This window comes from the organism of the source record quoted next, unplaced genomic scaffold, assembly GCF_019419815.1.
Source record: "Pyrus x bretschneideri cultivar Hongxiangsu unplaced genomic scaffold, Pyrus_bretschneideri_v1 Contig46, whole genome shotgun sequence".
In the NCBI taxonomy this organism is placed as follows: Eukaryota; Viridiplantae; Streptophyta; class Magnoliopsida; order Rosales; family Rosaceae; genus Pyrus; species Pyrus x bretschneideri.
In genome coordinates this window covers 2,530,624-2,602,712 of record NW_025999783.1, presented here as the reverse complement: position 1 = coordinate 2,602,712, position 72,089 = coordinate 2,530,624, and the positions used below count along the sequence as shown (strand labels likewise).

Below are 72,089 nucleotides of genomic sequence, written 5' to 3'. Positions count from 1 at the left end.
ATGTAACTTTTCATCTATAAGTATACATCACTTATCAAGGAATACACCTAAACAACATAACCTTTCCAAGAAATTGGTTAACAATATTTTTCATTCAATTATTAAAATTATATATTACAATATATAATTTCCAACACTTGTTACTAATCAATTTGATTTATGTTGAAGCTTGCAGGCTTGTTAGAAAAAATGTGGTTATTGATATCTATGTGATCATGACATATAATATGCATTGCAAAGCAAGAAAGAGAGTTCAGTTCTATTGAGTTGTGTAAAGTGTTTGAGTTGTGAGGATATTTAAGTGCTGAAGTCTGCCTTGAATATAAAATAATGAACCTTGTATATGTCAGGCGTTGGGGGAAGGGCTTGAGTATACAAACTGGTCGATTATAAAATAATGAAATCTCGTATATGTCAGGCGTTTGGGGAAGGGCTTAAGTATACAACTGGGCGTTGGGGGAAGGGCTTAAGTATACAATTGGGCGTTGGGATAAGTACCTATATAACAAAATGAATTTGAGAATTTAATTTTGAAAAACTGGGTTTAGGGGATGAACGGGAGTTGACTCATATTTTAAGGTATTTAGAGCCAAGTGGTATAAGCATAGTATGGGACGTGCAGGCTTGGGTGCCCTAGGTATGTGTTAGCGGGATTAGAAGAGAGTGTGTACCTTCATGCATTTCATTTTCATATATTTTATGTATTTGCAAGGTTTACTCATTTCAATTAATTTGTTTGTACTTTTGGTTGTGAAGTAATTGTGCACTAATTTTATTCCGTTGCGTATTTGATAAATTATATGTGGTAAACTCAAGCATTTTTATGTAAAATTTTGTTACATGATGTATTGTATTTTAGTTACAATTATTATTTTAAAATTTTCCTTACCATGTCTTGGTTATAGAATTTATTTCTACAACTAAGATATGGTTCACACCTTAACTCGTGAATAGTCCTTATTTGCAGGTTAGGGCGTGATAGAACTATACGGAGAAAACTTGATGTTTGTTGGAGTTGACTCATAACTGGATTTCCTTGTCAATGATTGAAAGATCATTTGAGGGTGGTGAATATTCTCCTTATTTCCTTACAAATGTTCTCGAACTTGCAATGCTTAATCCTCATGATTGTTATTTTCATGTTTGTTGGATTTGGGTCCCTTGTGAGGCAGAGTTTGTATTGTAATTATAATGAATTTGTAATCATAAAGTGTTAGTGCTTCTTTTGGCATGTCTGTTCTCTTATTTTGACATGTATTTCTTATTACGTAAATTTGTTACCATTATTTATGAAATTTTTTTAGGGTCGAAGAACAGCATAAAACATGTGGTAATTTAAATGGGATTTGCACAAAGTTAAAAGAAATAAATAAATCAGTAGAGAAACCTATTATGAAACTAATTTTAAAAGTGGGCCTAGGAGAGGGGATGACATAGATAGAGAGAGAGACAGAGAGAGAGAGAGAGAGAGAGAAGTGGTTAGGTATACAAGAATTATGTTCTCGCTCCTTGGTCTTGTATTTTTATTCATACTAGTCATGCTGGATTTTCTTGCCTTGTAAGTAATACAAACATATGATGATTTGGTCTCCAAATCCTACTAGGATTCAACTTTAAGTTTATGCAGTCACATTTCTAATTAATAATTTTATTCACCACTCTCCCACTTGAGTGTGTACAACTTAAGAAGTAGTCGGATCAAGTCTTCATAATTAGGAGATGGCAGTTGTTGTAGTTAGTTGTCGGCATGTACAATAATTGTTAACATGAGTCTCATCGTAAAGGCATATATCAAAAGAAAAATCTTACTAAAACTTTGCTACAGTAATCCAATAGTCTTATACAAGCTTCTGAATGGTAGGCATCGTTAATGACTTCATGAATAGGTAGGCATCGATTGTCTTGAGATCATATCTACATGACTTTGACCTTTTGATGCTCTTGCTATTGACGAGTGAATCAAAAACATCGGGGCAATGTGCATGGTACTATTGCCTTTGTTATATCCTTTCATGAACTGGTAGACGCATGCATCGTTGTCTTCATGAATTGATGGTGGAACATCAACGATGGAAGAAAAACCACATGACGTCTTATTTAATCAATCACACTCATCAAATAAAAGCATTCAAGCGATGCTTCATGTAGGGCAGGAATCTCTGCGTGATTTGAATACGTAGCAACCAACTATTATTGAGTTGATCACCAAGATATTGTAGTATTTCTAACTATAAAGACACAAGATGTTTGAGAATGTGCTCAATATGGGCCAGATAAACAACCAGAGTTAGCATAATCAACAAGGCACCTCATTTCGAAGATCAGGAGGTTTATATCTACTAAAAACTGTGTATGGATATAACAAGCCCATATCTATTGTACCCTTAAGGTAATGCACGACATCTTTCACACATGTTCAATATATGCGTGTAGGCGCATCGCTATATCTAGTTAAAAGATTGACTACAAAGTAGATGCCTAGTCTAGTGCATTGAGCCAAGTATAATAAAGTGTTAATTACACTTAGGTAAGGAAAATCTGGTTCTATGACCTTTCCATTGTCATCTTTAGGACAATTTGATCTCGTTTTCACATAGAGTTCGAATGATCATAGGAGTACTCAAACTTTAGTTTTCCCAAGAAAATATTGAGTTTTCCCATGACTTTTTATTTAAAATTTTGACTTTAGTTACATGATAGTTTTTCAAGTTCCTCCGGAGTTCCAATGAGATTCTTATCATTGACATAGGCTGCAACAATGACAAATCCAAAATATGACTTTTTAATGAACACGCAATGACATATAATTCACTTTCCCTGACTAATAGAAAAATTGCTAAGACAGTTATACCACATCCTGTTAGATTGCTTCAATCCAGAAAACCATCTTCTCAATCTGATAGAGATAATGTTTCGTGGTTAGGAAAGAATTTTTGCTGGCTAGATTTATGTCTTCCCTTGATGACAAGCTTGGATTTGTTGTCCATGTCACATCCCTTACGCCTCTTACGAAATTTCTAACTATGAGAAACGATCGACAAGATATATATGAAATCTAAGAATTTAGTAAAATTTTGTGATCAAAATTAATGTTGCAAGACAATATGCATAGCATGGAAGGTCGAATAGGTCTTCTCCAAGAGATCATGTTTAATCACCTCTTCCTCACAATATTTCAGTGGTGATCAAATTTTACATAGAGTAATACTTATACACTTACTTATAGTGCTGGAATCTCATATTAGTCCAATTTGTGTCTAGCCCTTATGCAGAGAGCTTTTAAGATCTTCCTTTGAAAGACATTTAGTCATAATGCATCATGCATGTGGTGCCAGGTGAAGATCATTGTGGTCGCCTTTATTTGCTTCAGACACATATTCATAAATAAGATGATGATCAACCCAAAAAATATATCATTGCAGATGAAGATGGTTGCTCTTTTACAATTTGAAGTGAGGTGGAGTTTCACATCTTGAATCCACTCAAGATAGTTTCTTCCAGATAACTCAAAAGCAGTGAAATCAAGATTAGTGATGTTCAGTATTCTATTTATAACCAAAACATGAATTAATGCTTTGAATAAAATTCACAAGCATCGTAGATATATCATGTAGATCAAAAGTTTGGTTTAACATATTTATATCATATTTTGGTTTAACATATTTATATCATGTAGATCAAAAGTGCTCAACATGGTTGGTGCGCTTCTTTGGGAAAAAAAAAACAAAAAAAACCCTTGGTTTTTCAATGGCACGCTCGAAACTTCAGGTTCGAGATTGGAATGAAACCACGATTCTATCAACATGTATTCTTATCAATCAAACAGTAATACCCACGTATACATGTGCAATATAAAACTAAACAAATATAAAATTGCAATAGCTTATCAAAAGCGCATAAACTAAACAACTTCCAGACTCGTCATCAGGCATCTTTAAGCTTCACGCCCAAGTATCAAGATACAAGTACGTATAGAAATTCAAGTCATTCCAAAACCAAAAGGAGACACCCAGACAAGGGTTTGTACCACTCAAAACTAGGATAGGGGACCTGTTTGGTACCCTCATGTCGAACCAAAAAGATAGGACTGGGTACAACCAACCGAAATTGGGCATGATTCAATAGGCTCTTTTCAAAGTAGGGTGCTTTGATCGGCACATCCCTATCGAAATAGGGTATGTCTCTGGTTCATCCATGCTGAAGGAAAACTTGCCTTTTGATGGACTACAACCAAATCAGCCAGAGCTATTCGATAAACTTTTGGAAAAAAATGGCTTATACTGTCTGGTAACTCCCAACATAATCTCTGGAAGAACGTTTCTCTTGCAAGGTCTATAGCATTCCAAGTAGTGCCTAGGGTTTCTGGGGCTGAACCAGAGGCCCTACACCTCATCATCAACCTCGATTAAATCGAATGAGGTATTTTCCAGGCAAGGCACAAGCCTTGGATTCTCGATGGAACCCTAATTCTCCACAATGGAACCACAATTTTGTAGGGTCTGCAGACTTATTCCTTCGGTTGTCTTTGTCTTCGACGGACAACGATAATGGTTGAAAGGGATTTGGGTTGAGTGTTTCAACAAGATTCACAAGGAATCTCCTTTATACTGTATGGGTGCAAATTTTCGCCGTCTTCTTATTTGACAAAAATACACCTGCAAAATAATAACACCTAAGATTAAGGCCAAAAGCCTCTTGTGCCCAAGATGAATGATGGGGCTTTGGCCGAAGAATCTCCGATGCCAAAATTAGAATTCTGAAAAGAATGTGTTTAGGAGTTTGTGGGTAGCAAATGGCTTGGCTTTTTAGTGGGATAATATGGCTATTTATAGGAGAGTGGCCGACCCTATTTGAAGAATAGTGGCCGGGCATATATGGTGTAATTGGGTGAATAATTGCAAGATATTATTCACATAATAGGAAATTTGGGAGTTACCTTTTAAATAAGGATTTGATGAGGAGCAATGAAAGGGATTTGAATAAATACCATTTTGATCACCTTTGACTCTTCATTGATTGAGTCGTTATTGTCCGTTGCATGCGCATGGGAATCCCGGTGGGCATCGAGGGTAATTTTGTCATTTTCACTTAAAAGTCCACGTGCCACCTCCATAATTTTCTTGATCAGTTTTTGCTTCACAAATGCCCTCACACCTGTTTGGCTGCTCGTAGGAAAGGGCAACAGGTGTAAAGATCTTCCCTTACTTTAGGAAACATAAGATTGTTTCCTATTTTGATGTAATTCTCACTTTAATTGGAAATTAGATCCTTCTAGGAAAGGGAAAAAAATCACTTCCAAAGTGGATTTAAGTCTACCTTAAGTAGATATTAAATCAACTTTACAGAGCAATTTATTCTACACTACAAGAAAGAGAAAGCTAGAGGATATTTGTTCCCCCTCCCCTAGCAATCTTCTTTACTTGCCTGTGCAAAGGACCATCTTTTGTTACTTTTTTCTTCTTCATGCCACAACAAGGTGAGAAAAAATTAATTTTCCTTGTCTTCTTAATTTTTTGGAGCCTAGGGGCTTGAAATTTGGCTAAATGAGGGTCAAGGATATGGCAAAAAAATGTTGAAAAGCCACGACATGGCTACTATCGTGGGTGACTTAGTACAGCAGCGACTAGCTGGGCCAAGTGTGGCTTGGCTTGGGTCAAGTTGATTAGAGCGCTAGGGCGCTGGGCTAGCCCTGGCACAGGCCAGCCATGTGAGCAGCGGGATGGGCTTTGGGCCTGGCCTACTGAGCTGGTGTCAAGAAGGCGTAGGCCTCCTAGTTTGCTGGGCTCGAGCCCATGTGTAGAGAGAGAATGAGAGGTGCGGGGGCACCTGCCCCATTTTCCAGTTGAATTGGGTTGAGAGGGAAAAAGACCAGGCTGTAGAGCTTGGCATCGCTATTGGGCTCATGAGGTTTTGGGCTCATGGCTGGTTGGTTCTTGTGCCTTAGGGCTTGGTGTACTTTTTTTTTTTTTTTCTTTTCTTTTTGTGCAACCGTCTAATGATTCTTTCTTCTATCTTTATTGAATTTCTTTGAATATGTCTACTTCAAGCCATAAGAGTGACAACGGTGTGCCACCGTTGTATCGTCAAGGCGAGACTTTAAGTAAAATGGGCTACTTCAAGGCTGCTTACTTCAAAATTAATTCCAATAACTCATTCAGAGATTTCCTTGAAGCATATAGTCACGCATTCCGTCTGGGATATGTGTGAAGTGAGTCAATGAAGGTGGCAACCGTGAGCCATGTAGTGGGGCTTAGAGAGCTATCAAGTTTCACCCTTACTACTTTGTGTTAGGATTTACTTTTCCATGCTACATTTCTTCCAAGAAGTGTTTTGCTTCATAAAGTGTGCCCCCGCTCAATGTTCTCCAAATGCGGTTCGTTTGATAATAGGATTCCTCAATCTAAGCAAATTCTTTTACTTGGATTTAATCGTCAACCAATTCTGGTATTTCTTTAAGATAAGCGCAGCTGCGATCCTACTATAGGCTATTTGATTATTCAAGCAAGGGAGATCATGACTGGACCAAGGAAACTTTGGAGATAAGTGGAGAGTGGGAACTTGGTCATTCCCCTAAGCTGCGTGTTTCGACAATTTTCATCACTAGTAAGTAGACTGCTTAGGCTTTAGGTTGCTTTGTGCTTTTGCTACGCTACTTTCTAATTTGTTAACTATCTTTCTCTGCCTATGCAGATTTGAAATTTAGCTCAACTCCCAAGACTTCTCTAGATTTGAAGAAGGTGCAAGTTGCTTTAGGTATCCCTACTGAGTACAGTGAATGGCATTGGCTGCTTAGTCCTCTTCATCGAGAGAAAAGTAGGCTGTCCCCGAGAGGGGAGATGAAGTGGATTAAGATGGATACATTGGCTCGTTAAATCGTTGTCGTGGACCCTCCTCTAAATGAAAGTGGAAAGAAGAGATCTTCCCCACCTGCTCAAGAGATATCGGTTGAGAAAAAATCAAAGGCTTCCTCCTGCTTATGGTGGTCCGTCTGCTGCCGAGAAGCTTGTGATTGACTTGACTTCTTCCAAGGGGAAGAATGATAAGGCTGCAAGATCTAAGCCTATGATGTCTGCTATGCTAAAGATAACTAAAATGATTATTGATAGGATTACTCGCCGTAGAGGTTTTGTCGTGCCGAAGTCTGTACCAAGATATCCGTTAGGAACTAAGTCTGATTCACCTTTGGAGAGGCTTACTATTCTGAATAGCGATAAGGTGGACTATGTTGCTAAAGTGGTGCCAAGGCCTACTCCTCTTGCTACTAGGACTGATTCACTGCTGAGAAAGAATAGATTGCTTGCATGGGTAGTTACGAGAAATCCATCAAGCCTGTTTCTAGAGAGTCTGCTGAGATCTGTGCATTTTGTAAGCCTGATCTGCTTAAAGACATAGACAGTGTGCCAAACTTGTTGATGGCATCAAAGGGGTTGCTTGCCTAAACTCATTTGCGAAGCATACGACCCACTATAGGAGGACTGTTCTGTTTGCCATGATGTAGAAAACAGCGATTTTGGTTGCCGAGTCTATGCTCCTTGACCAAAGGGATACCAAGGCTGCCAAAGAGGTGACAACAACTATAGCAACTGAGGCTTATTCTTCCACTGAGAAAATCAAAGAGTTGGAGTTTGAGCCCGTCGCTTTGAAGAGGTCCAATATCTTTACCCCCATTTCTCTATAGCTTGAGACCACTTACTAGGAGATTGTTGACTTGAAGACTAGGCTTGACGCGATCCAAGTTAAGTATGAAAGTGCAGAAAAATAAATTGATTGTTACATACCTTAGATTCAAGATCTTGAGCATGCTGTTTCTTAGCTTCGTTCTGCTGCTTACGCAAAGGATTAAGAATTTATTGCTACTTATAATCAAGTGATCCACTTCTAGAAAATTGTCAATAAACTTGAATCTCAAGTGTTAGAACTCCAAGGTGTGTTGAAAATCAATAAAAGTTTGAAGAAGGAAGTGGATGAGCTACAGCACCCCCGTGTTGGCCTGCTTAAGGAGAACGAGTAGCTGAAAGGTGAGAAGGTTGGACTCAAAGCTTCATTTGTTCAAAGTCAGGTCATCTGACTTTAAGTTTGATGGGAAAGATTTCGAGACCTTTTCTATTTCTTTGTAAGACTTGCTTACATTTACTTTTGAAGCTTCCATTGGTGAAGTAGTTAAAAAAGTTAGTGCCCAGGTTGTGGCAGGTGGGGGTGAAGTGCGGGATGATGCCGCTGCTAAGAATGTGATGGCTGCTGAAAGTGCGGCGATCAAGTAGTCATGGGATGTCCAAGCTGCTGAAGAGTAGTCTTCTAGATAGCCTTTAGAATTTTCTTTATTTTCCTTGTTGCTTTTTGCTTTGCTTGAACTCCAACTGCCTTTGTTATTTGTTTATCAATTTTGCTAGAAAATTTAATAAACTTTTTTATCTTAGCTTTTCTTCAACTTCGCTTCTTTTGTTTACACCCAACCTTTGACCTTTAGACCAGCAGCAGACATGTTGCTTTTCTATAAATAGATAAGCCCACGTAGCCTATATAGTTATAGGTTTTGATGTAGACATTTGCAAAGTTGTTAGCCGTAGGGTCGGCAACCAGACGCCTTATTTATAGAAGTAGATGAGTCTATGTGACCACTTGGCTATTAACTTTGGCTTTCTTTAATCCTTTGAGCTGTGTGGCATGCATCATAACATACTAAAGAATTATGGGACAAGAAATTCACTAACCTTTCGTAGCAAAAGTACGCGGTTATATGGAATTTCGTGGGCAAAGGTCCTAGAGAACTATTTGCTCTTTATGTAACCTATTCCGTATGTTGCGTAACAAGTATCACAACACTTTTGGAATTAATGTAAATCTAAACGATCATTCCGTGCTTGGCAGAGATAAAGACTATTGATTGTGTGGCATGTTGGCAATGGATAGAGCTTCGTATATACACGCTAACTGTTTAACCTTTCACAAAAATGTGTGGTTGTATAAGTTTAGCGCGGCTTACTACTTGAAGGGCAAGTAGTACGCAGTCTTCTGGAAGCCATAGACTACCTTAGTGTACTCAGTAAAAGCTTTTACACGGCAGCCGTCCATAGGGCATATTGCGTAATGTGCCTCCTCCATTTCTGAGGCCCAGCTCCCTACGGATTAGGCCAAGAGACCGAAAATCCTTCAATTAGCTAAGCCTTGAAAAAGCCCGTTGTGGCTACTTCTAGGTATTCAGAGTGTATAGTTTATCCTCTCGCATCGGATAGCAAACCCATGTGGGTGTTAAGGAATTGGTTTATCCTCTTCTACTGCAAAGCATGGTTGGTCCCTAAGAGGGTGCAATTCCTGTGATAAGTCCCTAAAAAGGGCACAATCTTCTTTTGAAGTGCAGAAGTGATCAATTGTTATAAGCGTGCAGCCGAGCTAAGTTGTAAATTACTTTCGAATTCCTCATTGAAAATAAGTGAAACACACAAAAACTTAGATGTAAGGTAGGAACTACATAACAATTGGATAGTTATCGACTTACAAGGTGGTGCCCGTTGAGCTGCTTGAGTCATCGGGCTTTAATGCAGCAAAAGGTCACGCATGGTACTTCTTCAATTTGTAGGCGTTCGACTGTTTTTCGATATCTTTGTCATCCATGGTGGCGAGGGTGTGGCTACCCTTGCCGCCTATTTTACTTATCTTGTATGAACTTTCCCATATGGGATCCATCTTTTTGGAGCATTCTCTACGGGCAGTGATAAAGGCTTTTCTTAGGACTAGATCTCTAGGCTGGAATTGCTGGATCTTGGCCTTTTGTTGTAGCTAGAGAAGAGTTGTTGTTGGTAGGCTGTGATGCAGGTGATGACCTTCTCGCGTTCCTCCTCTGCCAAATCTAAGCTTGTGGCCTGATGTGATATATAATAGCACACAAATTAAACCCTCTTTTTGACAATTGTAGTATAGATATAAGTAGGGATCATTCTAGGCGGGGGATTAGGAGGGATTGCTAATCTACTCTAAACTGACTCAAAAACATAAAACTAAACTTAAAAACACTTAAATAAACTCAAAAGACTCTTAACTAAACTTATATGACTCAAAACAAACTTAAAAGACTCAAAACAACACAAAACAATCAAAAAGACTCAAACTAGACTCTAGGACTCAATTTGGACGAAAATAGAATTGGTTTTGACTCAAAATACTCAAAAACACATAATAGGACATATTTGACACAACTAAATAAAGGGGATTGGGTTTTGGACGAAATTAATGTAAAAACAAGTAACTAAAAGACTTAAATGAGATTTGGACGAATTTAGGAAAAACTATGGATGATTAGATAGCTAGAGGGTCCTTCTCCACACATGACACACTTGCATACAAATTGATTTCCAGTTGCTTTTCGATAAACCATGAACCTCAACACCCCAGATTAACCGTGACATCACTAATTAACCCTCAGATTTTCCTTAAGTTATTGGATTGGATGACATCATACGACAACCCAAAGCATTCTTCAAAAGTTCCCTACATGACATCATAATAGAGATACAATCAAAGATCATTACGTTCTATGAAAATCATAAGCATTGACAAAGCACTTGTAACTATGACATCATGATACTCATGCTAGGAATTTACTTAACATGATTGTGAAAACAACCTTAACTACTTGTGAATATAAGTTTGTAACGATTATGTGAAACTCCCTTATATTCTAGCCCCAAATTCATGCATGCAAACTAAGTGTGCACCCTTAATCAACAAACAAGAATAAGTTATCCATCAAATGGTTAAGTAAATTGCATTCACAATTTATGAAATAACAACTGGAATTTATCAATTCATATTGCAAATATAATCATGGTTTCAAAGTCTCCCCTAGCTAAAACAAGTTTATCTCCTCATGTTTACAACAAAACAAAGAGAATTAATCTTAAACATTAAAAACAAAGATAGAATACACCTAGAAATACTCCAGGTGGCTCCTCCTTCCTTCCTTGCTACCAACAATGGGGATTTGTGTGAATTTAGGCTCTTGAGGTGTGGTGGATGGTGTGGTGTGAATTTGTGGTAGAGGGTGGTGGTTTTTGAGTGTTGTGGCATCAAGTATTTATAGGGTGAAGGGGAGGCACGAATTTTAGGCTGAAAAGGAGAGGAATTAGGACTTCAAATCACCAAAGAACAAGGATACTTTCAATTAGATTCCAAGGAGGACAAGGAATGGTCCTTGTGGCAGATTCTAGAACTTCTAGAAGGGTTACATGTGGCATAAACTTAATGCACGAAAATAGGGCTTCTAGAACTTGAAATAGGTGTTTAAATGTGTAACTAATCGCCTCTAATTAGCTAGATTTAAGTCCTAACCTGATTTGGATAGGGTAAGATAGGATAATGTTAGAGTTAGGAAAGGATAAGGTTGGTTAGGATAGGATAAGATAAGGTTGGATAAGGTTCCTTATTTCTTGCTATTTCCTTATCTTCTTTGCATTTGGACTTCTTTCTCCAGATTTGTAGCCTTTCCTAGCCCTTCTTGACTTCAATTTCGTCCATCCTCTTTGCTCCATGGTTAAGCTATCCAATCCATGCCCAAAACTGCTCCATTTAGCTTCAAAATGCCCTTTCTTGCTCCTTTTGCCATTAGGACCCAAAAACATACGAAAATAGCATAAAAGACTAAAATAAATAGTAATTAACTCGCTAAATGAAAGGAAACAACATAACTAAGTAGCATAAATATGCTCCTATCATGGCCATCTCCTTTCTGTTATGCTCGATGCTTGGTAGTAGAGTGTTGACACTTGGCACGATGACGTTGGGAGAAATGATGGCTTTTGAACCAAATGCCAAGAAGAAATAAGTCTCACTAATTCCTCGTCGTTTGGTTGTGCGATACGCCTATAGACATTTGGGAAGTTCATCTGGCCATTTTCCCTTCTTATCAGAAAATGATTTCTTGATGCAGTTAAGAATCGTCTTATTGGATGCTTCGGCATGCCCATTACCTTAAGGATACCTCAGCATGGACATATGCTGCTTGATGCCATATTTTTTAAAGAACTTAGCTAAATATTTTCCTGCGAATTGCGAGCCATTGTCTGTGACGATAAATTGATGGATGCCAAATCGGCAGATGATGTTCCTCCATATGAAGCGCTCTATGTCTGACTGAGCTGTGGTTGTCATGGGCTTTGCTTCCACCTATTTGGTGAAGTAGTCAGTTTCCACGATCATCATCCATTTGCCCCCAGTAGTGGGTGACATTGCCCACTGCATGAACAACCAAGGACTCGTCTGCGGGTATAGTTCGTTGGCAGACAGTACTGGTACCAGCTTGTAATGTTGGCGGCGATCAGACTTTTGTACTAATTCCTTAGCGTCTTAGTGCATAGGAGGCCAATAGTAACCTGTGTTAAAAGCTTTATGTGCTAAGGATCGACCTTCGGAGTGATTTCCACAAACGCCTTCATAGATTGAACTAAGAACTTTTAGGTTGTTGGGAGATGCTAGGCAGCGAAGATGTGGCCCAGTGTAGGATCTTCAAACGAGAATGTTGTTCCACATGTAGTAGTACGATGCCTTCGTTTGGAGTTTTCTAGACTCCAATCTCTCTGTGGGAAGTGTGTCATTGACCAAGTAGTCTATAATGGAATCTTGCCAGTTTGGAGTTGTACTAACCTGTGATGCCTTAGCTGTTGGCTGCGCCTCTATGCTTGGTTTGTTCAGATACTATACCAGAATAGAGCTTTTGAGTTGATGGTCGAAGGTAGAGCTTAGGCCAACTTGCACGTCTGTGTGGGCATTGTCTGCCAGCGAAACTTGAGTACGGGTGTAAGTCTGAAACGCCTCAAGCTGCTTTTGTAACTTTTTTAGGTCTTGCGCCATCTTCGGATGTTATGTCGTGTACTTCCTAGTAGTTTAGCTGGTGATTCGCTAGGAATCGGAATGAATTGCAAGCTTTTCATCTTCAAGTCTTTTGCCATTCAGAGGCCTACTATGAGGGCTTCGTACTCTGTTTCATTGTTAGATGCTTTGAAGCTTAGAGTTATTGCCTGCTTGAGCATCAAATTGTCTGGGGTGATGAGGACCACGCCTGCTTCTGAGCCCTTATAGTTAGATGCGTCGTCGACGTGCAAATGCCAGAAGTCTCTATCAAGTGAGGTAACCAGGGCATGCTCGGTTGCCTCTGCGACGTCGTTAGGCCGCTCTATTGCGTTGCCTAGGCTAGGCATGAATTTTTCTATGAAGTCTACCAAAGCTTGGGCTTTTATCGTCGTGTGGGATTGGTAAACTAAGTTGTATTAGCCAAGTTCCAACGTCCATTTCATTACTCGTTGAGAAGCGTCTAGACCATGTAGGATTGATAGTAGGGGATACTAAGTCATGACGATGACTGTATGAGCTTGAGAATATGGTATAAGCTTCCAAGCCGCAACAACTAGTGCCAACATCAATTTCTTGATATTCAAATATCTAGTTTTCACATCGATAAGAGCTTAGAAGTGTAAAATACCAGCAGTTGGGCCCCCAACTCTTCTCATATAAGGGCAAAGCTTACTACTACTTCTGAAACTACTAAGTAGATGTATAAGTCCTCCGGTGCTTTTAGCTTAGATAGTAAGGAAGGTAAAGTGAAAGACTTCTTTAGGTTTTAGAAAATTCTTTCGCACTCATCATACCATTTGTCTCGCTGTGCCCTTTTGATTACTTTGAAAAAAAGACTTGCATCGATCAGTGGACCGTGAGAGGAAATGGTTGATCGCAGCTATTTATCCGATCAAGTTTTGGCTCTCCTTCAAGGTAGTTGGAAACCTTATCTCTAGAATTGCTCGAATCTTCTTGGGATGTGCTTCGATTCCTTGTTAGGTAACTAGGTACCCTAAGAAACTGCCTGAAGATACTCTAAATGTGCATTTGGCGAGATTAAACCTCATCTTGTACTTTCTAGGAAATATCGAAAGTTTCTACCAAGTTACTGATGTGGTCTGATTGCTGCTTGACCTTCACCATGATCTCATCGACGTAAACCTCCATGGTTACTCCAATTTGCTTCTTGAACATCATGTTTACCAGTCATTGGTAAATAGCTCCCGCATTATTAAGGCCAAAAGACATAACCTTGAGGTGCCTCGCTCGATTATGGGGCTCGTGCATGGCTATTTGGTTGTAGCCGGAGTATGTGTCCAAGAAACTGAGCAACTGGCTCCCGGAAGTTGAATCTACTAATAGATTAATTCGAGGAATTGGATAAGGATCCTTTAAGCATGCTTTGTCGAGGTCGGTGTAGTCTACGCAAACCCATCATTTGCCCTTCTCTTTCTTCATTACTAGCACGACATTAGCAAGCCATGCTGAGTGTGCTACCTCTTCTATGAATCTGGCATCCAGTAGTCTGTCGATTTCTACTTCAATGATTACTACTTGTTTGGGTGTGAAATTTCTTTTTTTTTTTTTTGGATCACCGGTTTGGCAGCGAGGTCGACGTGTAGTTTGTGGCAAGCTATCTTAGGATCGATGCGGGGCATGTTGGAAGGTGACCATGCAAAGATGTCACGATTTTCCCTAAGGAAAGCTGTGAGTTCCTTTTTTTCCTTTAAGCTCAGTCGTGAACCGATCTTATTAGTCTTCTCTAGCTACTGGGATCAAGAAAGATGTTCTCAGATCATTTTCAGGTTTCCACCCCATCTCGTCTGCTGACGCGATGATTTAGACATCATCTTCTTAATTCGTCTGCTGTAATTGCTATTTGGTAACTTCATCTTCTTTTTAGACCTCGCTGGCCTCTACGATGGTAAAGGTTTTCTTATTCAACTCCTTCAGTAGTTGCACGGTGCATCATCGAGATGTTGCCTGGTCAGACTTAATTTCTCCAACTCCTCTTCCCAGGATGCGGAATCAAAATTTTTATACTTGACGGAGGTTACGAAATCCAGCTTTATCAGCCAAAGTCGCCCTAGAATCCCATTGTAAGGAAACGGGTCGGATCTCTTATTAACGTGAACATCTACTTTGAGACAACTATTGGTGTTCTCACGCAAAGTGTAATTTTGTCGATAACAATCGAGGTGTGTCCGTTGAATTCAGTGAGCACCTCCGTTCAGCATATAATTATGTTTTCCAGGCCCATCTTTTGAATTACTGGAAGTTGAAGCAAGTCGACTGCACTTCTATTGTCAACCATCATTATGTCAACTATAACGTGGGCTAGTTAGACAAATACCACTAGTGTGTCATTGTGAAGGAAGTTGACACCTTCGGCATCCTGCTCGGTGAAGCCAATGATAGGTTCAGGTTGGGTATTGACTGCCTGGACCTGAGAGACTAATAGAGCCTGCTAGATCATTCTCATCTTGGAGTTATTGGTGGCCCCCTGATGCGAGAATTATACGCGCATAAATTAAACCCTCTTTTTGACAATTGTAGTATAAGTATAAGTAGGGATCGTTCTGGACCGGGGATTAGGAGGGATTGTTAATCACTTGGATTTGACTCAAAAACGTAAAATAAAGTTTAAAACACTATACTAGACTCAAAGAATGCAAAACTAAACTTTAAATCACTAAGACAAACCAAAGACTCAAAATGCTTTAAAACATAAACTAAATTGAACAATAAGGAAAAAGGGGGGAAGAGTTTTGATTTGACGAAAATTGAAATAACAAAACAAGTTAATAAACTAAGCAGAATGTAAATGTGAATATGGATGATGGAATAAATGGAATGAAGGCTAGCTAAGGGGTTCTTCTCCACACATGTTATACTTGCATACAAGATTGATTCTCAGTTGGTCTTTCGATAAATTATGAAACTCAATGCTCCAAGTTAATTAGGTCCGCTTAAATTAACTTTCAGATTTCCCTAAATTCATTGGATTGAATGGAATACGCATTACAACCAAATTATTCTTAATCAAAGTCCCTAACTATGGAATACGCATGATAGAGACATTCAACAAAGATCATTAAGTTCAATGAAAATTAGAAGTGTTGACGAGGCATTCGTTACTATGGAATACGCATGAAACTTATGCCAAGAATTCGTTTAACGCGATTGTTTATAAGCAACCTCCACTACTTGTGAATATAAGTTCATAACGATTAGGTGAAACTCACTTATATTCTAGCGTCATATTCATGCATGAAAATTAAGCTTGCAATCTCAATGAACATACATAAATAAGTTATCAATCAAACAGTTAAACGAATTGAATCCACAACTTATGAAATTCCAACCAAAAGTAATCAATTCATATTGCAAATATAAACATAGTTTCGAATCACCCCCTAGCTAAAGGGGGATTAGTTCCTCATTACTTTGAAATCAAAGAAACACCTAAACATTCCAACAACTCAAACTTGAATTGTATGAACGTTTAGGCATTCTTCTCTTCCATTCCTCATACGTACAAAACAAAGAGAATTGAATTTAAACTTTGAAATCAAAGAAACACCTAAACATTCCAACAACTCAAACTTGAATTGTATGAACGTTTAGGCCCTCTTATCTTCCTCGTTGTTGTAGCACAAGGTCTAAGGTGAGGTTTGGGGAATTATGGAAATGGATGAGGAATGGTGGAAGGGGGACTCACGGTTAGGGAATAATGGAAGTGTTTGAGGGGTGTTGTGTTGTGAAATGGAATGAGATCTCCATGAATGAATGAATGCAAGGGTATTTATAGGAGTAGTGGAGGGAACATATGGCTATGTCATTTGTAGGTGAAGTAGGTGGATGTTGTAGGTGAAGTAGGTGGATGTTGTAGGTGAAGTGGATGTTGTAGGTGAAGTAGGTGGATGTTGTAGGTGAAGTAGGTGGATGTTGTAGGTGAAGTGGGTGGATGTTGTAGGTGAAGTAGGTGGATGTTGTAGGTGAAGTGGATGTTGTAGGTGAAGTAGGTGGATGTTATGTTAAGTGATAAGTGATGAGTGATATGATATGTGGTTATGATATGATAAGTGGTTAAGTGGTGATGATAAGTGATAAGTGATTAAGTGATATGATATGTGGTGATGATAAGTGATAAGTGCATGTGGGTTAACTAATGAAGGAAATGCATGTGCAATGACAATGTGTTAGAATGGATGTGTGTTATGCATGGCATGATTGGGATTAGGAAAGGTTTAAATGTCCTAAAACTAAAGAGAACAAGGTTCCAACACTTTGGCTCCAATTAGGTCTTCAATTTCGTCCAACACTTTGGCTTCAAGCATAAGCTATCCGTCCTTAGCCCAAAAGTGCTCCAAAAGTCTCCAAAATGCATCTTTTTGCTCCTTTAGCCCTTTGGACCTACAAACACACGAAAATAGCTTAAAGTACTAAAATAACTAAAGAAACATAACGTAAATGTACGAGAACAAGCCATTTAAGTCGCATAAATATGCTCCTATCACCCCCAAGTGCCTGGACTCGGCGAATATGCCATTGATCCGAATTATCTTGGTTGGCAGCTCTTCATCAGTGTCTACGTTATTTCCAAGCTACGCAGCTGGCTTGTCTAGGTATCTATCGACCTTTGCCTTCTTTCACCAACTTCTCTAGGTAGTTTCTCCAAGTATAACAGTCATCGGTTGTATAACCGAAACTTCAATGGAATAAGCAGTACTTAGTGTGTTCCAACTTGGAGCTATCTCCCTTTGATCGTTTTGGCAACTTGAAAAACGATTCACTCTTGATGTCACGAAGGATTTGGTGGATCGAGATTGAGAACTTAGAGTAGTTCTTAGGCGTCGTGGATCGATCCATGCGCTTGGCCTCTTGCCTACTTTTGTTGTTGTACTGCTTTTCATCCTTCTTCTTTTGAGCTATTGCTGATTCTTTTTTAGGCTGCTCAGGTGCTTTGTCTACTCACGGAGCCTCGTTCCAAATTGCATGTTTCTCTGCCAGAGCAAATTTTTTAGCCAGAGTTAGATCTTCTTTCATGATCAATTCTCCGAATAGCGAATGGTCTGCTGGGACTCCTTTTTGGAAAGTTGCACTAGCTATCGAATCATTGCAACTGACTATCTTTGCCTTTTCTACTTCAAACCTCTTCACATAGTCGCAGAGCAACTCCTTTTCTATTTAGGGGTATGATGAATATTCCTTGGTGAAAACCAAAAAAAGCTCATCGAAATTCAGGATGGATTGTGGCAGCAGCGTGTGAAATCAATCTTATGCTTCGGCTTGTAAGGTCGTGGTGAATATCTTGCACATGATGGTGTCGTTGATCCCATAAAGGATCATTGAGCTGCGGTAGTGCATTAGGTGCTTATCCAGGTCGCTATCTCCTTTCATGGATGTGAAATATAGCATGCTGAACTTACGTAGAGGCTATGTCTGCTCGATCTCGTCCATGAAGGGTGACCTGCTTATGTTTGTTATGTCTCTTCAGAGCGCCTTGTCACTGACTTCGTTATGCTGGAAATCGATCAATCATTCGGTCAGAAGCCTTTCTATTTCTTCCTGAATTTACCTTTGCTGGGGTAATGGAGCTCTCCACTAGTTTAGGCTGCCCCTAGCCATGACCTGCTAATCTAGGCTACTCTTCCATGTGCTCAACTCATCTATGTCGCGACTGCGATGCATGTGGTACTTTCCTAATAGGTGAGCGAATTACTCGTAGGCTGCCGATTGAACTTGAGCCAGATTAAGTGATTGCTTCTCTTCATCTGTCATGCTGCCTACTCTGATGTGAGGTGAATGATGCTCATTGCAGGCCTAGTCATGAATAAACTCTTTCCTTGGAAGGTTACTCATGTTAGTTATTGGAGTGTGGCCTTAACCGTGAATGTAAGCTTGTCTGTGGGCCTAAATAAGAGTGCACGCTCCTCTGGGCTCTAAGAGGAGAGTATACACTATCTCGGGGGCCCAATCGGAAGGGTATATTGCGAGAATGCACGATTCGTGGCTGGTCGAGTGGTTGCTTGCCTGGACACTGTTAGAAAGGCTCGTCGTCTGCCCTTGTCTTACTTTGGGACACCTCGTCTAGGGCACGCTGCATCTTGGTACACTGCAATAGCTAATTCACTAAGGTTGTTTATTGCGCGAGGGCACTTATCAACTCTATGACTTGTCGGGACAAGTGATGTTCGTCATTTGGGTTGGAAGAGCTTGGACGGTATGCGTTTCCTTGAGCGGTGGAAATGTAATGGACTCCGGGCATGAGATTTGATTTGGGATATGTCAAATCTGGGGAAAAATAGGGTGAAAATACCCCTAATTCAATCGTCGGTCCAGAAATCTGAAGTAGGGACGATTAAATAGGTCTTAAACTGGTCGAGATAACCAAATAGGCCATGAAAACAGGTTGGACTGTAGGTTGGACCGCAAGAGCAGGTCGGATCGCCTACACGGGTCAGATCATGGGTGCGAGTTGGGCCACTGGAACGCATGGGCGTTGGGCTCCCTTTGGTGCGCCTCGGGGCTGCATTGCGCCTTGGGCCTGCAGGTCTTAGGCTTGGCTTTGGAGCTCGCTAGGCTCATGCTAGCCTTGGCCCCACGAGTGCTAGGCTGTTCCACTTACTATAACTGCGTGGGCCTCAACTACCATTGCAGGGTCGTGGGCCTACTAGATGTGGGCTGCTTTGTGTTGTGCTGGCTACCTTATGGCACGAGCCTGAGATCTGCTACTGCAAGGTGGTATGCTCACCATGGGCTGCTAAGGTGATGCCCCGTGGGGGTAGTGCCGGTCCTCTTGTGTTATGCCTCGTGGATCGTCATGGTGGGGCTATGCCTTGATCTCCATCACTTAGTCCAAATCCTTGAACGTAGGAAGTTCCGTTCGTTATGGTTTCCGAATTTCTAGTCCTTGTACTTTTCTTTTATAGTTATTCAAAGAACTTTATAAAAAAAAATTCTACAAATAAGAATGTACAAAAAATCTACAAATGAACGAGAAATGAGAAACTTTGAATGTGAGAGTCTTCTTCAAGTGTGTGAATCAAACTCTCAATAAAAGTACCAATTTATGGATGCAAATTTCCGCCATCTTCTTCTTTGTCCGAAGAATCTCCGATGCCAAAATTAGAATTCTGAAAAGAATATGTTTAGGAGTTTGTGGGTAGCAAATGGCTTAGCTTTTTAGTGAAATAATAGGCTATTTATAGGGGAGTAGTCGGCCCTATTTGGAGAATAGTGGTCGGCTATGTATGGTGTAATTGGGGGAATAATTGCAAGATATTATGACAAATAATATCTTGCAATTAACATGGCAATTAATCCTAAATTAAATAGGAAATTTGGGAGTTACCTTTTGAATAAGGATTTGATAAGGACTGATGAGAGGAATTTGAATAAATATCATTTTGGTCACCTTTGACTCTTCCTTGATCGAGCCATTATTGTGCATTGCATGCGCGTGGGAATCCCGGTGTGCTTTGAGAGTAATTATGTCCTTACCACCCAAAAGTCCACTTATCACCTCCATAATTTTCCTGATTATTTTTTGCTCCATCTACTGCCTTCAGGGTAATTCCCCATCACAACCTCGATGACAAAAGACGTTGGAGATGGGAGCCATCATCATCATTAGCAGCAAAAGTCATAGGAGGTGGCATAGGATCACATCCCTCACGACTCAACGAGGCAGAGCGGCGACGACCAAGTTTTGGAAGAAGAAGAAGGCATGTCAAACGACATAGCGTGTAACCATTTAAACGACTGGAGCAGCTTGGCAGCTCAGACGCTGGTGCGGCTTCAACCCGTGACTTCTGTGATTTAGCGTTTTGAAATCCCTTAATTTTTTCTTACCCACACATACTCATCAACGTTGATATGACATGCCTATTACACAGAACAATAATCATAGTATTCATGGGATAAATTAAATTGAAACCAAATAGATTATGGTTTAAGATTACTTGGATGTTGATGAAGATGGTGAAAAGGATTTGCAGGGTTTTTTTCCAATACCTTCTCTTTCTCGTAAAGACACGTCGTGCTGATTGTGAGAAAGAGGGGATGGCTAAGAGAGAATGGCTAATGTGTATGAGAGTTGTGACCTCACTTGTTGGCCTTGTAACTTTATTTATACTAATCCTGATGAGTTTCTTCTTCTTTTCTTTTTTTTATTTTTTTATTTTTTTATTTTTTTTATTTTTGGGTCTTACAAGTAATTCAAACCTTTGAGGATTGGATCTTCATATCCCATTAGAATTTTATTTTAAGTGTACAAAATCAAATTTCTAATTAATAATTCTATTCATAACACATCCATGTCTTTTTGTTTGGCTTACTACATTACTTGCCGTTGAGGGTGTACTTGCTAAATCAGTTAGAATGGCCATCAAGTGTTCACACATCAACCCCCTTGGCACTACGGTAAATAATTAAGAGACGAATACAAGTACGAAAGTGTAATGGCAAAAAGAGTGTGGAAATCCTTCTCCTCCACCTCAAAGGCTTAAACGAAAAAGTAAAAGTTGGAAAGGAAGGATAGCAAAGGAAGGCGGGTTGGAAAAATGTAACAAAGATTGGTGAAAATATAAACTAACGTAGAATAAAAGTAAAAAAAGAAACAAAAAAATTAAAATCTCATCAATTTAAGCACATATGCTATAAAACAAGCATTGATGTGGATTCACATGTGGATTCCATTCTTTTTCCCTCCGTCTGATTCTCCACTATTTGTGTCTCATCAACAAGAGAAACGTGAACCAATTATAACAACCAAAGAAAGTTGTTTTGCTAGGAGATTACTTCATTAATTTAAGATATTCTTTATGTACATGTCCTCCTCCATAAGTTAGAATCCTTCCCTTCTTATATATGTAGTTCCCACACCTTCATCTACTTAAAGCTTTCAGACCCTATTATTCTCTCTCTGTCTGAATTAAGCTTGAAGAATCCCCAGAGCTCCCCGTTACCTACAAGGTGATTTTCTTTAAGCGTTTGGCTTGATCATGTTGAATGAATTCACGATTAGTATTATCAACAGAGCTGAGTTGCCCCTGGTTGAATAATTCCCAGGTTTCCTATTCTTTGTCTCCTCAAGACCCTCGGTACACCTGCATCACACACACACACACGAACTTCTGACCAAATAATTTTCATAACTCTATTCGTCACAAATCAGACACAAAGTTTGTATACCAACAGAAAATTAGTAATTTTTCCTGTGTCCTGTGTATTTGCAGAAGTTGAGAGATAATTAAGCAGGATGGCTTCTGCCCAGGGCAAAGAAAAGCCGGCAGCCATAAAGTTTCAGAAGAGCTACTTTGATGTGTTGGGGTTGTGCTGCTCATCAGAAGTTCCTCTGATAGAGAATATCCTCAAGCCTCTTGAAGGTGTAAAAGAGGTTTCAGTGATTGTGCCTTCCAGAACTGTCATTGTTGTCCATGATACCCTTCTCATTTCCCAACTTCAAATCGGTAATATATTCTCTTAAATAATTTTACACCAGTTAATATTAGTATTTTCCCTTAATTCTCTAATATTTGTGCTAAAAATTGGTTTATTTTTGGTGATACTTGCACAACAGAAAGCAAATAGTTTTGGGAAAAAAGAAAAAAACAAAGAACGATACCAGTAGGTGGACGTGTACTTTTTCTGTTGTGGGAGAATTATTAATCGGCATATCGTGTACAATCATGAACCAAAAAGATAGAGGCGAGCATGCTTTATATGTTTTGCTTTACCCAACTTTCACGTACAATTTTGCTTTCCTTTTTATCACCCACTACGACATCCCACCAATATAATTTCCCATTTTCTAGGTGCTTTCTGCAATTTTTTATGATGGGTTTGTAACAAAAAATCTTACGAACTCGTTATACGTAACAATTTTTTTTTTTTTTTTTTTTAATTTTTTTTTATGGGAACTCTTTTGAACGTTACTTTGGTTTCACAATTTACTCTGTATAATATACTTAATAATAGCTTTCAGTTGTGGCTAATATTTCACCCCTTTGGTGTGAGTCTTGAGACTATTTTTTTTTCTTAAAAAATTGGACAACTAGTGGTAAGCCACGGTTTTTCATTTTCATAAAATAAAAAGATTCAAACTTTTTATTTGAAAATAAAATATGCTCAGTGCAATGTGCAATGTGCCGGCCTCTCACCTACTCTTTTACCTTAATAAAAGTGCACAAGTTTTTCTATCTCCGTCATTACTTGTAAGGGTAAAATTCTTTTGTTTTGCCCCATCAGATAGCGTTTAGAAACGTTGAAAATTGAAAGAAATCAATACGACAGCAAACTCACATGAATGTATATCGGAAAACTGATAGGGCAACAGAAACAAATTTGTTTTTCCCTGAGGAAAATGCCCTTTTGATCTTGATAAATTAAAAAGAGCACATAATATGTTTCTTTGTTTACCAGAAAAAAAAAAAAAAAAAAAAAAGGTATCTTGAGTAAGCATGAATTTCTTAGTACTGTATAATCTAGTACTGTTAGTTGATTTACCTAAATGTGTCGTCTAGATTCACAATCCTACGATCTGTTATTTCATGGACAGTTAAGGCACTAAACCAAGGAAGGCTAGAAGCAAATGTGAGAGTGTATGGGGCAGGGGACAGTTACAAGAAAACGTGGCCAAGTCCATATGCAATTGGTAGTGGCGTGTTACTGGTTCTATCATTTCTCAAGTATGTATATCGGCCATTAGGATGGTTGGCCCTTGGAGCGGTTGCCGTTGGCATTTTCCCCATTGCTTCGAAAGGTTTTGCGTCTGTTCGGAATTTCAGGTTTCATGACATCAACATTCTTGTTATCATTGCTGGTGAGTCAACACTTGGTCTTAATATTCAACTTCTTTTTTCATTTAATTGACTGGTTTTCCACCAATCTAATGTTGGTTTTACACTATTGGTGCATGATGTTACGTTAATTATATGAAAATATCATATAAAAATTGAAGTACGTATGATTGTTAGTCAATCATCTATCATGAGAACAATATGTAAAGTGTGAAAAGAGCATATACAATCATGTGTCTTACATTAGAGTTATTCGTCAAACCATATTTTTTTACACTCCAAATTTTGGTACCACTTACAATACTCATTTCTTTGTCAGCTACTTTATAAAAATGATTACAAAAATTAGCTATAGTTTTAAGATAAGCAAAATGTTGTATTAAATAAATCTAGGCCATCTTGTTCTTATTGCAAGTTGGATTAGTATTGATCACTAAATTGCGATTGTTGTTCGTATCGTTATACTGTACATATATATTTGATTCTGGGCACCAAGCTCATTGGATGTTTAAAAAAAGGACTTTTCCGAGCTTCACACCGAATAACCATAAAACTATTGATCCTTTTGTTTTGATTTTCTCTGTTGCAAGGATGTTTAAGAAAAAGACTTTGCCGACCTTCACACCGAATAACCATAACGATTGATGCTTTTCGATTTTTCTCTAAGAAAAATTGCAACACATCACGTTTCCTTGGAAAGTTTGAATGGATATGTTGGTTTCTGTGTAGCAGTCCGAAAGCCACCGTTAGGCAAAATATGACCCAAATGGTTAGTCTTTGGCTTCTTGCAAGTTTGAATGGATATGTATGGGTGGGTTAGATTAAAAGTTTGGATGGTTATTTAGCGAATTTTAACCATATTATTATTAGTTTATTGTGAGTTTAAGTGATACATTTTTAGGAAAAATGGAATGGCTAGATTGTTTTGACACTTGAAAAACTTAGAGTTCGTTGGTATTTTATTTGAGAATTGAACTTAAAATTTTAATATTTTTTTTCTTCTCTAAAAACTCATGTTTTTTTTTGTTTTTTTTTTAATTTTTTAAATCGAAAAACTTATTTGGTTTACAACTTCTCAAACTTACAAAAAACAAGAAAAAAGAAAGAAAAAAAAAAAAGCCAGAACACCTTTTTAAATATTTTTAAGTTGTGGTGTTGAGAATTGGATCCACAGTAAATACGAAACGACAAATGTAAATTTGGGATTGAAAATTTATTTTTGAGTTAAAAAATTGGATCCAAGCAAATACCAAATGGACCCTTAAAGGTTTTTTTTTTTAAATTTTTTTTTCAGAGAACATAACTCTACCAATTCAAGGCTTTTTCGAGTAATGCTGGAGGGGTTCCGACTTCTGAGCATTACTTGAATCCTCCTATAGCATGTTCTGCATTTTTGTACTTTCACATCTCTTCTTAGACTTAAAAAACTTTTCTGTCTAGATTAGGTTTTCTAAATTTTTAGTCCACCTTAACGTCTAATTCCACTGGCCCTAGCTCATTATTGGCCGGCTTTCCCTTTTTTATGAATGAGGATGCTATTATTGGCTCATCATTTTGTGAACCGTACGTCTAATTTAGTCCGTATGTCTATAGTTTATAATCTCAGTGGATTCCATTAATGCAACATTTCTCTTATCACGTTTATTTCTGTTATGTAAATTTTATAAAATAAATGGTTCTTCAATTTAATTGCGAGAACCAAAAACTACAAAATTGAATCTACTAAAATATGAGTTCAGTTGCAGTTGGAAAAATGCTGTTAAAGATGGGACTTATATCCAGAACTTTATTACAATAATGCACACATGGTACAGAAGTTACTTATTTGTGCATGTTTGTATATATATGAAAATCCATTGTGCCGGTGCCATGGACAGAGCCAATGAAAGCTCACTGGGGGCAGATGCCCCCACTCAAATAATTCGTTTGTTTAGTTGCAGACTACAATTATATAATATACACGGGTTATCTTTGAAGAAAATATATGTATCTAATATCCAACATACATTCATTCTACTTATACTCCATATCAAATATTATATGAGCAATAGTGCTCTTGTTCTGTCATTCAAACCGAAAAAACCCTCTCTCGCCTATCATGTACTTATATATTTTCCCATCACTTTGCCACTTTCCACTACTATATTGAAATTTTTGTAACATTGGAATTGTGATACATCATCATTTGAAACCATCCTTAATATCATATTGCATATAAACATACTATAATAAGGTTTTCTTAGTTGTTTTCGGTTGCCCCCACTAGAAGAAATTTCTGGCTCCGTCCCTGGGACCCGGTGCTATATTTTATATATAGTATACTGGTTACTGGTATTGATAAACTGATAGATAGTGTAACTTTTGACAGTAATTGGGACAATTGCTTTGAAGGACTATACAGAAGCTGCCTCGATTGTCTTTCTGTTCACCATTGCAGAGTGGCTCCAGTGTTCTGCAGGTTACAGGGTTAGCATAAAACACTCATCCTTCTTTTTTATAAAAAAATTAAGAACTAATCTCATTGAATTAAACAGTGACAATAAGTGGCAGAAAAACATAGCAATGGATTTTGGAACAACAAATTTTGCTGAAGACACTTTTGTACATAATTATGTGATAAACCAAATATTAACCAATGCTTTAAAAGGCGAAGGTGAAGCCCTGCCTAGGCAAAAGCCTTGAGGTTGAGGTGATAGCCTCACGGGATATAAAATTATTAATATGTAGTCTAGTTGGAAGGTATGTCATATAGTGTAGTTGAACTTATGTGGGTATTGTCATACAGTCTACTTGAACTTGAACTTTGGCATTTTTTCTTTTGTTCTTTTAAAAACGCCCAGTCGAACGCCGCAACCTCCTAGGCATGCCTCGATCACGTCTAGGCGAGTTTAAGCCTATTCCCACTGAGCATAGGCTTTTTCATCACCGCCCTGCCTCCAAAGCTGCCTAAGCGCACCTCAAGGCTCATTTTTTAAAACACTGATACTAACACAGTAAAATGTTGCGTAAAGGATTAATGGATGACTTGCTAACGTATATCATAGACAGCCAGACATGTAAAATGACATGCTTTTATGTACTCAGGCGAAAGCAGTGATGTCGTCGTTGATGAGCATGGCGCCCCAAAAAGCAATCTTAGCAGAAAGTGGAGAAGTTGTGGGTGTTGATGAGGTTAAGTTGAACACAATTCTTGCTGTTAAGGCCGGCGAAATTATACCGATTGATGGAATAGTTGTTGAAGGAAAAGCTGAAGTGGATGAGAAAACACTAACTGGAGAATCCTATCCAGTTGCCAAAGAAAAGGACTCCACTGTTTGGGCTGGCACTATCAATCTTAATGGTAACATAAATCTCGCTCTCGTCATTCTTTGATCTTGAATAAAGAATTATGTTTTCTTTTATGACAAATTTTGGTTTCTATATGTGAAGGTTATATTAGTGTGAAGACTACATCATTGGCTGAAGATTGTGCGGTCGCCAAAATGGCAAAACTTGTCGAAGAGGCTCAAAACAGCAAAACCAGAACTCAAAGATTCATTGACAAATGTGCAATGTTCTATACCCCAGGTTAGTCTATTTTCCCCATACATTTCATATGTTTCCCTATTCTTTACTGCTAAGGAGAACGCAATCGGTTGGATTTATATGTTTTGTGGTGCTGTTTTGCAGCGGTCCTAGTCATATCTGTTTCTATCGCGGTGATTCCAGCTGCATTACATGTTCACAATTGGAGCAAGTGGTTTCACTTAGCTTTGGTTGTTTTGGTGAGCGCATGTCCATGCAGTCTCATCCTCTCTACACCCATTGTGACTTTCTGCACGCTCACAAAAGCGGCAACATCTGGACTTCTGATCAAAGGAGGTGACTACATTGAGATTCTTGCTAAAGTCAAGATCATGGCTTTTGACAAAACTGGTACAATAACAAGGGGTGAATTTGTGGTGATGGATTTTCAATCTCTCCGTGATGACATTAGCTTGAACACATTGCTTTACTGGTATACACTGCAACTCCTCTATTCAGCAACATGTTGAATGACACCAAAACTCTGATGGAAAGAAAAAATTTACTTCATGACATTCAGAAGAGGCCTTCAGTTTAAAGACGAATTTAAGGCTGCCTTAATGCTGCATTATTCTTCGAAAGTGTTTCCTATTATTTCACTAAGTTTGCAGTTTATTGATTACTTTATTAATCTTTATGAAGGGTTTCAAGCATTGAGAGGAAGTCAAGTCATCCAATGGCAGATGCGCTGGTTGACTATGGAAGATCGCTTTCGGTTGAGCCAAAACCTGAAAATGTGGAGGAGTTTCAAAATTTTCCCGGGGAAGGTATTCATGGGAAAATTGATGGACAAGATATCTACATTGGAAACAGAAAAATTGCTTTGAGAGCTGCTTGTGAAATAAGTAAATGCCATCAACTCCTTTATTTTGGAAGCTATTTCGAATGATTCCAAGAATATGATTCATTTTCTTTTTGTTTATGGTCTTTTTGGATCTCTCATCATTAGTGCTTTTTGAAATTTCAGTTCCAACAATTGAAGGTTCTAAAGGTGGGAAGACGATTGGTTACATATACTCTGGGGGAACCCCCGCTGGAGTCTTTACAATATCTGATGCTTGTCGATCTGGGGCTGCAGAGGCTGTCAAGGAGCTAAAGAAGTTAGGCATTAAAACAGCTCTGCTCACAGGAGACAGTAATGCTGCCGCATTACATACAAATGAGCAGGTGTGTTATTCCTAATATTTTAGCCTCATATCACTATGCCTAAATCTGCACACGCACACCATGCGCTCCACACTACACTCACTTTTATTGATTTAATGTATGATCTTCCCTGGTATACATGGCTGTAGAACTGCATATATATTTTGTTTGCATATTAAGAAAAAAAGAAAAAATAAGAGTAGAAAATTTATCTGATTTGCAGCTTAAGCAAGCTCTCGAGGTAGTCCATGCGGAACTTCTACCTGAAGACAAGGCAAGAATCATTAAAGAATTTAAAATGGAAGGAAATACAGCAATGATTGGAGACGGTATCAATGATGCCCCTGCTTTAGCCACAGCCGATATTGGTATCTCAATGGGCATTTCAGGATCAGCCCTTGCTCAAGAAACTGGGAATATAATTTTACTGTCAAATGACGTTAGGAAACTACCGAAAGCAGTCCAACTTGCGAGAAGAGCTAATAGAAAAGTGATTGAGAATGTGGTTTTGTCAATCACTACTAAGGTCAGTATCCTTGCACTGGGATTTGCAGGGCATCCACTCGTTTGGGCTGCAGTTCTTGCTGATGTCGGGACATGCATGCTTGTGATATTCAACAGCATGCTACTCTTACGAGGAACCCACAAGCATGGAGGGAAAACTTCTGCACCACATGGCCATAAACATGGAAGCCATGGACATAGCCATTCTCACAAAAACCAACATTGTTGCTCGGACAGCAAACCCTTAAAAGCAGCCTGTAAACTTCAAAAATGTTCCTCGCAGAAATGTGGATCAGAGTGCCAGCCTAGTCCCTTAAATTCAAGCTTTCCCTGTAAACTTAAGTGCAGTGACTTACATGAGGCACAGCACTGTGATGAAACAAGCTGCACCAAAGTCAATCATGATCTCGAGTCACAGAATAAACACAATCATGGTTGTTTGAGTCATCATAATTTGAGCTCATGCGCAGAAGGTGATAAACTTTACGAGGCAAAACACTGCAATCATTCTGCTTCTTCTTTGGTGGAAATTAAGAAGTTGACAAGTCAAGGTCATTGCCACTCGACCCACTGCGGCAAAGAGCACAACAGAAAAGAAGATGATGGAGTCCATGAGGAAAAACACTGCAATTATTCCGCTTTTGCTTTGCCCAAAAGCGAAAAATTGACAAGTGGTGTTCATTGGCACTCAAGCCACAGTGGAAAGGAGCATAGTATAATGGAAGGTGATGCAATCCATGAGCCAAAACACTGCAACCATTCTACTTTTTCCTCGGAGGAAAGCAGAAAGTTGACAAGTACTGGTCATTGCCACTCAACTCATTGTGGCAATGATTATATTCACAATGAATCGTTAGGAGAAACGTTTGCCACAAGATGTGATCATCAGAACCACCATAATCAAGATAAACAATCACCCCCTCATACGACGATTGACATTGTAGCGGGTTGCGACCACACAGAATCAGCCGCAACGAATTCTTGCATTCGCTCCCGGACAGCGGAAAAGGAAGCATGTTGCTCGGAATTAGTAGCAATTCATGCTTGTGTGTTGGAGAAAAGAGAAGTCGGTGGGTGTTGCAAAAGCTACATGAAGGAATGCTGTGGTGGTCATGTGCATCTTGGTTCTAGCTTTCAAGGTTGTTTATCAGAAATCACAATTGAATAGATGTAACTGACCGAAAATAAGTATATATATTATATATATGGGTGCTTTATATATATACTTCTAGTAGCTGCATGTTTTGATCAAGATAGTGTCCCACAACTACTGTTTTATACTATGAAACACAAGTACAGCTGTGGATACATCCAGATACACCTTGAATACAAGGACTTCCTGCTCAATGCACTGCTTTTCGAGTTCTAATCATGGCCTCCTCTTAGTGTAAACTAATGTAGGATATTGTTTTGTAATAAAATAAAATAAAATATAACAAGTTCCTTTGGTGTAGAATATCTGAGGCTCACACTTTTAACACTTGGTATTAAATGTTAAATATGACTTTGCTCTTGACTCTATAGTCATATGACTATAACTCTTTTGTTCATTAAAGAGAGATTAAGTTAAATTTAAATTCAAATATAATTTTTAACTTCAATTTTTTAGTGCAGTGGAAGCAGCGTGCTCATATAATTTTATTTATTGGGTTCTTCTCGTTGCAAAGTGAGCCACTTATATATGAATCTAAATGCAAGTGGTGGATTGCCATGATAGTTAAAGACTTCCACTGTAACTTATTGTGTCTTGATTTTAAACCCTTCTTTTTATTGTAAATTAAAATTGTGATATTGATTGTATTCCTATATACACACACACATGTGAATCTAAATGGATTGCTAAGGGGAAATAATGGAAAGTTTTGATGAGTAGAAATATGGAAGGAATTCAATTTTAGTTTCTAAATTAAGTTTCCTCTATCTTTTTTTTTTTCCTTGAGGAAAGTACGATATTCATTAAGATGAAAGAAAACGTACAAAGTGAGATGATCACTGTTGGATAAATACAACAATCAATGATATATTTATATATGCTAATAAATAATAAATGTGAATAAATAATTTGACAGAGTATGAACAAAATAAAATAATATTAATAGACAAACTAAAGATCGAGGCTTGCGTACCGCAATGTCCTTGAAACAAAATTTCGTCCTTACTTTGTCCTTGTTGTTCGATGGATGTCTGCTTCACCAGGATTAAACAATCTAAATTGAGATTCCAGAACTGGAAAACTAGACTTCTGGCGAATATTTGTGTGGTTCTCTCAGTAAGAAGGTTTGGGATTGTAGAAGGAGAATTTGTTTTTTATGTGCTCTAAATGGGATGCGTCTGTTAAGGCACATCTTTTCATAGGGGTGCTTTGCTCTTTGGCATTCTTTCATCACTTCAGGCTTCATTTGAAAATATGAGTCTGCTGATATAAAAATTAATTAATTAAATCCAAAATTAAACAAAAATATATACATATTAAATATATATTAATTAGTACACTCCAAAATCCAAACTCAAGGCTAAGCCCAATTTTATTCTCCATGGTCCATCACTCTAATCACTTTCTAAGGGAGACAATGCCCTAGAAAGTAAAAGAACATTTTGGTGGTAACCAATGTGGGACAATAAAATATCTACTCAAAATTTCCAACACTTACATGAGCCTTGATAAAAATCTTGCTAAGAATTTCAATTGTTAGTCATGGTTATCCCATGTGACAGGTGTCAACCCACTAATACAGTGGTATTGCTCACAAGTTAGGGTGGTGAGCCTTTCTTTTTGTCTTTTTTTTATTTTTTTTTTATTTTTATGAAGAAATTTATTAAAGCTTAAAACCTCTAATACAACTATTTCCCATACAATCAAAATTAAAAGCCTCCATAGCCGAAGTTGGAAGACAAAAATCCCAAAAATGTGGGTTGTCAACAGTGAGGCCCACATGAGCTAATGCGTTCATCACGAAATTAGCCTCCCTATAAATATGCTTTCAACTGATATGTTAAAATTCAGAAGTCAACCATTTGATGTCCTCTATGATAGGTTTAAGATGCCAAAGGGGCATCCAAACATCTTGCATCATCTGGATGACAAGCTTAGAATCCCCTTCCATGCAGAGAATGTCAAGTGGACCAAAGATGATCTGTCGGGGCCTGAGAGATTGTTCTCCAAATCAAATGAGGAAATGTCAATTGTTAGTGGACACGATTTAGTGATATTCTTTTTAGTAAATGAGATATCTGCAGATGCAAAATGAAACCTATTAACTTGAAATAGTAAAGTATAGTTATACAAACTTATGATTTGGCTTGCTTGTCCTGCAAAAAACTATTTCAATTTCTAAACTTTGTACACAAGATAAATTGAAAAGGAGTTTGATGCTTATTAACAATGCCATTAAATGATATCAAATATCGTAACGAATGCAATAAAAAAAAAGTTCGTAGACTTCAAGGTAAATATAATATAGGTGGATGACACAATTGATATATCTCACTTTTAAAATATACTAATAACATATATTATTATTTGAATAGGATAAACACTACATGGCTTTATTTTTGTTACATTGAAGAATTGTTTCAAGGATCACACTCACCTCAATACCACAATTTTGGGATGCTAAATCCCGAGGAATGCCACGCTCGAATCAGCTCGACAATGTGTGTCCTCCATATAGGTTTGCGCATCAAGATTTTCGGCTCACGACAGGGTTTAATTAGCCATCCCCAACCACAAAAAAATAGCAACGTTAAGCCATCCTGGATATCACCTTCCAACAACACAACCAGCCAATCCGGAGCAACGTTGTCCCATAAGTTGCTTCTTTGTTCCCGCAATCCATAATGTGCAAGTGAATAAGTAAAAGAGGTAATTGCCTTCCCTTTTTAGCTCATTTTCAACTCCATACTGCATGAAAATAATCTTCAAAAAAACAAACAAACAAACAAAAACAATACACAACTTAGCTCAAGAAGATCCTCCCATTGATGTCTCGTGTACCAATCGCAACGAAAACAGACCAGATCAGTGTTATCTCCCAGATTTGATCCAAATTTGTTCCAGTTTGCGTCTTCAAGTTGAGGAGCCTAACAATTCATACGGCTTAAAAAAAAAAAAAAAAGAACTAATCATAATTAAGGACGCTAATCACTTCACTTGTGGGATTCAAAATGAAAACGTGGCGACGAGTTGATATTATTCTATATTTTTAACCCTATTCTTAGTATGCTCTAGTAATTATTTTGATGAAATTTTGATATTTTGCTTCATATTTTCAATGTAGGATATGCGACTTTCTCTTGAGAAAAAAAGTGATTAAATGGATAAATTTGAAGTGATTTCAATTGGAGGACGTTCGTAAGTCTCTCAACTTGTTCATATCAAAGTTTCATATTTTTCTTTGGATTTTTTGGATTTTTTGGTGTCCAAGATGATATTTTCTGGAGATATGGTTAGGAAATCTTAATCTTTAAAATAAGCTTCCTTCTCCAGTGGAGTCCCTAAACACCGTATAAAATGGGTATAAAACAAATATAGGGACAAAATGAATCTCCAATAGATCGGAAAGTGAGTCCTTAAAGTATAGGGACTCACCGGATACATAGTGTATGTCCTCACATATAGGGACTGTATAGGGACAACCTTGAGTTGAAAACATGGCCCACAATCTTAATTGAAGCTTTTAATGCTTTTAATTGATTTCAAAATGGTTAACATAAGCAAAAAAAATGTGCATCTTGAGTAGAAAACAGGACTCACAATCTTGATTGAAAATCTTAGTGATTTTAATGCTTGTAATTTTAATGCTTTTAATTAATTAAAAAAGGGATAACATAAACAAAAAATATGCACCTAATCAAATTATCACATAAAATCATAAAAGCTTCAAATTTAGGGACTCTACTATAAGGACTCTACTGATTAAGGCAATATTCTTTTAGGGACACAAAGATTCTCTCAAAGTCCTTAAATGAGTAATTAAAAGTGGTGGTGGGAGTTCCTAAATAGAGACTTCCATTGGTGTACTACTATCTAGTGATATTCCTCTTTACTTGTAAGTGAAAGGTCTTAAGTTCGACTCTCGCCAAATGCGAAGTCAACCCACATAATTGCTAGCCCATTGTGAGGCTTAGCACACTTCTCCACCCCCTAGTGTAGATAATATCATTTGTTCCCAAAAAAAAAAATAAAAAAAATAAAAAAAAAAAAGCTTCCTTAGACCACCTCCAATGGTGGTGGGCTAAATGCTAAATTACCCCCCAAATCCCCACCCCCCCCCCCCCCCCCCCCAAAAAAAAACCATCTCCAACCCATGCTAAAACATTGGGCTAAATGCCAAATGTTAAGGTTGGGCCAAATACCCCCCAGAATTCTCCTCCCCCCCCCCCCCCCGGCGCGACTGGACTCGTTTGCCATTGGGCCAGTCTCGGCTCATTCACGCTCCAACGTACCCCACCCGAAGCGCATGCAATCCGTTCTCGACAAGGTGGGCCCCGCTGTCAGCGGCTTGTCGGCCACCCAGACCACCTCCAACGGCTACATTTTCAATCCGATGGCTGTTTTTCAAGGACCGTTGGTTGATCTAACGGTCCAGATTCAAATTTGATTTTTTAAAATATGTTATTTTAAAATACATTGAATCCAACGGTTGAGATCAAATATAATCAAATCTAACGGTAAAAAAAAATCTAATGGCCTAAATTTAAATCTAACGGCTAAAATAATTTTAAAAAAATTATTTAACTCAAAATTCACCCAAAAACTCTATAAATACCTATGTATTTGTTCAAACATCCACACAAAACTCAAATTTCTCTTACAATTCTTCCAATTTATTGTTCTACCATTTCTTTCCATTTCCAAATTGTTCAACATGGCAAGAGAGCATATTAGAGGTCGTAATTGGACTTCTGAGGAAGATGTTGCTCTATGCTTGGTATGGGTTTCTGTTAGCGAAGATGGTGCAATTGGCACTAATCAAAATAAGAATGTTTGGGATAAAATCATTGCAAAGTTTCAAGAAAACTGTAATGGCGGCAGGCGGGATGGTGGTGGTGTTTATGATCAGTGGAAGACTATCAACAAAGCATGCACTTTATGGAAGGGAAGCTTAGAGAGAGCCGTGGTTGGCATGGCTAGTGGGAGGAGCGCCATAGAAATTGTGATTTTTGTTCTTGATATTTTATTTGTCATGTACATAATATTATGTTGCAACTAATTATTTTTATGTATTTTTTGCATAGGGTACAAAGCAATGGAAATTTACAAGACAAGAGTAACATCAAAAAATCAAGTTTTTAAGTTGCAACATGCTTGGGACATCCTCAAGGATTGCCCAAGGTGGGGAACCGATGCGGACCAACAATGGGGAAGATTATTTCAACGTGAAGCTGCACAGACAAATGTCGTCGATGAAGGTGTCGATGAAATGACCTCATCTCCTTCTTTTGCAAGGCCCCCAGGAAGAGATAAGCAAAAGGAAGCAAAGAGAAAAGGGAAGTCCCAAGATCTGATGAGTGGACACTTTGATACTGAAATTGCAAAATTGAATGAAACTCATAGCGCTCGCCAAGAAGAAGCGGCCCGAATGCGTTTGCAAATGAAGGAAATCTCGGATAGGGAGGAAAATAGGTTTGAAATTGAATTCATGATGAAGGACCTCAGCAAATACACTCCAGAGAGGAAGAAGTTCTTACGTGGTAAGCAAAAGGAAATTATGCGAAAGTCTGCCTCAAGGAGTATGTTTCAAGATGATGAATCTTTTGAACCCTATATCCCAACATTTCAACGAAGTCTATCACCAAGTGAAGATGGTGGATATGATTGTTAAGTTTATGTAGTGTATGAATTATGTGCTTTATTAATTAAGTTTATTAATTGTGGTTTGTGAATTATCATTTGTATTAAGTTTATGTACTTTATTAAATTTATGTCTTATTAATTATCCAATAATTTATGTCTTATTATTCCCCACTTTGATGTAGAATAGATGCCTTTAATAATTCACCCTCCATTTAATCATTTATCCAACGTACTAGACAAAATACTTTGCACAAAAGTCACTTAAATTTATTACTAGAAAATAACAACATAGTACACTTAAAATTATTACATAAATGCTTAACCAACATCATCAACGTTCACTTTCTCGATGCCATACATGCTCAACCAAATCTTTACGGAGTGTGTCATGACATTGAGGAGCTTGAATTCTATTTAAACGTCTCATATACTCACTCAAGGTGACCCTATCCTGTCGGGTCTCATATGTGGTTGGAGCAAGATATTCAACATCTCTTGCAATAGCTCTTACATGTGTTGGTTGGTCATCATCCACATCTTCGTCTGAATCTTCTTCAATTTCAATGTACTCATCTTCCACAATCATGTTGTGCAAAATTATGCATGCCATCAGGATTGAATGGAGGTCTTCAGACTGCCAAAATCGTGCAGGCCCTCTAACAATGGCTCATTAAGCTTGTAGAATCTCGAACGCTCTCTCCACTTCCTTCCTGTAAAACTCTTGCCTCTATGAAAATAATTTCTTCTTTGCACTATCGGGATGAGAAAAACTTTTGACAAAGGTAGACCAACTAGGATAAATACCATCAGTTAGGTAGTAACATAGCTCATACCTATTACCATTTACCTTGTACCGAAATTCTGGTACTCATCCATTGACAACATTATCGAATAAAGGAGAAGACCAAAGAACGTTGATATCGTTGTTTGATCCAGGAGCGCTAAAGAAAGCATGCCAAATCCATATGTCGTAAGACACCACAGCCTCGAGCACGATGGTTGGCTTGTCATGACGGCCTTTGAATTGGCTAGCCCACGCAGTAGGACAATTATTCCACTCCCAATGCATATAATCGAGACTTCCTATCATGCCAGGGAAGTCTCTTTTTTCTGCCTTGCGTAGAAGCCTCTTCAAGTCTTCACGATTTGGGTTACAGAGGTATGTGGCTCCATATATGCCTTCAATTGCTTTACAAAAACACTTCAGGTTCTCAATAGCAGTACTTTCTGCAAGTCGGCAATACTCGTCAGTTGAGTCTACAGAGCATCCATTAGCTAGCATGCGAAAAGCAGATGTGAGCTTGTGATGAGGTGATAGACCTTGTCGGCCTGCGACATCTACCCTCCTTTCAAAGTAGTGGTCATGATTAACAACTGCATTCAAGATGCTTTCAAAAAGCTCTCTCCTCACCGAAACCGCCTTCGAAAATCATGAGCAGGAAATCTCGGACGCTCGGTGAAATAATCTTTCATCATTCAATCATGACACTCTTCTCTATCATGTTGCACATATGAACGCCCCATGACAGAACCATGATGGCTAGATTCGCCATGGTGCTCAGATTGCATAAACGAGTTGATAAGTTCAACTTCGGCGTCGAACAATTATGCATCCTCAATCTCCATCCTTGTTTGGTATTGTGCCATCTGCATTGCCATACTACGCCTTCTTCTATCACCCATTGATGAGATATTGAGGATTTTTAGGAAACAAAAACTCTTCGAAAGTTGAAATATTGGTGAATATAAGGGATCATTGAACGTTGAAAGGTTGTATGATCAACAAATATTGGACATATGTTTATATAGAGGATGATTGATGAAAGTTTGGTGTTGAATGGTTGGTGAAAGTTGAAAGTTTGGTGTTGAACGGTTGGTGAATTGAAAATTTGGTGTTGAAAGGTTGGTGAATTGAAAGTTAGCCCAGGGTTGAAAGATTGGTAAAAGTTGAAGGCTTGATTTGTGGAAAATTTAGTGATTTTTCAATATTTATCGGAATTTAAATTTTTTTTTATTAAAATGTTCATAAAATTAATTTACGATAGTCTACATATTTATTTATTTTTTAAATTTAATTTAAGAAAAAAAAAAACCTAAGTTCATTCTTTAATAATCCCGGGCTAAAATTTTAGGCCAGAACGGTTTGAGCAGAAAAGTTGCTTCTGGGCTAAAAGCTAAATTTTCCGGGCTAAAATATTTGGCTTTTAGTCCAACCATTGGAGATGGTCTTAGGGCCCAGAATGAGGCTGATCAGTTTGGAGGCAGATTTCTCCATGTTTCCTAGTATCTCTTCATATATTCTATTTTCTAGCTTTATTCTAAGATCTTTTCTAGGAAGGATTTTATTTTGTAGTAGCATAAATAAGGTTAATTAGCAATTAGGTTTCTCTACAAACTCCTTTGGAGAACTCGGCTTAAAGAGGTTTTGACGATTCAACTTTATTTTAACAAGTTGTTTTCTATCCTTACAATGAATAATATTTTTCTTTTTAATTATAATTTCACTTAGTATGAACACCACGTGTTAAGGGTTGCAAGATTTTTCAAAGGGCTTTCATAAAGCTTAATGAGTCTTTTAAGTTCACAATTGATCCGAACGTCCGGACAAGTTGCATGTTTGATATACATTCTAAATTAGAGGTTCAAGTAGAACGTACTTTAGGAAAACCTAACCTTCAAAATACGCATGGGTAATTCATAAGTAATTAAAAGAATTATGTCGAATCTTTTAAATTATTTTTATTAAATTCGTTTTTATTATTTTAAGTCATAAAATCAACATTTTTCAAACTTTGCTTCAAATAATTAATTAAGATTTAGTTTTCACATACGTTGTTTTAAATAATAATCCATGTAGAGAATGACTTTGCATGAGCATTTACACAACGACTATCTTACAAGTACTTTAAATATTTTTATCTTTACTTTTGCAGGTAATAAAAATTCATCATGCGGGAAGACAAGGAACAATGACAAGCAAATACGATAAGGATGATCCACCAAGAAGAAAGAGACGACGGTGATTCGACCCCTGTCAGACGGAGAAGATTTTCTTCTTATTTTGAAAACTTTTGAAATAAAATAAAATAAAATGGGAACAATAAGAACGAGCCTAATTAAAGTAATTAGCAAAACTTAAGGGAGTTCAGGCATCAAATTCAGTGTCCTAAGAGAAGATTCGTCCCAACTTTACGTGGTTGATTAGCATTCTTAGCCAACATACAAAAACCAGTGGTGCTCCCGTAATTTGCTTCATTAATCATCCAACGCTCAAACATTTAAACACAAATAAATCACAATGAAACTCCCCCAAATAAGTATGCAAATAAATCAAATGTTTAATCACATGTAACCTCCAAATGAATGTAAATAGATATGGAATTGAATTTAATGTTTTCTTAAATCACACCAAAATTTCAACACCACGAAAGATTACTTAATTCCTTCCCGCTAGCCATCAACAAATTGAGTAGATAGGCAAAAAGCGCTTTTTTAGCTTTCATGGTTGTACTCTTGGTTGTTGCTTCTGGTAAAGTGCTTAATTTTCTCTAATAATTATACCAAGTGCAAACAATATGCATGGATTTATTTTTTTCTATCCCAATTTCTGCATGTGTAAGAATTTCCTTCGGAATATATATTATTATTATTATTAATCAATGGAAAATTTGGTGGTAGGAATACATTATGGAGCTGAAGCAAGGTATGCAGTAATTAAAATTCCCTGCACATCAGTTTATGATTGCCCTGACCTAACTAGATGTATGTGCGAGGACACACTATGCAAATGTAAGCGGGAAGGAAGACTGAGGTTCATCACCCAAGCCTCCTCTCCACACCCGCGAGCAGAGAAAGAAATTCCATAAGGAATAACTCAAGCCTCCTATATATATGGTAGGCACAGTGGGTTTTACAGCACAAAATCTTGAACTCGCGCATTTTGTTCCAAAATTATATGCGCTCTCTAGAGAATCATCAAAGTTTTGGGTGTGAGGGTATTTGAATAAATGGTAAACGTATTGAATTGCTGATGTTCAAAAAACAATGGGTCTCATCACTCACTGTCCAATGGTTTTGGGTCTGGATGCATACTCTCACATTCTACGTTTATAAGTTAAATTGTGTTAGTGTTCTTGATTTATCTGAGTTATGTGATATGGAGATAGAGAGAGGATTGAAGGATGCAAAAGGAATGAATATTCTTCTTCTCTCTTGCAGAAGTTGCAGAGAGGAATAAATTTCTCTTAATGGAAAATTGAGCACACACACGTGCATTTCATGACTATTAGCCTTAGATGGATCCACACACATCATATTTGATCTCAGCCACACATCTAGCTAATTTCTAGGATCACTGCACATGGCTATTTTAGCCTTACATATTGGAGCCTCTCACTTGTCATTCTAAAAGACTAAGTGCATACACAATTAACATTCAAGGCTTCTTATTTACCAATCAGCTCATTACTTACAATTCTACACTTCCCTTTAAGTTTTGAGCTAATTTCACTCCAAGTTTATCCCTGAGATAGCAGAATCGATCCTTAGCTAATGACTTTGTGAATATATCTGCCAGTTGCTCATTTGTAGTGCAGTAAACCAGATCAATGATTCCTTCTTGTAGAGCATCCTTGATGAAGTGATATCTTCGATCGATATGCTTAGTTTTCTGGTGAAACACAGGGTTCTTTGTGATGGCAATTGCAGCAATATTGTCACACTGAAGTGGAGTAGCCTCAGTTTGAAATTCACCAAAATCTTCCAACACAATTGCTTGTGCAGTTTCCTCTGATGCACTAATATACTTTGCTTCAGTAGTGGAGAATGCTACATAGTTCTGTTTGATTGAAGCCCAAGAAAAAATTCCACTTCCAAAGGAGAAAGCATACCCTGTGGTGCTTTTACTATCATCAATTGAACCACCCCAGTCACTATCACAGTAGCCAATTAGGATTACATTCTTCCTTTCACATACTCCAAACCATAATCAAGAGTTCCTTTGATGTACCTAAGAACTCCTTTTGCAGTTCCATAGTGTTTATTAGTGGGGCATTGCATGAATCTAGCAAGTAGACTAGATGCATACATCACATCAAGCCTTATGGCTGTGAGATACAATAGACTTCCCACTATCTTCCTATATTGTTCTTCATTTGTTGGACCACTACCATCATCTTTACTCAACTTTTCAGTTGTAACCAAAGGTATAGAGACAGGTTTACAGTCACTTAAGCCAAATTTACTTAACAAAAATGTAGCATACTTTATTTGATGAATAAGATGCTTGTGTGTATTTGGATGACTCCCATTCCCAGAAATGATGCAAGAGCCCTAAATCTGTCATTTCATACTTTGTCATCATGTCTCTCTTGAATTCCTCCAACATTGGTTGACTATTCCCCATGTACACAATATCATTTACATATAAAGACACAATCAAAATTTATGCTTCTCCTCTGGTTTTGGTATATAGAGTGGCCTCACTTCTACTCTTCTCAAATCCATATTGAGCAAAATAAGAGCCAATTTCACTATACCAGGCCCTTGGTGCCTATTTTAAGCTATACAAAGCTTTATGAAGCTTGTACACTTTGTCTTCATTCCCCTTGACCACAAAACCATCTGGTTGTTCTGCATAAACATCTTCTTCGAGTACTCCATTCAGAAAAGCAGATTTGACATCTAGTTGGTACAGTCTCCAACTCTTTTGTGCTGCCAATGCAACTAGTGTTCAAATTGTATCGAGTCTAGCCACAAGTGCAAAGGTCTCATTATAATCAACACCTGGTTTCTAAGCATACCCCTTGGCTACCAGTCTTGCTTTATTCTTCTGTACTGTACCATCATGATTAAGATTGGTCTTGAACACCCACTTAACCCTAATTATAGGTTTGTTGGTTGGTCTGTCCACTAGCTCCCATGTTGCATTCTTTTCAATCATTGACAGTTCATCTTCCATAACCTTCATCCATGATTCATCTTTGGCTACCTCATCAAACTTTTCAGGCACCATAATGCATAGATTGCATTGAGCTAGAACATCATCGAAGTTCCTCCACTTTAGTGGAGTGTGATCAAAAGCTTGAGATTGTTTCATGCTGCTACTTATATCACTTGGTGATTCATGAGAAAATGACAATCTTGGTGACTAAGCATAGTTATGACTTCCAAGAATTATCTATGGTGATGTAACTTTAGGCAGCTCAGATAACTCTTCATAATTAATGACAGTTGTATAATTCTCAGGGGCCTTCTTCCAATTCCAGGCTGCATTTTCATCAAATACAACATCCCTCGAGAGTATAAGCTTCTTAGAAATGTGATCATACACCCTATACCATTTTTCACAGGTAGCATACCCTACAAATATACCCTTAGTGCTTTTTACATCAAGTTTTTGTCTTCGTTCACCTGGTATATGTGCATAACACAGGGAACCAAAAACTTTAAGATGAGCAATTCCCGGCTTTCTACCACTGTAAGCTTTAAATGGAGTTACATTCCCAAGAGCTCTTGTAGGACATTTGTCTAGTATATATATTGTTGTATGTACAGCCTCAGTCCATAAGTAATATGGAAGACCCTTGTCATGCAGCATGGCTTTTGCCATTTCAACCACTATCCTGTTCTTTCTCTCCACCACTCCATTTTGCTGTGGAGTATAGGTCATAGAGAGTTGCCTTGGAATTCTTTCCTTCTCATAAAGTTTATTAAACTCACAGGATGTGAATTCACCACCTCTATCACTTCTCAGGCATTTCACTTTAAAACCACTCTGTAATTCCACCATTGACTTGAATTTCTTAAAACAGTTTAGTGTTTCTGACTTGTATCTAAGGAAATACACCTACACCATTCTTGTACTGTTATCAACCAGGAGCATAAAATATTTGTTACCAGCAAGAGAATCATTTTTGCATAGGACCACAAAGATCTACATGTATCAATTCTAGAGGATTTCTTGCTCTCCATGCCTATTCTTTTGGAAACCATTCTTTATGTTGTTTTCCAAGTTGGCATCCCTCACAAACTTCATCAACTTCTTCCAATTGTGGGAGTCCATGTACCATATCTTTGTCCTTGAGTTGTTGAAGACCTCTAAGATACAAATGGCCTAGTCTCTTGTGCCATACCCAAGTAGGCTTAGAAATGCTTGCTTTCAATATAACCTGATCGTTTGGTACTAGTGTTAGAGGATAACACCTGTTCTTTTTCATTTCAACTTTAAGTACCAATGATGGGCCATAAAAAATACTACACATTTTTCCTCCAAATAACAAGTAGTAACCAAGTTCATCCATTTGTCCCACACTTAGCAGATTTTCCTTCAACCCAGGTAAGTACATTACTTCCTTGACATATTTTCTACCTTTGATTGTGTCTATCACAAGAGTACCAATACCTGCCACATTCACAAGTTCTCCTATAGGCATTTGAACTTTGCCAACCACATTTGTATTTATATCAATCAACAATTTTGAATCACTTGTCATATGGTTGCTATAACCATTGTCAACATACCATTCTCCATTCACCTTTGGTTCAATGATGGTGCTATTTGCATAAAACAGGTTCCTTATCACCTCCACTTGATTAGCATTATTTGCCTTTTGCACTGATTTACCTGCAGTGCACTCTCTAGCCTAGTGTCTAAACCTGTCATAGTTATAGTGTTTAGGCTTCCCCTTATATCTACACTCACCAAAGTGAAACTTAGAGCACACCCTACACTATGGTTTGGTAGATTCCTGACCCATTGACTATGATGGACATGAATTTTGTGCAGGACTAGTGAAGGGTTTCTATTGAAATCTGGGTTTTAAATCCCATTTCTTGCCCTTAAAATTCCAATTTTTCTGGAATTTTGATGGACCAGTTTGAGCTCCACTCCTATTCTGCCTTTTTGGACTCATTGACAATGATGTAAATGCCTTTTCAGTAGTATCAACAGTATGTAAATCAAACCGTTGTTCTTGACTTTTCAAGATTGCAACTACTTCCTGCAATTCTATAGTTTCTAGACACTTTGTATTTTCTATGACCAAACAAATAGAATCATAAGTTTTACTTAGACTAATCAAAACGTTTTGCACAAGTCTCTTATTAGAAAGAGATTCACCAAATGTTCTCATCTAATTAATCAGTTCATTCAACCTTGTAAGATAACTAGATAGGGACTCATCATCTCGCATCCTAGCATACTTAAATTCTCATCTAAGATTCTGAAGTTTTACCGATCTAACCTGATCACCACTATGGTATTCTCCATGCAATATATCCCAAGCCATCTTAGCTGAATTAACGTTGATAATCTAAGGGAAGATCTGGTTAGAGACTGCATTTTGTATAATTTCTAAAGCCTTCGCGTCCTTCATGAACACAGTGGTCATCTCTTCATCAACTTCATCTTCTGATGACCTTTCAACTTTCTTCTTCTTCTTTGAATCGGGGGTTGTAATCCCATTTTCTACCAGATTCCATAACCCAAGAGATTTGAAGATTGTTACCATCTTAATTCTCCAGAACTCATAGTTCTCACTTCCGAGCTTCCAGATCCAAACATCTTTGGTCTGAATAAATCGATTTCTCTTCTCAAATGATAACGAAACTCCGGCGACCTTCACCGAGCTTCAACTGAGCTTTGATTCAGCTCAGTGACCTCACAAATTTACGCCCAAACTTAAATGATCCAACCTAGCTCTAAGGCCATGTTAGTGTTCTTGATTTATCTGAGTTATGCGATATGGAGATAGAGAGCGAATAAAAGGATGCAAAAGGAATGAATGTTCTTCTTCTCTCTTGCAGAAGTTGCATACGTGCATGTCATGACTGTTAGCCTTAATTGGATCCACACACATCGCATTTGATCTTAGCCACACATCTAGCTAATTTCTAGGATCACTACACATGGCTATTTTAGCCTTACATATTGGAGCCTCACACTTGTCATTCTAAAAGACTAAGTGCATACACAATTAACATTCAAGGCTTCTTATTTACTTAGCAGCTCATTACTTACAATTCTACAAATTGCTAAAAAAAAGGCCTTAAAACGGAATAAAAAGAGTAATGCTAGGTAAACCAATTTTTTAGACCAAATTTGCAAATCATATATGATGTGTCACTAATAGGAAATTAACACATTAGTTAACACTTAAATAATAATCCAAGTCAACAACTACATAATATGATTGACAAAAGTTAGTTTAAAAGTTGTCTTCCTAGCATCGTCCGAATAAAAAAAAAACCTAAAATATATTACACACGAACAAAGAATTTTAACCTTAGTGAAAAAGGATGATACATTATCCCTAGCTTTCTTCCTCTCTTTCGACCTAAGATCCAAACCCTAGCTTTCTCGCTGCAGTCGTTGGCTCCTTGCTCTGGCATAGGCTCAGCAGCAGCCTCCTCCACCTCGTTTATCTTCCCCTTTCCTCTTCCCCTCATTTCCTCCTTCAATTTCACCCACAACCACACTATTCTGATGCACCTCTTTCTTCTCCCTTGACCTATGACCCCCTTTTTTCCCTCTGCCCCCATCTCTCTTGCTCCTCAACCTACCACCATTTGTCCATCTCTTTTTCACCAGTCCCCCGGATGCCCAACTCCCCCTCCCTTTCCCACAGTTTTTTTTCTGACAACCCTCCAATTTTTGTTGGAGTTTCTTCCTAAATCCGCAATATGCCCACTTATTTTTGGGATTTTTTGTGATTTGGGTTAGGATATATGGTTGTGGTAGGTCATATCCATCTCATACTGCTTGTTTTCTATGGTAGTTGTGTGCTACTCCGCTGACTGTGACTAAGCCACCTTACCTGGTCTGATCTATGGTAATTTGTCTTCCTATGGCTGCTATAAATCTCTCTAGAACTGGTTTTGTCCTCACCATGAAGGCTTGCTGGTTGATGGTTCCATTCTTAGATTACTTAGTTTTTTATTTTGTGTTGTTTTGTGCTGCATATCAGGCTGCGTTATATCGCTTAGGCAAGTCGTTTGTGACCTTGTTCTTGCGATGGATTTTGTGCTCCGGTGCTAGATTTGTTATGTATGCCATAATTGTGGCAGGTTTACACCGGTAGCTTATGGTTCTTGTGTGTTGTGGACCTATGGTAGCCATGTAGGGGTTTTCTTTATTAGAAAATTTGTGCGAATTTATCTCCAAATCAAGATATTTGGTCACTGAAGAATTATACCCATTCAACACCTTTATGTAACATTGGTTGTACGTGTTTGTTCTCATCAATGAAATTCTTTATTGTTTCTATAAAATAAAATAAAATAAACCTTAGTGAATGTACGCGAACCAAATAGTTTTTACATATATCAGCCAGCATGTTGCAGCGTTAATTAAAACTTATACGATTCCTTTTTGATAACCTTCCTTTTCCTTTTCTGGGAGGAACTGGAATTGAGTTGTGTGTCATCTATATATATCCAACAGGATCCTCTCCGGATTATTTTGGTAAGGATCCTGAGGATTCGTTAATCGTGTCCGTTAATCGTACATCATGCAGTCAATTTTTGTCAAGTAATATTTGTGTTTAATTTTAAATAAAAATATTTAAAATAATTTCTGACCGTATGATATACGATGAATGGATAAGCTTGACGGATCTTCGGGATCCTCACAAAGAGGATCCGAATTCTATATATATCCAAACGACAAAAAAGGTGAAACACTCATAATCTCAAAAATACCCATCCTTAATTAAGATTTTAAAGTAAAATAGTTTAATTTAAGAAAATCAACTAACTGAATAAAACTACCCTTATAGTGGACAATTTTTTTCTTATAAATTTTAATCTCTATATATATAAAGCCAGAAGGCGAAAATGATGAAACATTTATAATTTCAAAAGTATCCCTCCTTAATTAAAATTTTAAAATAAATTAATTTAATTTAAAAATCTACTAACAGAATAAACTACCCATATAGTGGACAGATTATTTTCTTTTAATCTTTAAAATAATATGTAAAACAAATATAAACGGAATAAACTTACAAGTAAAATAACATCTAAAAGGGCAAATTGCCTCATGCTTTAATTTAAAAAAAAATTAATTAAAAGAAAATAAAATAAATAAAATTACAAATAAAAAATAACATATATATATATATATATATGTATGTATGTATGTATATGTAAGAGCAAATTGGCACACACGTAAGTTTGTGGCAAGAGGCTAATGTTACTGTTTGGGCCCAAAATAATATTGTTGGGCCGAGCAGCAGGATGTGCTCGGCCCAAGGCTGTGTCAAATACTATGGGCCGAATGATAAATCCCGGGCCAGTTGGCAGGGTCGGACAGGTCCTACCCTAAGTGGTCCAGATAAGCAGAAAGGGTCGAGGAAGTCCTGGTACGACCTGGATTCCCGACCGGCAAAGAATAAAGCCTCGAAAGGGGGGAAAGTTCAGAAACCCAGTGGGAGTAGGTGTGTTCGAGTTAGAGTTGAAGCGGAACAAGGACTCCCAATCCAGATCAGGATGCAAATCGGTCTCAAGGAATGGGGTGCTATAAATACAAGAAATCACGCAACAGAAAACCCCTTTCAATTGAGCATACAATTGCCCTGCGCAAAACCTCTCAAATACCTTGAGATTTTTTTCTTTTCTTTTTCTGCCGATACACCTTCAGTTTGGATAAACAGCACTGTGGAGGCACCCGGCGAGCACCTTCAGTTTGGATAAACAGCACTGCGTCGAGGCCGACCGGTTATCTATCTAAGTCTCGGCCGAGAAGGGTTTTCGAACCCTTGTTGGTAGAGGTCACCTTGCTAGCCTTCTCGGCGTAGTCAGGGGCTACGAATTGTGTTGCTCGGCGTACTGGACGCCGAGTGATTTTATAATTGGATACTCGCAAGTAAGTTTCAGGGTTCGGCATTCTGACGGCCGAACTACATTTACCATCAAGACATACATCACATTTGAGTACCTGTGCCCACATAGTTTGGTCTCGATTCGGCATGCTTATACTCTTACGAATATAATCACAGTGACCGAATCGGGCTCCGACGATTTGTGAACTCCGCAGAACTAGTAGCCTTGTCTTCAGGCTATAGAACCCAGAGATCGAGATTATTCCTTCCTCGGTCGCAATTGCAAGATAGAGAAGTCAACGACGCGCTCAATGCGACATCAACAAATTTTACTCCTCGGTCAAGCTCGGCCGACGAGTTGGCACGCCCCGCATTCAACCGAAGGATGTAGTTAGCTTATTAGTTACTTGGCCTGCGCGCCACGTAGGTTTGGTAATTTTTAGAGTCAACATTTTGGCACGCCCGGTGGGACCTTTGTGCTAAACCTTCGGAGTTCATGACCATTGAGACACGGTCTATAAAGAAGAAAACAATCATGGGAAAGTTAACGGCTGACTTACCAGTGCAAGGCCTTGGGCAGGATTTGCACCCTGCAAAAAATCCGATCATTGTTGCGCCGCCTGAGGCCACAAGAGCAACACGCCGAGAAAATGAAATCTATCTCGGTGGACAACCTCACAACTCAGAGGTCCCTAACCAAACAGCAGGCATGTTCGTGGAAGGAATAGTGGAAGATTGCGACGGCGATGGTGGAGAGGGTTCTGATCCACCAACTAGGTCGTTTCTTCGGAGACAACTTGATGAACAGTATTGACAGGTCGAGCAGTCGATTGGTCAAAAGATGAATGATTTACTAGAAGCAATACGAAGTAACAACGATACACAGACCAGGATGCTTGAACTGTTGGTCAGTAAAGCCTTCGAAGATGGCCAGGTCGGCCAGCCTCGGCAGCTTTCTATGAATGTTCCAATACAAGCCGAGAGAGGGTCCGCCCGGCCACAACCAATCACCTTAGATAAAAGAGGTGGTCCGGGCAATAGATCCGAGGGACCAAACCAGGGAGAAGAAGCCGTCTTCGTAAACATGACTGAAGTCCAGAGAATGATTGACTCGACCCTAAAGAAGGGGCTTAAGTTTCCAAAATTCATCCATCCATACCCGGCTTATGTAGAAAAGTTTGAATACCCATGAGGTTTTAAGATGCCTGATTTCAGTCTCTTCGTCGGGGAATCGTCTTTATCCTCATTAGAACACGTGGCTCGGTTCACAGCGCAGTGTGGAGACGTCAATATCGACTTCTATAAATTACGGCTGTTTAATTTTTCACTGACAGGCTCAGCTTTCGCCTGGTACATTAATCTCCCACCCAACTCCGTGCAGAGTTGTGAAGAGTTAGTCGAGAAGTTTCATGAACAATTCTATCGGCCAAGGATGGAGATGTCCGTATCATCGTTGGCCAGGATAGCTCAAGCGTCCGACGAATTTCCAATGGAATACCTGACAAGGTTTAAGTCGACCAGGAATTGGTGCCGAGTACCTCTCCCCGAAGTGGAATTCGTCAGGATCGCCCTCAACGGATTGGACGTAGAATACAAAAAAAAGTTTAAGGGGGCAAACATTCGAGATATGTATGAACTTGCTCAACACGTTGAACAATATGATTATCTGCTTCGAGAAGAAAAGGTATCGAAGTCACCATCCCGGGGGACGTTGTATAAGAATCCCACGGTTAGTTATGCATTGGCCGAAAGCGAGGACACTCAGTATGCTAGTGTGGATGCGGCCGAGATAGTAATAGATAAACCTTACGTCTGCAAGGCTTTGACTTAAGTGAGTTCCAAAGACACCAAAACCCATTCGGCCACCGAGGAGATGAGTAAGTTATCGAAAGTATACACTTTTGACATCACCAAAGCCGATGCAATTTTGCGATCAATTATTGGCAGCAAAAATCATTAAGCTTCGGCTGGGACATACTATCCCCAAGGCCGATGAATTGAAAGGCAAGATATACTGCAAGTATCATAATTCTAATAAGCATGCAACCAATAATTGTGTTGTATTCCAAGACACAATTCAAAGTTGGATCGAGAAAGGAAAGTTGAAATTTCCGGAAAAGCAGATGGCGGTCGACGTCAATCCCTTCCTTTCAACAACAATTGGTATGGTGGATGCTCATCTTCCTAAAAACAAAGGGAATGCCGAATACGTCCCGGTGCAGCATATCCGTAGACGGAATGGTCAGACAAGACTAAAGATTGACTTATTCTCAAATGCATCGCCTACGGAACGCTCGGGGCCACCCATCGATGAGCCTATAACGGGGTTGAGTTCCGACGAAAATCATGAATCAAGGGTTTTATACGACCATTGTAAAACACCAGTCGAACCTGGGAAGAATACATCTTCGACACCATCCACGAACCCTACAACATCGCCACGGGGACTTGGTAACGGTCCACGACGCCAAGTGTTTAATAGACTCGGCCCACAAGTACGGCCAGTAGACCAGGCCCCGATCAGGCGGCGTCTTGACTTTGACACACCTTTCTATAATGAGGATTATTACTCGTGCAATACCAGCAGTTCGGGCCCACCAGCCGATCGAAAAACTTTCAAACCACCCAGGACGTCGGATCAACGCTGGTACAGTTACAATTCTCCGACTGGCCTATATACGGCGTTGTTTAAATCTCAAAAACGTCGTCGCCAACAAAGAAATTGCATGGCTCGATGACGGGAAGCGCAAACCAGCCTAGCCAACCGGTGGCAACCAAAAAAGGCTGTGGAAAGCATTAGTGAACGGTCAACCTCGACTATCATGACCGAGTTAGTCGAAGGGAGAAAAATAGCGACTCCCGGCATTGAAGCCACTATTGAAGAGTCTGAGAAACGTATCAAGCTTCTTCTCCGGCCTGGGGAGAAGAGAGCTTGTCTCGAGCATTTTAGACAAGAGGCCGAAAGGAAACTTTCTCCGTTACCATCGCGCGAGCCGTTTATCAAAATACGACGCAATTTACACCCTCCATTCCTCAGTGAATCCCTGGAGTACATGCGCGAGTTTCATAAGCAGTATTTCGCGAATGACTTATATGGACTACCCAAGGCATGTCAGGAAGCCCTCGACCTAGCTCTAACTTGCCCTGATGCCGAGCAAATTATTCAGAAAACTTCCGACCCAGCGATCAAAGCTAGATTTCAACATATACGTGAGGCTCGGGTCCTTGGTTTTGAGGTCGATCCGTACACAGATATTGACGCGGCCGAATTACCCTTGTCACTCGAAGACCTTCAGCATTTGCGCTATCATTTCGAAGTTTTCTCGGCTGTATCTCTCTTCGGCCTCACGGCCGACGAGGAAAAAAGGATAGCACGTTTGGATACATATCTAGACACGAGGAACACCCGTATTGCCTATGAAGAACGAGCTCCCATAACGCAGGACCAAAATAAGTCTTCGGCAATAAACATAGTCGAGGACAATAGCCAAAACAAACTCGACTCGGTCAACACGCCTCCGATGACGGTTCACACCAAGGCACTCCAAAGTTCGATTGAGGATGTTTCGCCGACTAATACTATGGCTACTTCTACGGAAGACGACGACCACGATCCGATGGGTCATTCGGTCTTCGAACATATGGAGATCAGCATGGTCCACGTCCTACTAGCCGAATTCCAACCAAGTACCCACCAGTCAAATTTCTTGGACGGAGACGTGGTCGCTGAGGAAGTAACACAAGTAGATTTCGTCGCAAACGACGACGATAGGGAGGTTCGAAACGGGGACAACCTTAAGGCAGCTTTGGCCGAATTATTTCCCCGTTCCTCCTCGGTTAATCTCCAACACCTCAAGCCGTTGTACGTCACGGCTCACATCGAAGGATTTCCCATTTCTAAAGTGTTCGTCGACTGTGGAGCCACAGTCAACATTATGCCGATGTCCGTCATGAAGGCTTTATGCCGTTCTGATAGTGAACTCATCCCGTCAGGTATCACTATAAGCAGCTTCGTTGGTGACAAGTCTCAGACCAAAGGAGTACTCCCGTTGGAAGTCAGCATTGCCGGTCGTCAACACATGATGGCATTCTTTATCATTGACTCCAAGACCGACTATAACGCATTACTTGGCCGCGATTGGATCCACCAAACCAGTTGCATTCCTTCATCACTATACCAAGTCCACATCTTTTGGGATGGCAAATCGGTCGTAGTCCACCCAGCCAATAATCAGCTATTTGAAACCAACATGATTCAGGCTCGCTATTACGATGATCACGTCAGCTACATCACCCTCCAAGGCCTTAACAAGGATGGGCGGCCGACGAGAATTTCGATACAGAAAGTGATTGAGGTCGGCGCCGAGACTGTCCAACAGGATTCGGCGCGACTTGGCTTGGCAAATTTAGTCACCAATGCCGATGATTGATAACACCAGACAAGAACGGCGTCAGGCCGCGGTTTCATCAACAATGGAACGTCTGCTGGCCCATTGGTACGCCATTACCAAGCAACCAAATTTTGGCATCAATTTAATCGAATTTTTGGTCGAAGCAGATAACGGCCCCGTGCTAACTTTTGATAAAGTTCAGGCCGCACCAGCCGAACTCGAAGACCATCGACCCCAGGTTAAGGACCCATTAGAAGAAGTTAATGTAGGCACGGTCGATGATCCTCGAACATTGTTTATCAGTGCGCTACTCCCACCGTCGATGAAGGTCGAACTCCATAAGTTACTCTAGGAATTTAGAGATTGCTTCGCGTGGAACTACCACGAAATGCCAGGCCTCGATCGAAACCTTGTAGAGCATGAGCTACGCATCAAGGATGGGTGTAAGCCTTTTCGACCGAGGTACAACTCGGCATCAAAGAGGAGTTAATTCAGCTTCTAAAAGCCGGGTTTATTAGGACCGCTCGGTACGTCGAATGGTTGGCCAATATCGTCCCAGTATTAAAGAAAAACGGAGCCCTTCGCATTTGCATCGATTTCCGTAATCTAAATCTGGCCACTCCCAAGGATGAATATACGATGCCAATGTCAGACTTGCTCATTGATGCCGCAGCTAACCATGAATTGCTATCTTTTATGGATGGCCATGCGGGATACAACCAGATTTTCATCGCCGAAGCCGACGTCCACAAGACGGCTTTCCGCTGCCCTGGGGCACTCGGTACTTACGAATGGGTAGTTATGCCATTCGGCCTCAAGAATGCCGACGCCACATACCAATGAGCCATGAATATGATATTCCACGACCTAATCGGTACAATCGTCGAAGTTTATATCGATGATGTGGTGGTAAAGTCTAAACGCCGCCACACGCACCTGGATGATCTGCGGCAAGCGTTCATTCGCATACGCAAGAATAATCTCAAAATGAACCCGGCCAAGTGCGCCTTTGGTGTGTCGGCCGGTAATTTTTTAGGATTTTTGGTGCACCATCACGGCATTGAAGTCGACGAAAATAAAGCCCGCGCCATCATTAGCGCTCCACCTCCGACAACACAGAAACAGCTCCAGTCATTACTCGGGCAGATAAATTTCCTCCACCGCTTCATCGCCAATTCGGCCGGTAAGATGAAGGCATTCTCTACGCTCCTTAAACTTAAGGATACTGACAAATTTGAATGGCGCGAAGAGCATCAAACTGTATTTACGCAAATCAAGGTGGCCCTTTCCACCCCACCCGTGCTAGTTCCACCTTGTCGCGGCAAACCCCTTAAATTATACATTTCGGCAGCCGCTGAATCCATTGGTTGTCTCCTCGCGCAAGATAACAATATAGGGCGTGACAAGCTATCTTTTATCTTAGCTGTAATCTGAATGCACCCGAGCTCAATTATTCACCTGTCGAAAAACTTTGCTTAGCGTTGTTTTTTGCCGCATCAAAGCTTCGGCATTACATGCTCCCATCAGTTACGCAGGTCATCGCCCAAACAGACGTAATTCGTTACATGCCCACTCGGCCCATCGTCAAAGGCCGAATCAGGAAATGGACGCTCGCCTTATCCGAGTTCAGCCTTCAGTACGTACCCCAAAAGGCCGTCAAGGGGCAAGCACTCGCCGACTTCTTGGCCCAACACCCTTCCCCTTATGGTTTTGGGGAAGGCGACGTCGACATCGGTTTAGTCACAACACGTGATAACCATTGGACTCTGCATTTTGATGGTTCCAGTACTTCAACCTCGGCGGGTGTCGGCATTGCAATTCAGTCGCTCGACCACTGCCGATGGTATTTTTCTCTCAAGTTGGATTTCAGCCGTACAAATAATCAGGCCGAATATAAAGCCCTCATTATCGGCCTTCACGTTTTACACGATCTACGGGCCTCCCGCGTTTTCGTCCTCGGTGATTCCGAACTGGTGATTAACCAACTGAACGGCATGTTTCGTTGCATGAGTTGTACTTTAGCACCCTATCACATGGTCGCCACCTACCTGGTCGAGTTGTTCGAACGGATCACATTTGAACATATTTCACGTATTCACAACATAGGCGCCGACGAACTCGCCCAGATCCCCTCCGGAGCAGAACTCACGGGGGGCAAGCTAAGCCGAATTGCAGCCACAAGTTTGCGATCATACCCAGCCTTGATTAATCGGCAAACTCTCCGGCGCGCACACATAATACGCACAAAGGTGATGTCGCTTCCATCCCTACTAGAACGGGGAGATCCCATAGAAGTATGTGCTGTCGAGTTAGAACCAGATGATTGGAGAAAGACGATGTTACGATACCTCGATAACCCCAATGGGAAACACGACCGGATAACGAAGGTCTTCGCCACGAATTACGTATCATACCAAAATGAATTATACCATAAGGGTGAAGACGGGTTACTACTATTATGCCTCAGCCCATACGAGGCTGCCCAAGAAATGGCCGAGGTACATGAAGGAATTTGCGGGGCACACCAATCTGGACGAAAGATGCGCTGGTTGCTTCGACGACACGGTTATTTCTGGCCCAGTATATTAAAGGATTGCATCGAATATGCACGAAGATGTGTACCATGCCAAATCCATGGACTCGTGCAGAGAGCCCCAGCCGAATTACTCCACTCGGTTACTAAACCATGGTCGTTCAGGAGATGGGCAATGGACGTAATTGGCAAAATCACGCCATCGTCGGGGGTGGCGAAACACGCGTGGATAATTGTAGTGACTGACTATTTCACTAAATAGGTCGAGGCAAGATCATACGCCGAATTAACGGCCAAAGAGGTATGCAATTTCGTAGAGGAGAATATTGTGACCAGATTCGGCGTGCCAGAAACGATCATAACTGACAATGGCACCATATTCACCGCCGATAGGTTTAAGGAATACGCGGCAAGTCTGAATATCCGACTTGAGCAATCTACACTGTACTACCCTCAGGCAAACGGACAGGCCGATGCAAGCAATAAAGTGTTGATCGGTATCCTTAAAAAAACGGTAAGAGAGAGGCCTGGGTTGTGGCATTTGAAGTTAAATGAAGCATTATGGGCATACCGAACTTCACCCCGGTCGGCCACTGGAACCACTCCTTACGCGTTAACTTTTAGGCACGACGCTATGTTACCGGTCGAGTTGAGTATAAACTCATTACGAGTAATCGAGCAGAGTAGTTTGTTCAGTGTCGAATATAGCCAAGCGATACGACAAGAATTAGAAGACTTGGAAGAAAATCGAATCGACGCGGGTAACTTATTGATAGCACAAAAGAAAATTACCGAACGAGCGTATAACCAGCGTGTAAGACAAAAAACGTTCGGCGAAGGAAAATTGGTTTGGCAAACGGTGTTGCCCGTCGGGATTAAAGACCCCCGATTTGGTAAATGGTCACCGAATTCGGAAGGGCCTTTCATCGTTCATAAAGTTCTCGGCAGGGGGCATATCATCTCAAAGATCGGACGGGTTCAGTTCACAAATTGCCAATTAATGGAAAGTTTTTAAAAAAGTACTATCCAATTACATGGGAAATGCAAGAGTAAAAGACCATTGTGTTGATAAGAACCATTGTATTAATAGTAAAAGACCATTATATTGATAGCAAAAGAACCATTGTATTGATAACGAAAGAACAAATACAAAAGATAAATTCCTAGGGGGTCGAGGGGAGGAAAGTCTCGAGGGCAGCTTTTAGCTCCAACCACTTCGCTTCGCTCAAAATTATCTCAGCCTGCCTCGTCTTTTTATTGACCTGCAGTTGCTGGATGTGCCGTGCGCCGGCAGCGAAGGCCGTCAGCCGAGCCCTGTTGACCTCGAAGTCCTTCTCAAGCTCTGAAGCGGCAACAGACCTTTGCCGTTGAAGGTCGGAAATTTGACGCTGGAGGTCAGAGATTTGGCGATCAAAATCGGTCAGCTTCGTTTTCTTGGCTTTTATTGCCTCCATCTCAGCTCGACCAGCCTCTTGTGCGACCTTGGCCGCCTTCAAGTCATCCTCGGCTTGTAGAGCTCGTTCAAAAATATTGAAGTGTTGCCGAGTCCGCTCCAAAAGGTCGGTAAGGAAGGAGATATTCTCCGTGCTCAGGTAACCACCGTTGGCGAGGTCATTAAGACACTCCCCAACGGAGTCAAAACCCTTGCATCGGAGAGCTTGGGAGGTAAAGAGAGACAGGACTTCGTGCAACTTCACGAAGGCTTGAGCCTCGGGCATGGTTCCCGTTGGTTCGGCAGGAGCAGCAGAGGAGCCGGCCTCACCAGTCGTGCTATGAAGAAGAGCGTCGAGCTCCACTTCCCACAATGGCTGCACATAAAGGGAAAACTTTGTGAAGAAAAATAAGACGACAGAATATAGTGCATGACAAAAGGATTGTTTTAGACCTGCCGAGAGGAGACTTCGGCCATGCCCTCTGGGTCATTGCTCGAACCCAGAGAACTTAATGGCCGAGTCCAGTGCCTTAGACCGCTTCTCAATTCATGCGGCCGATAGAGGTCATCTACATTTGATGGCCACGACGGTGGCCAGGAAATATAGACAACGCCTGTCGGCGCATAAAATTGTCGGTGAAATGAATGTTCGGGCACCTGACATTTAATAGTCTTTTAAGAACATGTGTCATGATAAAATCAACGCAAAAGAAACAAGACTTACAAAGGCCGAAGAGACTTCCTGCGGAGGAATGGGAAGGTCTTCATCTTGTGGATGGATCGGCGTTTCGGCCGTTGCCTCAGGATCGGCCATGGGTCTCTTTTCGCGATCCGCCATAGGAGGATAGACGGGAGGAGAGTTGGCTGGTCGAGGACGGTGCTCCAGCGGGACTTCGTCACTCTCGCTCTCGACGTCCTGAAAAAGAAAATTTTCGTGACGACCAGAAGCCTAAAGAAACAAAGGATGGAAGTAGAATTATACCTCTTCCAGAAAGACCGTCGGTCGCTGAGTGGAGGGTGCCTCGACAGGTGCGGCCGATTCCCTCACGGCAGATGCCATGACTGGCTCCGAAGCTGGAGCTGATACGATGACTGGATCGGCCGTGGTCTCAGGCAGAGAGACGGCTGGGAGAATCGGGTTTGAAGGAGCTGGGGCAGCCGGGACAAAAGGAGAGCCGGCAGGAGCAGTTGTCCCTGTGGTGTCACTAGGAACAACATGAATCTCCCAGTCGCCCTTCTTCGCCAATTTCTTGACGCGTTTGGAAGGACGAGGAGCCTCATCCTCCAGCTCGGCTTCTCGATGGGGGCGTTTCGCGGGGACCATCCGCTCGGTAGCGATGGTCCTCTTCGTGGAAACCAATTTCTTCGACCTCGCCACCGCGGTGACCACTTCCACCTTCCTCGACACCCGACCCCCTGAAATTGCAAAGTAATTAATAACCGAGGACAAGCAATTGAAATACAAAGAGCGAAAGGACAATATACCTTGGATCGACTCCTTGGGTTGGGCCAAGGGAGCTGATCTGGGGCGGTCGCCGAAGATTCTGCTTACCACGTCTTCGGCTGAGACGCTGAAGAAGTTGCTGGTGTACTCTTCCTACCAGTCCCCGAAGGTATCGGTTCCCAAGGATTCAGGAACCGTCGGCCGGAGCCGGAATTTCTTGCACTTCTCCTGAAACTCCTGCTCTGACGTCTTACATTCCCTCTCAGAGGAACCAGAAAGACGCCCTTGACTCAGGAGGGACCGAGAAGCAAGCAGGGGTACAGGGCAGCCTTGGAGGTAGCCAAGCTGCCGGGCGACGAAATAGGGATGGTAAACCTCCCAGCTGGCTCAGCGGGCATCACAACCAAGAGGAAGATCGCGAGGCAAAACAAATGACCCTCAGCGTTGACGGATATCCGCATCCTCGGACTCTGCCCATGCTGCCGTAGGGAGCCTGATCGAGGTAGGGAACTCCTGGTGCCGGCATACCAGGAACTCGTCGTCTGAAAAGGCGTCGAGGCTGAGGAAGTGTTTGAGGACCTTGTCGGCCCGGTGAGGAGGCGCCGGTCGAGAGGCCAGTTGGAGGCCGAGGGCAGCCGATCGTTGGAAAATGGGAACCTCCGGGCGAAGGGTGGAAAAGTAAACCTGCAACCAGAGTTGGAACACCCAGAGGGGTCCGTTCTGGTCCGGGTCAATCTTGTTAATAGTCGTCTCGGCCAAGCAACGGTAGAGGTTGGCAAGTATGGCCGAGCTGAGCGCCAAGGAACGACCATTAGCCAGTGCCTGGGCCACCGGCATGTTCTCGACCAGGCATTTGTTTGACCTGGTACAACAAATGAATTTGTTGTACCAGTAGAAGAGGAAGGCTTCGTGTTCTCTCTTCCTAAGGCTTTCCTCGCCTCGACCGGCAAAGTGAAGGATGAGAGTATTGTCGTCGAAGAAGTTCTTGTGGAGCTTCTGAACTTCTTCCCTTGAGGGCTCCCAGTCGCCCCGACTAAGCGTCTCGACGGCCCGTTCGTCGAATAAAGCCTTTAGGTCAAGAGGAGAAGGGCATCCGGAAAGGGCGGCACCGATGGGAAGGCCGGTTGGAGAAGTCCCAAGGATGGCCGAAATGTCGAGGATTGTAAGGCCGAGAAGACCGAAAGGCAGGATCATGGTGTTAATGGCCGAACACCATAAACTCAGGGCCGCCATAAGCAGCTCCTTGTCCATGACAATCTCCATGGTCGAAAGGATGATGGCATCATAGATACAAAGAGCTTTCCACTCCTTGCCAAATAATGTGCTCATTCGGTCAACCCAAGCGGCCCAGGCCGTGATGGTCGAAGGCCAGGCTCCTTGAGGTCGCGCCAGAGTCCAATTCGACCAATCGAACCCCTGCAGTAGGGGTATTAAGCACTGCTCCTTGAGAAGGTTAGTGATGGACGACGGTACTGCGTCCTTGAAAAGGGGGCCCAGAATCTGGTGGGTAGTGACCATGTCGTTTTCGAATCGCAGCGTCTTAATGGCGCTCTGATCGATGAAGTCCTTGCATTTGCTGCACTCGTCAGAGAGCTTTGAGATAAAGGAAGCCATTGATGGAGGAAAGGATTTGGGGTTAAAAGAGGAGGTTGCAGGAAGAACTTGAAGGTTGGGTTTTTATAGGCTTTTCAGGATGAAGATCAAACGTTTGGTATTCGAAAAGCACTGGTTCAAATTGGGGGGAAATTTAACCGAGAAAAGGTCCCAATCATTTCGGATATTTTGGGAACCTGCGAGGATAAGATCGAGGTCTCGAGGATCCAGGATGCACGATTGCGTGCGGCGGCGGTTTTAATGCATTAATGAGGAAGAGACGCTTCGGTGGGTGCACGTTTTCGAGGGCCATGATTGAAAGCCGTTAAGATCGACGGAGAATCGACACGTGGCTGTACGCTGGGGGTAATGAGGAGAATGCAATCATGTCTCATAAATGTGCACAAGTAATGGTCATCAAGGGAAATAAAGTCCGAAAAGCAATAGGCGTTTCCGCTTCTTCAAGGTCGAGGCCCGACCAAAAGTTAACAGTCGATGACCTCAGAAGCGAGGGGGCAATGTTTGGGCCCAAAATAATATTGTTGGGCCGAGCAGCAGGATGTGCTCGGCCCAAGGCTGTGTCAAATACTATGGGCCGAATGATAAATCCCGGACCAGTTGGCAGGGTCGGACAGGTCCTACCCTAAGTGGTCCAGATAAGCAGAAAGGGTCGAGGAAGTCCTGGTACGACCTGGATTCCCGACCGACAAAGAATAAAGCCTCGAAAGGAGGGAAAGTTCAAAAACCCAGTGGGAGTAGGTGTGTTCGAGTTAGAGTTGAAGCGGAACAAGGACTCCCAATCCAGATCAGGATGCAAATCGGTCTCAAGGAATGGGGTGCTATAAATACAAGAAATCACGCAACAAAAAACCCCCTTCAATTCAGCATACAATTGCCCTGCGCAAAACCTCTCAAATACCTTGAGATTTTTTCCTTTTCTTTTTTTGCCGATACACCTTCAGTTTGGATAAACAGCACTGTGGAGGCACCCGGTGAGCACCTTCAGTTTGGATAAACAGCACTGCTGCCGCAGAACCAGCCGACCGAGAAGCACCTTCAGTTTGGATAAATAGCACTGCATCGAGGCCGACCGGTTATCTATCTAAGTCTCGGCCGAGAAGGGTTTTCGAACCCTTGTTGGTAGAGGTCACCTTGCTAGCCTTCTCGGCGTAGTCAGGTGTTATGAATTGTGTTGCTCGGCGTACTGGACGCCGAGTGATTTTATGATTGGATACTCGCAAGTAAGTTTCAGGGTTCAGCATTCCGATGGCCGAACTACATTTACCATCAAGACATACATCACATTTGAGTACATGTGCCCATATAGTTTGGCCTCGATTCGGCGTGCGTATACTCTTACGAATATAATCACAGTGACCGAATCGGGCTCCGACGATTTGTGAACTCTGCAGAACTAGTAGCCTTGTCTTCAGGCTATAGAACCCAGAGACCAAGAGTGTTCCTTCCTCGGTCGCAATCGCAAGATAGAGAAGTCAACGACGCACTCAACGCGACATCAACAAATTTTACTCCTCGGTCAAGCTCGGCCGACGAGTTGGCACGCCCCGCATTCAACCGAATGACGTAGTTAGCTTATTAGTTACTCGGCCTGCGCGCCACGTAGGTTTGGTAATTTTTAGAGTCAACAGTTACATATAAGCTTGGAGGTGCAGAAGTAACTTATACCAGCTGAATGCACATTGAGTATTTAGACAGCTAATTACTGTAGAAATGAAAATTAATTAATACAGTTTGAATCTGATTGTGCAAATTAACTTAGTTTCCATCTTGATTTGATGTATTTCTTTACCAAATCCTTGTTTTAATTCGTTAGTAAAACAGTAACCATATCTAGATATGGCAGTTGCACAAAATAACTCCCAGAACTTGTTTATACACGGGATCTTGCGGGTGGCGGATGATTTGAACATACTTGTCAATTTCAACTATATATAATCATAGATATGGAGGGCTCTAATCACTCAGAAATTACCTAACATAGCACTACAACCATCATATAATTCCTTTCCTCTAGCTATTAAATACCGACATGGAGAGATCACTGAGGTTAACCTTCCTTCTTGTGCTCTTGGTTGCTGCCTTGTGTAAAATACTTTTCTCAAATAATTTTATATGATAGCAACAATATACACAAATACATATATATAGATATGTTTGTATGTATGCACTTTTTTTCCGTTTAAACTATGTATGTGTTCAAAAAAGATATGTAGTTAAGCAAAATTTGGTTGCCTGCAGGGACGCAATATGGAGCCGAAGCATGGGGGAAAATAATTAGGTTTCCCTGTAAATCATCGGACGACTGTCCTGACCCGAAAAAATGCCACTTTAGGCCATAAGAAGTTCATACATGTCTGACAATTTCTCCATAACCAATTAATTATTTTGACACTTACTGTGCATGAAATGAGAAATCAATAACCAATTTATTATTTATTATATACTTCCAGCATTGTCCTAACAAATTGATAAGCATTGAGCAGCCAAGCATGCATTTCAAATAACATCGCATTCATAATGCACTAGTAAAAAAAAACCCTTGCACGACGAAATTCTAAACTTCGTCGCACAATATATTGTCGCTTGTCACGCAAAGTTTTTACAAAAATAAATAAAATTAAAAAATTATTTTTTAAAATCTTTGCACAATGTAATCCAAATATTTCGTTGCCTAAACCAATTTATTTTCGTTTTTCTTAATTTTATATTATAAATTTTAAAATATACTTATTTTCACAAGTTTTTATTATTTTTCATAAACTTTGCGCAACGAATATCAATATTTCGTTGCCTAAACCTTATTTACTTATTTTTTATTTATTTTTATATTTTATATTTTATATTGTTAAACTAAATTATTTCTTTAATTTTTTTTTTCTTTGCACGATGAATACACATTTGATCACCTAAACCTTATTTATTTTAATTTATTTATATTTTAAATTGTAAAATAAAATTATTTGCACGACGGAACAAATGTGCAAAGACATTCTGCGCAACGTTGACAAATAAGCGTCACGCAAGGACATTTTGCGCAACGAAGCATTCCGTTGAGCAAAATTGTTAAAAGCAACGAAGGTGTACCTTCGTCGTGCAATGTTGGGAAAGAAAAAAGGGTAAAAACCTTGATTTGGCGCTAGAAAATTGCGCAACAGACCAACTACATCGCGCAAACAGCCTTTTCGCGACGTTTTGGTTCATCGTTGCGCAAAGACTATTTGAATGGTATATATATTTATTAAGTAGTGAGGATAGCAATAGTTATTATTGTAGTTCAGATGAGGATTTAATTTAAACTTGCAAAATTGAATGGTGTATATATTTATTAAGTAGCTTTAAATTTCTTAATTTTGTATGTATAACTCTTAAGAAATTGAACGGTATATATATTTATTAAGTAGCTTTAAATTTATTATTGTAGTTCGGATCGGGTTTATGCTGGAAAAATATATTATTGTAGTTCAGATCGGGTTTTTGTTAGAAAAATATATTTTAAATTGACGATCAAATTAGTTCATTGTATTCATATAGGGTCAAGGAGTGTAGCTATAAAAAAAATTATCAAAGTCGAAGTTACAATAACCATTAAATCGTCATTTTTCGTCTATAACCGTCAAAAAGTTTTGTTGTCACATCCCAACCCGAGCCCTCACCACATCCTGGGCTCAACTCCACCGTCGTCGACCATGCCCTCACGATTTTGTTTCTGGGAACTCACACGAGAACTTCCTAGTAGGTCACCCATCCTAGGAATGCTCTTGCCCTAACTTGCTTAACTTCGGAGTTCATACGGAACCTAAAGCGAGTGAGCTCCCAAAAGGTCTCGTGCTAGGTAGAGATGGGAATATACATATAAGGCTTATAGGATCCACTCCCCTGGGCGATGTGGGATGTTACATTTGTCCCACTACTTGATCTCTGAATGTTTATTTTTTGCGATTTTTGACGTATATGATCTCGAAGTATATACAGACAAGTTTGACGGTTGGGTCGTTGAAACTAGTTTTGTAGAATGTGTATCCCATCAAAATAATAGATTTACTAACACTTCGAGTTTATTTATACTTTCATTAAGTATAACATAAAATTTTGTGGTATCCACCAGTGTAAATATTTTAAATTGAAGATCGAATTCAATCATTGTATTCATATAAGGTCAAGTAGTGTAGTTGTAAAAAATCTTCAAAATTGGAGTTAAAATAACCATTGATAAGTTGTGTCCCGTTACTTGATCTCTGAATGTTTGTTTTTTGTGATTTTTGGCGTATGCGATCTTGAATTGTATGCAAATAAGTTTGACGGTTGGATTGTTGAAATTTGTTTCATAGAATGTGTATCCCATCAAAACAATAGATTCACTAACACTTAGAGTTTATTTATACTTTCATTAAGTACAACATAAGATTTTGTGGTAACCACTAGTGTAAATATTTTAAATTGAATTTTGAATTCAATCATTGACTTCATATAGGGTCAAGGAGTGTAGTTGTAAAAAATCATCAAAATCAGAGTTAAATAACCGTTAAATAGTGATTTTTCGTTTATAATCGTTGAAAAGTTTTGTCCCATTAATCTCTGAATGTTTGTTTTTTGCGATTTTTGGGGTATGCGATCTCGAAGTATATGCAAACAAGTTTGACGGTTGGATCGTTTAAACGAGTTTCGTAGAATGTGTATCCCATCAAAACAATAGATTCACTAACACTTAAGAGTTTATTTATACTTTCATTAAGTATAACATAAGATTTTGTCGTATCCATTAGTGTAATTATTTTAAATTGAAAATTAAATTCAATCATTATATTCATGTAGGGTCAAGGAGTGTAGTTGTAAAAAAATCATCAAAATCGGAGTTAAAATAACTGTTAAATCATGATTTTTCGTTTATAACCATTGAAAAGTTTTGTCTCGTTACTTGATCTCTGAATGTTTATTTTTTGCAATTTTTGGCCTATGTGATCTCGAAGTATATACAAACAAGTTTAACGGTTGGATCGTTGAAACTAGTTTCGTAGAATGTGTATCCTATCAAAACAATAACTTGTGCGACGCCACAATGAGGTCATTACACAAAACCCAATAGCGCGACGTCATAATGTATACATGTGTCACGCAAACAAATTTATTTATGTTTTTTATTTAATTTTATATTATAAATTTTAAAATATAGTTGTTTTCATAAGTTTTTATTATTTTTTTAAAACTTTACGGGACGAATATCAATATTTCGTCTCCTAACCCTTACTTATCTTTTATTTATTTTTATATTTTATATTGTTAAACTAAATTATTTTTTTATTTTTTATTATTTTCTTTGGGTGACGATTACAGATTTGGTCGCCTAAGCCTTATTTATTTTAATTTATTTATATTTTAATTTTTTAAATAAAATTATTTTCTTTTTTATTATTTATAAAAATTATTTTTATAAATTTTGCACGACGAACCAATATTTCGTCACTCAAAATCTTTAAATTTAGACTGGACCCAAAAATGGGAGACAGAATTGAAAAAAAAAAAAAAAAGAAATCTTTAGACTTTGCACGACCAATAATTCATCGCGCAAAACTCTAAAAATTTGGGCGGTGTGACAACCCGTCCTTAATTTTACGTTTTTATTAATTTTAAAAGCATGAATTTACGAAAATGCCCTAGAGGTAAGACTTTGACTTCCGTTGACCATCGGTTTGAGAGATGTGGGACTTATTCTTTTAGCATATCCTCGTAGTACTCGTTGGTACGAACGCATAGGCGAAAACCATTTGCGAGTCCGGATTATAATGATATAGTTACGAACATTCGAAATTGGTTATTCAAGGTTTTGTTTTAATTAAATTAAATCCCCACCTTGTGGGGTGAAGCCCAATCAGAAATGAGGAAAGAAGAAGAGAAAAAAAAAAAAAAAAAAAAAAAAAAGGGTAATTGGCCTTCCCATCGACCCACACCCACCTCGAGCTCCTATTTTCCAAGGCTGATTCTGGGCAACTCCGGTGGAGTTTTTCGACCCCACTACCACCATCTTGAAGCTCTCATTCCCCTCTACAAAACTCACCCAAGACCCACCTTGATTAACCATGGTATGTGGCAGTTGGAGGCCACGAAAGTCGACAAAAATCAACAGTGCTCTAGCCACTCTTTTCGATTTTCTGGCAAATCGGTAAAGCGATGTCTGATGCCACCACTTGGGCTTTGTATCCCATAATCCCAGGAGCAAAACAACCAACCTTGACCCCGTTGGACCACCGTAGAAGACCAATCGACACCGGGAAGCTTTAGGCACCCACCGGCTTCGTGGGCAAAATTAATCATCTTCCATCCACTTTTGGACTTCGTGGCAGGTATGAAAGTTGTTCCTCTCTTTCAGATCTTCACTTCTATGAAATTTGAGAATTTTTTGAAATAGTGAAATTTTTCGGCGAATCGTGGCGGCCGGCCCCCACTCGCGGCGGTGCATGTGGCGGCACGTGGGTCGAGACTCCACTTGACCTTCCTAGGCTAATTTTGAAGCCCAATTCCATCTTTGACATCCATTTAGTGAAATTATGATGTTTAATATAGTTTCATAGTTGACCACCTAGTTGGCTATTAAGAGGTCCTTGCATGAATTGATGATCCGACCATTGGATCGTCACAAACTTTAATACATTATAGTATGTAATATTTGAGGATATTAGAAATGTATGGATTGGGAATCTGACATATGGACCTTCCTGAATTAGATTTGTAGGTTCGTAAAATAAAACGTTGACCACCACTTGATTTGGCAATTGGCAGAAATCCACCCGTTGGATCATAATGAAACTTTAGTATGATGTTTTAGAAGCACAATGTGAATCTTTGGAAGTTATGGATCGAAAATCCAATATGCGGATCTTCCGGATCGAATTATACATGGTTGTAGACCCTACCGTAATCTTTGATCAACAGTTGACTTGTGGTCAATGGGTCTCAAACTATTTTAGAATGTCCTTGATGATGTGCTTTATGTGAATTACGTATACTATTGATATGAGTTCTGAAATGTGACTCGATAATTGTTCTAGGCGCCAATTGTTCGGGACGCCTCGATGTGCATGCTAGATAATCATAGCGTGGACTCCAGGTGAGTGGGTCTTTTCCTTTTATCGTATATATATATATATGATTGATAATTCCACAAACGTTTATAAATTGAATTTCATATAATTTCTGCTAATGTTTTGGAGGACTGGCATGAACTACGAATGGCTTGATCCCTGTTTAGGGTACATAGGCTGTCTAACCAGACGTTAGATGCAACCATACAAGATGTGAGATTAAATAATTGAGACAATAGCTTTGTTTGTGGAATTGAACAATGTGAGGGACATTGGTGTAAAATGAAAGTTTTAACCTTATGTGTTGGTGGTTAAATGTTGGTTATAAATCAATGTGTGAAGAATCAAGAAATTTAAGTAAGGAATCATAAGTATTGATAATTAATTAAACTAGTGTCTAGTTGGGCTTGTCACCGATGATTATCCCCGAAAATAAATAGTTCGGGAGTAGGGAGTTACAACTTATGCATTTTTATGCCATATTATATTTATGTATATAATTGAAAATGCTATGACATGGTTGAGTATTAGATTGCATCATGGTATATCCATATGTATATTACCTGCACATAATTATTGTGAATGCTTTGAAGGGTAAAGGTGAACGCATAACACCAGGTAAGTTCAGGTGAGTTTATGGTACTAGCAGAAATGATTGAGTTATGGTATGACTATATTGATGTTCTAGGCAACTCCAACTTTGTCCTATTGGTTGCCTATGAATTGTACATGTTGTGTTGAGATGTGGTTAGAGCTCATCAACTTGCACCTGGTGTTAGTGCTCTCACCAAAGGACAGGGCCTAGCCTTCACGTGATTGTTCACCTCCCGCACCACACGCTCACCATGGATCCAAATTTGGTGCCAGCCTGTCGTACAAACCACATTAAGTGGTTCCGACTCATAGGTGACCTACAATTCGTCGCACAACCTTCACGTGATCGTAGCACTTGAGCGTACTTATTTACACCTAGCCTGTCGTACAGACCACTTTAGGTGGTTCCGACTCGTGTGCAGGTATACTTATTGATGAGATATTGGCAAGCATGTTATTGAGCTATTGGCTAGCATGTTATTAAGCTATTGGCTAGCGTATTGATGAGCTATTGGCTAGCATGTTATTGAGCTATTAGCTAGCTTGTTATTGAGCTATTGGCTAGCGTATTGATGAGCTATTGGCTAGCATGTTATTGAGCTATTGGCTAGCATATTGATAAGCTATTAGCTAGCATGTTATTGAGCTATTGGCTAGCATGTTGATGAGCTATTGGCTAGCATATTGATGAGCTATTGGCTAGCATATTATTGCATATTGATGAGCTATTGACTAGCATGTTATTGAGTTATTGGCAAGCATGTTATTGAGCTATCGACTAGCATATTGATAAGCTATTGGCTAGCATGTTATTGAGTTATTTGCTAGCATGTTATTAAGTTATTTGCTAGCATGTTATTGCATATTGATGAGCTATTGACTAGCATGTTATTAAGTTATTGGTTAGCATGTTATTGAGCTATTGACTAGCATTGATTGATGAGAGATGGATAAGTCGTACAGGTCACTGTAGGTGACTCCAACTTATGTGCTATCATTGATTGAGGAGATATGGGTGCAATCGTACATGCCACCATAGGTGACTTCTGACTTGCGTGCTAGTATGGGTTATCAAACACATGATTATTTATGTTGCTACCGAGATGCTATGTCGTGGTATACTTTTGGATTTACTATTGTTATACATTTGATTTCATACTTATACTTAGTATGATTTTCTGGAAACTATACAGGTTTTGTGACGAAGGGTTACTACCTTTGATAATTGAAATGTTTTTGAAAATCTTTGTGTTGCCCACTCACACTTTCTACTTTGCACCCCTTCAGGTTCTAGTAGCAAAGTTCTGTATTGACGAGGACTTGTGGCACTCCCTAGTTCAGGTGGCTTTTATGATGGTATAATTATTATCTTACCTTACTGTACTTTACTTATGCTCTATATCACGTGTGAAAGGGGTCCATAACCGCACACCGCGCACTCGTTTACTTAAGCACTTTTAGGTTTTAATTTATTCACATTTTATACACTATCACACTTTATGGCTTCGTCACCTCCCAGATGTCGACCAGCATAGCTCGATTTGGGGTCTTAGTGACATTCCGGGTCGGGGTGTGTCAGGCGAGCACCAAAAATGGGACTCATAAAAAAAAATTTAAATTTTTTTTAAGACATTACACTACCAATATTTCGTCGTTCAAAATCCTTAAATTTGGACTGGAGCCAAAAATGGGACATGGGAATTATTTTTTTTTTTTTTTTAAATTAAGACTTTGCGTGATCAATTTTTCGTCGTGCACACAACCAACACTTCGTCGAGCAAACTCTAAAAATTTGGGCAGGCACCGAAAATGGGATGCGGGAAAATTATTATTTTTTTAAGACTTTGCGCGACTAATATTTGCAAACTAGTATCCTTCGTCACACAAAGTGATAAGGTTTTTAAAACCAAAATAACTCATCCACCATTTTCTCAATGTCTTTCTCTACTCTTACATCTCCTCTCTATTTCCCTCTCCCCAAATCCGACCCTCTCTCACACTCACTCGTCTCACTTAATCTCTCTTCTCTCTCTTCACTATCTCTCACTCTCACTCACTCTCTCGTCTCTCTCACCTCTCTCTCATTGTCTCCTTTAATTCTCTCACACTCACTCCTCCCTCTCATTCTCACTCACTCTCAATCTTGCCAAAAGGTATATTCTTCCCAAATTTTAATTTTTTTTCATTAATATGTGTTTTTTGAGTTAGTTTTAAGTTTGGTGCAAGGTTTGGGTCGAGTATTGAGTGAGGAGTGCAGTTTGGGGTCGTATTTGGGGTATACCAATTTTAGGGGAGATTATGCCAATTTTTTTGTATTATTTTATGTTATTTTTTTGTTATTTGACCATATTTGTTTTTTTGTAGGGATTTGTCGAGACTTTGACAGCTAAAGTTGAGGATTGGGACGTTATTGAACCATATCCCCCGCCACTACTACCACAATAGACTTGTATTAGAATTTTATTGTTGTACTTTGCTAATTTATGTGTACATTTTGAATATATTATATATATTGGATAATTTGATCACTATTTTTCATATGTTATTTCATTTTGAATATGTCAATTTAAATTAAAGTAATTTAAAAAAATAAAATCATACAATTAAATTAAATTAATAAAGTAAAAACTCTAAAATTCTTGCCCTACCAAATATTTCGTTGCGCAAACAATTAATATAATTAAATTAATATAAGAGAAATAATAAAACAAAAAGTCAAAAACCTTGCGCGACAAATTATTTCGTCGCGCAAAATATTAAATTAATTTATTTTAATAAAAAAAATAAAAAACAAAAATCGTTTATATTTTGCACGACGAAGACTAATTTTCGTCGTGCAAACTATATCTTCACGAGCTTTGCGCGACAAACCATGCACGACCAAAGTTTCGTTATGCAAGATTTTGCGTGACGAAATTGTACTTTGCGTAGCAAACTTATTTTCTCGTGCAAAGTGTTTTTTGTAGTAGTGGTGGCACATACATATTAAAGGGGCAATACCCTCACAAATGCCAACACCCTGGTTATATTGGCTTCCACATTTTGCATTACAACAGTCGTTAAAACACTCTTCCCCGCATAAACCTAGTGCCGCAGTGCACGATCGTTTCGGCGGGTCTGGAGACGGCGGAGGACCGCAGTAGTAATCACACATGCACATCCCACCGGGCGGCATTCGGGATGACAAGTCCCTTGAGGTTGTTCGTCAAACCCACCGTGCTTAGCTTGGCAGCGCTCGTTACAGTCGTCACCGCACGGACCCAGATTATCCTCGCATCCGTCGCGGTTTCCATGTACGGTGGACACCATTCTCCCAACTATGATCACCAATGTCACGGGGGCAAGCGGAAGAAAGTGGGTAGAGACCACAGAGCCAATTTTGGCCATCTTGTTTTGTAAGTCTTATTGTCAGTTCTATTAACTAGGTGAGTTTTCATTAGGGGGTCAAGGAGTTTTATATGGATCCAATTAACTACATATAAAGATACAATTTTCTTTTGTCAAAAAGGTAATTGGAAATATCTGATAAGGATTGATGAGGATATCTAGTCTCTAAAGGATTAGATTCTCATTTATGAAAACTGGACTTTAATAGACACCATTTCTTCTGAAACTTAAAAACAAATTACAAAGAAGATCCTTTGCACATCTTTAAATCATACGCATCAAAATCATTTTTCGTATAATTTCTTTAGTAAAATTCCTTTGCACATCTTTAAATCATACGCATCAAAATCATTTTTCGTATAATTTCTTTAGTAAAATTGTGGAGGCTAGTAATAATGTTTTTCAAATTCGTCTTTGGCGAGAATTGAACCTAAGACCTCTCACTTACAAGTGAAAAGGAATACCACTAAACCGTAGTCCTAAGTAGTCATCTACTGCTTAAACCGTAGTACTAAGTGGTCATTTAATGTGGTCATCTACTGCCATATTAGCTCTTCTATTTGTCTCAAAAGATGTCGACTGACTTTAATAAACACATTTGTATAATTTGACAAAGACCATGGTGAATTCAAAGAACAATGCTTGGCTACTCAAAGAAGAAGGAGGAGTTCCTACTCAAAATTATTTGTTGTCGATTTATAGAACTCTGTTTTTATAATCATAACCTTTCATATTATAATTCACTATATAAAGATCCCCTCTGTAAAAAAATCAACGAAAACTAAGGTCGTTTAGTCATTGAACTGTATAAAAATAAATGGACGGAATTGGTAAAAATATTACGAACCATCTATGTATTTGCTAGAATAGGTTAATTAAACGACCTTAGTTTTAATTTATTTTTTACATAAATGATCTTTACAGTATGATTTATAATATAAACGGTTCTGATCATAAGCACAAAACTCTGTGATTTGAACACGAAGAGTTTTGAGTATGAATTCCTACTTTGAGTAGGCAAGCATTGTTCGAATTCAAATGTACTCAATTATTACTTTGTAAGAGAACATCCTAAATTCAAATCTCATAAATTTTGGAATGAAATTGAAAAGGAAACTTTTATTCATCATCCATATCCATTGGTGAAATTAAAATGAATATGTTATGAATCACCCCTTTCAAAATGCATGCATGCATGCATTATTGATCACCTATTACAATTTGCATAATCGAATGCAGTACACCAGGTTTACTAGCAAACATAAGTGCACGTACATAGTGTCGTGCTCCTATGTTTTGACAAAAACCTACCCCCTGATTGTATTTGGCAGCACACTACACGCATCGTCACACGACTGGACGTAGCAAAGACCTAACCCTGCAGTGCATTTTCTTTCCGGCGGAGATGCAATCATAGTAACATGTACATAACGGGGGGTTAAATGTGTGATTGCACTCTCCTCTAGCGTTACCACCACGCCTAGAACGACACCTCACATCACAATCGCTACCACATGGACCTAGGCCTTCGGAGCATTGCGCATCCACAGAAATCACCTCTGCATGCACCATGATTTCACACCAAAGTAAATTAAGGTGTTATTTTAGGAGAGAAACGCTCTTGCAATACTTATGTTGTTGGACAAATATGTTTTTGTTTTCATAATTATTTAGACATATAACGAGAAGAAGAAGAAGGGAAAAAAAAAAAAAAACAATTCTCTGTGTTTTATCTTTTCAAATATGTTAAAATAAAAATGAGTGATTATGTACGTACCTATTACACACATGAGGGCAAGAAGAAGGGAAATGTTTTTGAGATTAGCCATCTTCCTTGATGATTGCTTCTAAATTTTTAGATGTTATGGTAGAACGCAGCAATGTAATCATTTTATAGTACTTCCATACTAGGTAGTTGTTAGAGTTAATGTAGAAATATAGAGAATAATCTGAATGATGACTTTGAGGTACGACTTGAATCATTTCCTTAAAATATTATTTGCTCCCACTCGAATGAGTTTGCTAAAGGGTTCTTGGCAAATCACTTCCAAGATACAACAAAATATGGAATATTCGATTGGCAAAATCGAATTGTATTCCCTTAGAAATAACTAGAAAGAAATTGTATGAATGTGATAGAGGGAGAAGAGAGAGCAAAG

General features: G+C 39.5%; 2 protein-coding genes and 1 pseudogene across 4 annotated transcripts; 1 reads left to right on the top strand and 2 right to left on the bottom strand.

Annotated features, from left to right (window-relative positions):
- The first annotated feature begins 21,021 nt into the window (after positions 1 to 21,021).
- Positions 21,022 to 30,065, top strand: LOC125467966 (putative inactive cadmium/zinc-transporting ATPase HMA3). Of its 3 annotated transcripts, none has more exons than XM_048567724.1 (10): positions 21,022 to 21,900; positions 22,068 to 22,301; positions 23,390 to 23,653; positions 25,999 to 26,096; positions 26,715 to 26,970; positions 27,060 to 27,197; positions 27,300 to 27,627; positions 27,837 to 28,039; positions 28,162 to 28,361; positions 28,564 to 30,065. In XM_048567724.1, exons 2-10 carry the CDS (start codon positions 22,091 to 22,093, stop codon positions 30,010 to 30,012), a joined length of 3,147 nt encoding a protein of 1,048 aa, XP_048423681.1. In that variant the 5' UTR covers positions 21,022 to 21,900; positions 22,068 to 22,090; the 3' UTR covers positions 30,013 to 30,065. The 3 variants fall into 3 exon arrangements, with proteins under 3 accessions (XP_048423681.1, XP_048423680.1, XP_048423682.1); XM_048567723.1 differs by having other exon boundaries at positions 21,023 to 21,804; XM_048567725.1 differs by lacking the exons at positions 21,022 to 21,900; positions 22,068 to 22,301; positions 25,999 to 26,096 and having other exon boundaries at positions 23,480 to 23,653.
- Positions 30,066 to 36,508: 6,443 nt separating this feature from the next.
- LOC103951464 lies at positions 36,509 to 37,193 on the bottom strand. Its single transcript, XM_048567791.1, has 2 exons — positions 37,173 to 37,193; positions 36,509 to 37,060 (listed from the first exon to the last, which is right to left on the bottom strand). The coding sequence occupies exons 1-2, from the start codon at positions 37,191 to 37,193 to the stop codon at positions 36,509 to 36,511; spliced, it is 573 nt and encodes a 190-aa protein (XP_048423748.1).
- Positions 37,194 to 71,182: 33,989 nt separating this feature from the next.
- On the bottom strand, positions 71,183 to 71,502 carry LOC125469839 (annotated as a pseudogene).
- Positions 71,503 to 72,089: the final 587 nt, after the last annotated feature.

Excerpts from the sequence above, each read along its gene's own strand:
- LOC103951464 (XM_048567791.1), bottom strand. The coding sequence starts at position 37,193 with ATGGCGAATCTAGCCATCATG. Across the intron at positions 37,061-37,172 it reads TGGCGAATCTAGCCATCATG|GCGGTTTCGGTGAGGAGAGA; the intron begins GTTCTGTCATGG and ends TGATTTTCGAAG.
- LOC125467966 (XM_048567724.1), top strand. The coding sequence starts at position 22,091 with ATGGCTTCTGCCCAGGGCAAAGAAAAGCCGGCAGCCATAAAGTTTCAG. Across the intron at positions 26,971-27,059 it reads TGGCACTATCAATCTTAATG|GTTATATTAGTGTGAAGACT; the intron begins GTAACATAAATC and ends CTATATGTGAAG. Across the intron at positions 27,198-27,299 it reads TGCAATGTTCTATACCCCAG|CGGTCCTAGTCATATCTGTT; the intron begins GTTAGTCTATTT and ends GCTGTTTTGCAG.